The sequence below is a fragment of a genome, unplaced genomic scaffold, assembly GCF_019419815.1.
Source record: "Pyrus x bretschneideri cultivar Hongxiangsu unplaced genomic scaffold, Pyrus_bretschneideri_v1 Contig48, whole genome shotgun sequence".
In the NCBI taxonomy this organism is placed as follows: domain Eukaryota; kingdom Viridiplantae; phylum Streptophyta; class Magnoliopsida; order Rosales; family Rosaceae; genus Pyrus; species Pyrus x bretschneideri.
In genome coordinates this window covers 2,608,251-2,663,030 of record NW_025999785.1, presented here as the reverse complement: position 1 = coordinate 2,663,030, position 54,780 = coordinate 2,608,251, and the positions used below count along the sequence as shown (strand labels likewise).

The 54,780-nt window shown below is 35.9% G+C and overlaps 5 protein-coding genes and 1 pseudogene across 9 annotated transcripts in view; 3 read left to right on the top strand and 3 right to left on the bottom strand.

Annotated features, from left to right (window-relative positions):
* Positions 1–10,177: 10,177 nt before the first annotated feature.
* LOC103965331 lies at positions 10,178–15,119 on the bottom strand. The gene is made up of 4 exons (XM_009378372.3): positions 14,964–15,119; positions 14,752–14,798; positions 13,246–14,082; positions 10,178–12,602 (listed from the first exon to the last, which is right to left on the bottom strand). The coding sequence occupies exons 2-4, from the start codon at positions 14,755–14,757 to the stop codon at positions 10,641–10,643; spliced, it is 2,805 nt and encodes a 934-aa protein (XP_009376647.2). The 5' UTR covers positions 14,758–14,798; positions 14,964–15,119; the 3' UTR covers positions 10,178–10,640.
* A 2,522-nt stretch (positions 15,120–17,641) lies between these two features.
* On the top strand, positions 17,642–20,655 carry LOC125470016 (annotated as a pseudogene).
* Positions 20,656–27,129: 6,474 nt separating this feature from the next.
* Positions 27,130–27,918, top strand: LOC125469969 (nuclear transcription factor Y subunit B-4-like). The gene has a single exon (XM_048568267.1). It carries the CDS (start codon positions 27,154–27,156, stop codon positions 27,601–27,603), a length of 450 nt encoding a protein of 149 aa, XP_048424224.1. The 5' UTR covers positions 27,130–27,153; the 3' UTR covers positions 27,604–27,918.
* A 5,292-nt stretch (positions 27,919–33,210) lies between these two features.
* On the bottom strand, positions 33,211–36,844 carry LOC125469954 (cyclin-H1-1). Its single transcript, XM_048568228.1, has 14 exons — positions 36,703–36,844; positions 36,286–36,336; positions 35,851–35,917; positions 35,622–35,734; positions 35,424–35,497; positions 35,119–35,239; positions 34,968–35,036; positions 34,654–34,695; positions 34,389–34,457; positions 34,249–34,307; positions 34,017–34,101; positions 33,811–33,899; positions 33,643–33,726; positions 33,211–33,409 (listed from the first exon to the last, which is right to left on the bottom strand). Exons 1-14 carry the CDS (start codon positions 36,760–36,762, stop codon positions 33,406–33,408), a joined length of 987 nt encoding a protein of 328 aa, XP_048424185.1. The 5' UTR covers positions 36,763–36,844; the 3' UTR covers positions 33,211–33,405.
* Positions 36,845–42,358: 5,514 nt separating this feature from the next.
* LOC125469945 (sucrose nonfermenting 4-like protein) lies at positions 42,359–47,640 on the top strand. The gene is made up of 13 exons (XM_048568197.1): positions 42,359–43,146; positions 43,319–43,406; positions 44,218–44,394; positions 44,480–44,587; positions 44,700–44,759; positions 44,978–45,067; positions 45,696–45,830; positions 45,960–46,104; positions 46,171–46,344; positions 46,493–46,556; positions 46,659–46,728; positions 47,064–47,181; positions 47,276–47,640. Exons 1-13 carry the CDS (start codon positions 43,022–43,024, stop codon positions 47,365–47,367), a joined length of 1,446 nt encoding a protein of 481 aa, XP_048424154.1. The 5' UTR covers positions 42,359–43,021; the 3' UTR covers positions 47,368–47,640.
* A 523-nt stretch (positions 47,641–48,163) lies between these two features.
* LOC103965336 (protein ALWAYS EARLY 2) overlaps positions 48,164–54,780 on the bottom strand; it is a 10,415-nt gene continuing 3,798 nt past the window's right edge. For 2 of the 5 annotated variants that reach the window (XM_048568192.1, XM_048568193.1), the window contains exons 9-20: positions 54,019–54,093; positions 53,384–53,667; positions 53,234–53,290; positions 52,382–52,705; positions 52,118–52,296; positions 51,749–52,031; positions 50,879–51,091; positions 50,038–50,202; positions 49,531–49,674; positions 49,217–49,426; positions 48,720–49,010; positions 48,164–48,588 (exon numbers count right to left, since the gene is read on the bottom strand). In XM_048568192.1, the coding sequence (XP_048424149.1) occupies positions 48,424–48,588; positions 48,720–49,010; positions 49,217–49,426; positions 49,531–49,674; positions 50,038–50,202; positions 50,879–51,091; positions 51,749–52,031; positions 52,118–52,296; positions 52,382–52,705; positions 53,234–53,290; positions 53,384–53,667; positions 54,019–54,093 (2,390 nt within the window). In that variant the 3' untranslated portion in view covers positions 48,164–48,423. Of the gene's footprint in view, positions 48,662–48,694; positions 49,011–49,216; positions 49,427–49,530; positions 49,675–50,037; positions 50,203–50,878; positions 51,092–51,748; positions 52,032–52,117; positions 52,297–52,381; positions 52,706–53,233; positions 53,291–53,383; positions 53,668–54,018; positions 54,094–54,780 lie in introns of all 5 variants that reach the window. The other 3 variants (XM_048568194.1, XM_048568196.1, XM_048568195.1) reach the window with 3 other exon arrangements.

Sequence of the window (54,780 nt, the reverse complement as noted above, 5' to 3'; positions counted from 1 at the left end):
GATGATCCAATAGTATTGACCAAGATACTAGCATTGTTAAAGAAAATGTCGACACTCTCAATTCCCTTTGCAATGGCTACAAGAGCTAGTTGAAGTTGGTGTGCAAAACAATGAACATAAAATACTTGAGGATACTTGTTCAAAATCTTTGTTTTAAGGCCATTTAGCTCACATTTCATATTACTAGCTCCATCATAGCCTTATCCCCGTAACTTAGACATACTCAAATTTGTTGTAGCAAAGAATCTCTCGATAGCCTCTTCAAGCGAGCTACTAGTTGTAAAGGTGACATGTTGCACACCCAAAAACTTTTCAATTGCTTTTCCTTTTTTGTTCACATAACGCAATACCACCACCATTTGCTCTTTAGTTGAAGAATCACGTGATCCATCAACCAAAAGAGAAAAAAATGCACCTTCCATATCTTTAGTGATTGCATCTGTAGTTTCAATGGCACAAGCACGGACAAGATCTTTTTGAATATCGAAAGAAGTATACTTAAGATTCTTGGGAGCATTCTCAAACACAACTTTCCTAACTTGCTTATTATGCTTGGAAAGAAATTGCATAAGCTCCAAATAATTACCTCTATTGCTTGATTTGAACGATTCATCATGGCCACGAAAAGGCAAATCTTGTCCCAACAACCATCTTGTACACTCAAGTGAGGCATTCAATAAAGTACGATAATTAGTGCGAGCTTCATCAATTTTTTGATATACTATACTCCAACCACTTAAACTTATCAAACCAACTGATGATAAAACATCTTTGGTCACTAACTTTTCTTGGCATGATGTGGTCTCTAGGTTGACAAGGATCATTTTGGAGATAATGTCTACAAATTGCTTCACGATAATTAGGTGGATAATCAAGCATTCGACGTCTATGTCCAGAGTCTGCAAGAAGATTAGCCAATATTTCATCCAACTCAGTGGTCTCACTTTGTTGTGACCTACTAGGAATATTCGAAGGAGAACTTCTTGGAATATTTGAAGGAGGAGGAGGAATACTCGGAATATTTGAATGAGAAGGACTACTCGAAATGTTTGAAGGAGGATTTAAGCATTGTTTCTTATAGTATCATTCCATTTTGTAACTGTAAAATGGAAAGAAAAAAAAAATTCTTAGACTCTTAATCCTAGGGTAGACTATACTATAGTATGCATAATAACTAATCCAACCAACAATTCAATTAATCAATACCAATAAGTATACAAATTATTCGATAAATAAAAATTCAATTCAACTAATCATATGAATAATTGTAAACATAATGCATTATGTAATAATTCAATTAATTAATCAATAATTGAGAATTCAAATTTTAATTTTTACCCTAAAAAATAATTTCATAATTTCATATCAATAATCAATAACCAATAACCATATTAGTGCATTGAGTGCTTTACTATATGATTATATATCAATTAAACAAAATTCATTTTAAATAATTAATTAGGGTTAGGGATTATAAATTTAGGAATTAAAAAATTTACCTAAATAGTGGGTTTGATGGTTAGAAGCTGGGCCCTGGCGGTGTTGCTAAGAAATGATTGGTTTGATGCCAAATGGTGCTACTGTGCTGAGTGCTGACTGGTTCCGTTCCGTTTTCTGCTTCGAAAGGAAGATCAGCGGCTGCACTTTGCTGCTTTGATTGAAGGATGAAAAAGGAAAAATGACACGGAGAGAAGAAACTGAGAGATTGAATGAATGGGGGACATGCGGTCCCCCATATAATTTTTTTTTTCTTCTTCGAACTTATCAAAACGGCGCCGTTTCATTTTTTCTTTTTCTTTTTTTTTTTTTAATTTTTTTTACCAAGACCAAAACGACGTCGTTTTGACCTGGTTGTTTTTAAAAAAAATTAAGTCAGCTTTGCTGCGCGCAGAGCAGAACCAGACAGACCACCGGACACAAAAAGTAGCAGCAGCAGAACCGGTGGGTTTTCTGACAGGGGAGGGGCAAAATCAACGCTCCAGTCTTGTTTTTTCGGCTAGGGGAGTGGCAGCTGCCACTCCTCGCCCTCACGTGGCTTCGCCACTGTCGACGTATGAATGTTGTGGTCGTGTGTTTGCGATGGTTAGATGTTGTCTTCGCTTTATGCGTTGAGTTTGTGGTCTCATTTTTTAACAATGACTTTTTGTGGTCTCGCTCTATTGGGATGATTTTATGTGACCTCGCATTTATAAGATGACCTATGCGGACTCCAATATAAGTCTTGCATCTATCGTATTTTTGTAACAGATTTGTATTAATGACATTTTGTAAGGTTAGGACAGTGTTTATGGTAGCCGTATAGGGGTTTACTATTGTTTGTTTTACTGTGCAAATTTACTCCATATCAATTTCTTGGTCACTGAAGCTTATGTACCCAATTAACAACTTCTATAATTATTTGTGAAGTTTAATGAAATATCACCCTATCATTTCGTGTCAAAAATCAGCGTATAAGCTTTTATTTTATGTACGTTGTTCAATGCTAACTATATCGTTTTGACACATCCTGTCTCACAATATTAGAGCAGTTCCACCGGGGGTGGGAAAGGCCAGCACCCAGCCAAAAAACCAGCCCGTCACCCAGTGAAACCACTCCAGTCCAGCATTTTGACCAGCACTTAGTCCAAGCTGGTCTCCAGGCCAGCCCAAAATCGATAGAGGCGTGAGCCAGCCTGTATGACGCCATGCTGATGCTAGCGTGATGTCATGGGCCTTTATTTATTTTTTTTTTCTGCAATCTCCACCTGCACCTTCACCGCAATCTCCACCTCCATCATTCTCCATCGCGCCTTCGACGCTTCCTGATCCATGGAACCCCATATGATACACCCATACGTTTTCTTCATCTACACCCCATCTCAAATCCCTCCTTCACCGCAATCTCCACCTCCATCATTCTCCATCGCGCCGCCAATCCTGGGGCTCCGGTTGCTCTGCGCAGGGACCGCGCAGAGATAGCTCTCTCTGATTCAAGGAACAAGAAGAAATACCTGCTGGTCTTTCGATCCATATGAAATCAGGTGCATAATCTGCTTCCTCATTTGAAGAAGAAAAGATGGAGAAAAAAAGAGTGGGGAGAGAGATGGCTGGTCAGAGCAATAGGGGGAGAAAGGACCGGAGAAGGAATGGAAACAGTGGGAAGGAAACAAAAATGGTAGATCTTTCGAGAGAAAAGAAGAAAAAAGAACAAATAAATTAAATGATAAAATATTAATTGATATGAATAAAATATGGGCTAGGTGCCAGCGGATTTTTAGGGGTGTAAATGCTCTAGCCTATTACTGTACATTGGAGTCTATTACTATTTATTTGAGTGGATAAATGAGCTGGATGCTGGCGCAAAGTCTTTAGAGGTGGAATTGCTCTTAGAGTCATCATGCCATGAAAATTGCTCTATGTTTGTTCATGTGTTGTACGTTACCAACTTCCAGTTTCAGGTTACGTTATCAACATGTCGATGTCAGTTACAGTTAAACAGTTACAGACTTTGGTATTCCTACGCAAGAGCTAGCCCGAAAGGAAAATAATTAAAGAGGATTATATTCATTATATTATTTGCTTGGCCTAAACTAACAATAATATAATTCTAATGATCTGATTAATTAGCTAGCGATCGGGACGTAGCTACCTAGCTAGCTTGTCTTATATATGTAGGGTTTGTAGTTCAATTCGGATTTATCACTAATCAAGTATTAATATTCTATACAGAAACAAATATTGTATTAGTTAGTACGTGCGTGTGATTACAGCTATCTAGCTAGTCAGATTACGTGTTTGTAAATATATACTAAATAATATGATTATATGGTTGTAATCTTAAGTGCAATGTAACAATATATATATATATATATATATATATATATATGTCCAAACGGTCTTTGTCAAACTAACTCTCCGCCAACTGTGGAGTTTTTTAACGTAACGGTCACACTGTTAAGTGGTATTTTTATTTCTTGTGTTATAAACTTATAATACAAAGTGATGAGATAGTTAATATAATTGATATTTCATTACTCTAAGACATAATATTATGAATAAATATGTTATAACACAAGTAAACTGATAAAAGTACGTGACGGTAGTTTTATATGGTCTACATGACAGTGTTGTATGGTCATACGGAAAAACCCAAATGAACACAAATACAGGACGACTGAAGCAACAATAATCAGACATGGTTGAGGTATAAAATACTATTGTCCATATCAATAAGATACTGCATATACTATACGTCTTGCATTTTGTAGTCTTATTGCTCAACAGCCTCTACTCTTACATATACACACATCGTCAATTACTATTCATGACGCAAAGCAAAACAATAATTAGGCTTCCACATACATATAGTAATATATACCTATATTTGTCGGACTCGTAACACACAACATTTAGTTCTCATATCAAGACTTATTCTCTGTTCTCAAATCATAGGTCCCCTTAAAAAAAACTTAAAAACACTGATACTATGATCGAGTTGTATTTCTCTTCAATCATTATTAAAATCTCTTAAATTGACTATTATTTATAATTAGAATGCAAATCATTGTGTGGCATATCGTAAATCTCTCACCGCTTTAAAAATATTATTATACTGGAAAATATAAATAACTAAATAAACTTGTAATATTGGTCCATATAAGTGGAGGCATATGCATGCATTTACCTCAGTTAAACTTTCCATCGCCCATGTCAATACTGATCCGCAATCATTGGGGCAAAAGGTCGATCCATCGAATTTTTAGTCAAGATTCGTGGTTATTGGAGCTAGTAAAAGCAAAAATAGTTGAGAAGATTCGTAGCTATATATTAGATTTAAAATGATTAACATTCATACACGTAGACTTAGATAAAGTGATTAATCATATTAGTTGTACACTTACAGAAAATCATTTGGAATGGTTACCGACTGACCGCCATTTTTATTTGAATAAAGACCAGTTTTTCCCGTTCCCATAAATAATATAAAAGGGACCAATTAATGTATTAAAAATAGCTTGTTCTTAGGAGCTTCTAATTTAGCAAGTGAATGAATTTAGCTATCAACTAGGTAAGCAAAACTTGAAGATTAGGAACTGTTTTTAAGTTGACATTGACCCATGCACGTTCGCCATTTTACAGAGAAATGATGCGTTTGTTGGAAAGGGATCCTCTCCAGATCCCTTCCATCAAGTTAATGAATTCGGGCCCTTGAAATGTGATCTAACAGGGGGTCCCTTTAAAGTTAAAGTAACTTTAGTTGTTGGATCAAATTTCAAGGATCCGGATTCCTTAACTTGGTGGATTTGGTGGAAGGGATCCGAAGAGGATTCCTTTCCGTGTTTGTTCTTGTCGCTCAACTCTCTTTTGCCTATCCAAAGCCAAAATATATAAAAGTATGCGTAAAGAGAAAAAACTATGTGAAACTTATTTCTCTTTTAAATATTTTGGAACTTGTTTAGAAGTGCTTTTAAAATGACTGAAAATGCTTTTAGTGAAAATGTTTTTGAAATTAATCCTTAGTAAAACCCAAGTAATCATGAAAAAGAAAACACTTTAACTACTTCGTATAAGAAGCACATTTCTGGTAATTCTTTCAAAAAGCACTTAAAATGATTTTAAAACCCAAAATCAATTTTACTACAAACATTTTCTTGATTTTAAAAACACTTTCAAACAATCTTTTTATAGTTTATATATTTTCAAATAAATTGGCCATTGAAAATCCATAAAAGGTCTTGGTAGCCCTTCCAAAAGCGAAAAAAAAAAAAAATATTCACTTTCTAGCTTTTTTTGTTATTGGGATCGGGGTAATAATTGGAAATCTACTTTCAAAACAGAACCCAAGATTTTGCTGTCTCATTTCGGGATGAATTAGAAAGTGGGGTGTCATCAAATCATCAAATCATGAATCAAAAGGCCAAAAGGTTTTCATCCATGGAATGAGATCCATTTGAGTCTTTATGTTTGAAGTACGCGGACTGATACACCGTTCAAGAGAAAAGAAAGTGATCTAAGTCGTTTAAGTTTTTGGGTTTTTGTGATGTGGGTTTGTGTGATGAGTTAATAGGGGTTGTATGATTGAAATTGAATGGTCTAAATCCCTCAATTTGTGGGCTCTAAACACATAGAACCATAATGGATTTCAAATTCTCAATCCTTCATCTACAATGGTAGGTAGAATCATAGAACAAGAGACTGCTTTGCCCTACGACATTTACGATGATCATTTAGTCTTGCGGATTTTGTATTTACTTTTTTAGACGAAATTCTTTGTTCAAATTGACGAAATTCTTTGTTCAAATTTCATAAACGAAAATGGTTGAATTAATAAACAAGAATGAAAATTTTCTTGATGGTAGACAATTAGCTAGGATATATAAGAAACAAGACGAGTCTATTAGATGGATAGTGATGTGAAAACTCGGGAAGAATATCTTGCAAAGCTAAAGATCCCAAGAACATGCTAAAATTAACATATTTGCCAAAAACAAATATATTAGTATTTTAAACTAGGAAGGTGCATGCATGGGCCCGAAGTACCGAAGTTACTTACAAGCATCGTCGATCGACTCTATCTGAGTCATTCTCTTCTTTTATCTCCCGTCGTCCTTGAATTTTTGGCAAAATGTTGACATTTTGTTCTCAGTTAGAGAGAACGTCACGCTTTTTTTAATTTTTGACGTATAGGGAAATTCTGAATCAAAATTATTGATTGTGATTGATTTTGATTTTACTAATTCTCTATTTGTGAATTAAGTTGATTATATTTTCTTAATTATTGGCGCCAAAGATGTCCCATTAGTGCCAAAAGGTGTGGCCAAAGATGAAAGATGCATCATTTTTTCTTTTCAAAACCCAACTTTTTGATGAAAAGAGGAAAAACATGTAAAATGATTACAGGAAAGTTCCCAGGCAATAGGGCATATAGGTCCAACTCAACATTATAAGACCATCTCCAATCCTGAAAATTTAAGTTAGAAAAGTTTAAGTCATAACCCATAAACTGTTGGAAAATATTAGTATTTATGTTTATTTTAGTATTTGGGTTTTGCTTGTTAGTTTAGGAATTGAGCCTAGCCCATCCGAGTTAGGGTTTCTTAAGTTTAGTTCTCTATAAATATTGATTGTAATTTAGTTTGAAAATCAAGTTACTCATGATGTAGCTCTTGGTATTTTGTAATTGTTTCAACATTCTTATTTGTTTAATAAAATTCTTATTATTTTGTAATTTTTATTGTCACTCACATTTATATTCAACTTGGTATCAGAGCAGGTTTCCGCTTCGTTCTGTGCCCTTGCTTCTTCTTGGTCACTTTGTTTAAGTTTGTTTTTTTTTTGTCTTTGGATATCCGGTATTGACAGTCGTGGTAGTCCGAAAAAAAAAAGGGTTGTCATTGTTCATCGTTCGCTCTTGTCCTGTACTCTAGCATCTGACCTGCATCCCTAGAAATCTCACACCAGCGGGTTTTTTGAGTTTCTGCACTTGTTCACTGGAGTTTTGCAATTGCTAGCACAGAAGAAAAAAACAGGAAAAGAAAAGAGGAGAGAAAAAACGAAAAAAAGAAATAGTGGTTTGTTTTTTTAGAGGCCCACACGGGCATGAAAGAAATATTGGTGGTTTGGTTGTTTTTAAGGCCGACATGGGTGACTTGAGAAGGTGGTTGTTTGGCTTGTATTGGGAAGACCGTTTTTGCGACAATCGCTCGAGTGTTTGAACTGGTGACCACTCGAGTGACGTTGTGTACACGGTAAATTGGATTTTTTGTTGGTTTATTCGGAAGTTCGCAATTGGCACCGGAAAAGTTTGCACTAGTATTGGTATTTGTCTTGCACTGGCATTGGCATTAGCATTAACATGGGAATCTTGCACGAGCATTGGCATTAGCATGGGAATCTTGCACTTGCACTAATGGAATTTCGTATTGAAATTGGCATTGGAAGTTAGCATAATAAAGCTTGCATCCACATCGTCCGTTGGCAAACTCATGTCGTGTACAGCCATGAGTTTGATGGGTATGTTGGAAAATATTAGTATTTATGTTTCTTTTAGTATTTGGGTTTTGTTTGTTAGTTTAGGAATTGAGCCTAGCCCATCCGAGTTATGGTTTCTTAGGTTTAGTTCTCTATTAATATTGCTTGTAATTTAGTTTGAGAAGTAAGTTACTCACAATGTAGCTCTTGGAGTTTTGTAGCCGTTTTGGCATTCTTATTTGTTTAATAAAATTCTAATTATTTTGTGATTTTTATCATCACGCACTCTCATATTCAACTGAAACTGCCTTTTTCATCCAATGTTTATGGCTTAAATTTTAGCCCGAGAGTATTAAATTATGATTTTAGTCTTTTTTTTTGGTAACTTTTTGAAAATAAAATTTTTGTAGATTTTTCTAATTTATTTTCATGAACATTTTAACTTAAAAATATTTAAATTCCAATAAATAATTAAAAATCATACAAATACATAGGTATTTATAAAGTTTTATGTGAAATTTGACTTAAATAAATTCTTTAAATTATTTTAGACGTTTGATTTAATTTTGGGTCATCATTTTTTTTTTTTTTACATTAGATTTGATCTCATTTGATCACAACCGTTGAATTATAGGTAAAAAACAAAAAAATGTTTGAAATATGACAGTTTGGTGGGTCCAGAATAATTTAAGCCACACTAATATTTGGGGAAAATCTAGCCCAAAAATATATTTTTTGTCCAAGACTTATTTTAGCCCAATGGTTGGAGATGGTTTGGGGAAGGGGGTTTGAAATTTTATATTTTAAGTTTTATCCCATAAATTGGAGATAGTCTAAAGAAACCAATCTGCAAATTGGAATTAAGTATGGACCATTTTTTTGTTTTACAAGCGATATTCTACCTTAAACTAATCGAAATTGTGAGAAGAGAGCTTCGAACTCAATCAAATACATACAAGCAATGGTGAATGTACATTGGGACCAAGTGAAGGTCTTCCGATGACTCAAACTAATCTAAATTGTGAGAAGAGAGCTTCGAACTCGATCAAATACATACGAGCAGTGGCGAATGTACATTGGGACCAAGTGAAGGACTTCCGATGACTCTTCGAATGTTTGGTACTGATCCCTTTTGTGCCTATCAAGTGTTTGATATAATGTCTGCTAGGCATATCTCGACAGGTTGCATCGAAAACACTCGACAAATTCTCTCGATATCACTCATCACATTGAATCGGCATATGTCGATATTTGTTGACATGTGTGCAACATGATTTGGCTGATGACAATAAGCTTGCCAAAGTGTTCGACGAAATGACTTAGTGAATAAACTAAATTTGTTTTGCACACTTCTATCTAAAAAACTTGTATTTTAACATTGGGACTCCCGAAGGTTCGAACCCTAGATCCACCACTGCATAAGAGGAGCATATTCGCTTTAGCTAATGTATTATGTAACTATACCCACGTATGGAGGAACCAAATATATATTTTTCTGTTCTTTGGTATGAGTAGGAAAAAGTATAAATTTTGCCAATTAACATGACACAACCGTGTTTATACAAAAACATGTAATCCAATATCCTGTTAGATAGGGTTTTGTGTTTCTACGTATACGTTCCGTGTTTAAAACCCCCTCCCAATATAATTGTTCACACTCTACCGCCTCCCCTTAATATTAGTTTTTTTTAATATTTTTTTTTAAGCAAAGGGTAATCACTATAGTCAACGAAATTATAGCAACGGTCAAATGGGTCAACTAATAAGGCATTTCAATCTAAGCAGGCCCATGTTTGGAAGCCTATCTAATATTTGAAGGCTTGAAGCCCTAACATACAAGACCCAACAGACCAAAGCCTATTTCAAGCCCTAAACATTTAAGGCCCAAAGACTAACCAAATGACTTATAACATCAAGGTGTTGAAAGCAAATGCAAAACCCCACTTCCATTTGATATGTATGCTGGGGCCAATGACACATTAACGGCTAAAGCCACCGTCTTGTGTCTGAGCGACTGACTTTAGCATTTCTCATGTGTGGAATCGGGTGTGCTGGGCAAGAACTATGATATAACAGGACAGCCAAAGGACTAGGGAATAGAAACCAAATTACAGGGCACAAAATAACAGTGAGATTATGAGATGTTCTATATAGGATATAGAACTAACTTTCTATCAACAAAAAAAAGGGCCCACCAAACCTTAAAACCCTGCTGAAATAGAAAAAGTGCCAACAAAAAGGTCATCAAAACCAGCCTCGGATCTTTTTCCGAATATATGTTTAACTTACAACCATGATGAGTTCATAAGAGATTACCAGAAATTAAAGTTCTGTTCATCATGTCAGACTATATTATCTATGCAAACCCACTAACTAAACAGTTTTGGAAGAAACTTGAACAGCAAGTGACCCCTTGAAACAGTCATCCATAGCTCAGACGAGAAATTTCTTAGTTACCCCAAAAACCATGAATAGCCATCAAAAGTGCTGTCAAATTCGCCTAGTTTAATCTCCTATCATTGAATTTTCGAAAATATTTGACAATATTCTTGTCCATCTGGAAGACTTCACAGTTACTACTTTGTGCAGTTTTGAAACCACTTTACAAATCAAAAGAGAGATTAGTACCTTACCAGGGTTAATTCTTCCGAAAATCACAACTTCAAGATGACATGAGTCTTCAAACACACCTAGAGGCTAGTTGACCACTTTTCTCCAGTTTGATCAAGAGGTTTGCTACCCGTATCTTTGCTAACATTCAAACCTTCGTTCACCTCGCTTTCTTCTGAAGCCACAATTCCACTAACAGTATCAGCATGGCTTGAAGTTACCCTGACTCTCTTCCGGGCCTTGCGGGAGGGTCTTGAGACTTGATTTTCCCCAAGGATATCTTCTGAGCGGTTTTTTCTCTTTTTAATGCCTAATAACCCGTCTGCAAGAGCTTCCAATGCTCTAGCTGTTAGCGGTCGGTTTCTTGTGCTTTGCCTCCTGGAGATCATGTTAAAGGTACTCAAAGTGTCTACAACATGTGCTTCACTTGATGGGAGGCACAGGCTGTCTACATTTGTTTCCAAGTTGACCACAACAACTTTTTCACTGTTTCTACTGTCCATCAAATCCTGATGTAAGTTTAGGATGGATGATTCCTGGTCTTGATGATTCTCATTCTTCTCATGCGACATGCGCTCACCTGAACAATTCCCACCATGAGTTTCAGAACTACTCTCCTTTACTGGACTACCTTCAGCAAGAGAAGCAATTGATGGCTCCCTTTCAAGAGGACCCGCTAGAGAAACAACAAGCTCGCCTGCATCTAGAGAATTCAATGGGCCATGGGATCCCACTTGTTCTGACTGCAAACCTTGAGAGCTACTGTTGACGAGGCAACCTGTTTCTGACTTAGCACAAGCAGCTAATCTTCGGCGTTTGGGGAGAGAACCTACAGAATTTGAATGTCTATGTTTCTCTTTCCGACTAAACTTATGTAATGTAGTCCTCTTCGGCTTCTTGTCATCAGACATCCCCTTTTTTTTATTCGGGTGGCCTTCCATTTTTTCTGTAGAATCTGAGCTATTTTTTACTTCCATTTGGTTTGTACCACCAATATCAGATATATCCCTACGGCAGTTGTCGCTGAAATTATTCACTTCACCATCCAATGAAATATCAGCAGCATCAGGCTTATGCTTGCCCAGTAAATCCGCAAACGAATTTTCTTCAGTTTCTCGTAAAAGACCAGTTGACTTAGAAACACTTTCAAACACAGTTGGCGAGCATCTCAGTTCTGTAACTGTTGATGATTTTCCTCTATGAACTAGACTGGTATCGACAATTGTGAACCTCTTACGCTTCAGGTGCTTGGCCATATTGGTTTTACTGTTCAATTGCATTTCAACAGTATCATTTCCATGTCCATTTAATTTATTCTCACAAGAGTCCCCTTCATTTTCTCTTGAACAATTGGGTTGTTCCGAATTACTTTGGAGTTCAACTGGTGAGTATTTCAGTTCCACTATGCCGCGTGATTTTGCTCCATGGACCAAACTGGTATCGACAACAGTGAACTGCATGCGGTTTGGTTTGCTAGTAACGACCCTTGGTTTGAGGTAGCAATGGCGTTGATGATTAGATAGATCATCCTGGTCTGATGTCGCCTCTGGAACAAGTTCTTCTTCACCTTGAAGCTGAATAAGTTCTGGTTCAGATGCCACTTTGTTCAGAACATCACTAACAGAATCAAAATACTGATCTCCCCTTGTCAATTTTCTTCTTTTGAACTTCTTTATGCCAGGCATAAGAAAAACCAAAGAAAATGTAGGTTGCTCAGAATGCCATCCATTTGCTAGCAAACGCGGCCAAACAGCCTCCCAAAAGATATCGTTAGATCGCCCTTTGCTCAACCGAACTCCTCCAGTCAAATATTTAATTATTTCGCTGAATGTAAGAGAACTAAACGCTTTGCAAGCTGGTAATTTTGGACAAGCTGGAAGCTCCTGATTGTTCTTTCCAGGTTCCAGGGCAAAGCCTGTGAGATCTTCTTTCCCTTTCCCAATTCCTATAGCTTCCACAAGGACACGAATGCCAACAATGGACTTTAAGAAGGATACATATTCTTCTAGAGACGTTGTCCCCTCTGCAAATAATTTGTAACCCTGCTAATAACAGATCACAGGAGAAACGAGGAGTGAGAATCATAACATTTAGCTCTCAGATAGATAAAGAATATTCAAGCTACAGCGACATTCATAGGAGCGTTTGTAATCCATTTCTCAATCTGAGCTAAGAATATGTTATACAAGAATCAATCTATTCCGAACCATGAAATGTTATGCATCTGACTTGTAACAAGAGAACGTCAACATTATTATTAATTGTCATTGTTAATAGAGAACTATTGAACTGAGGAAAACAAACTGCCATGAATAAAATTCAGCAATAAATACGTTAACTCTCAATTCTGTTGCTATATAACAACTCTCCTATCACCCTTTAAAGAGCAAGAAAAAGTGAATGAACAATACGAAAGAAGAGAGACTGGAGCGGTGAAGCCATGGGAGTACAAAATGGTATCAACATGCTTTAAGTGCACTGTCAAACAAAATATACTTTTCTGGAATCTACAGCATAATAGCAAGGTTTCCTTTTCGACTTCATTGCAAGATGAAAAAAGAAATGATGGTAAATTTCAGTGACATACAACAAGTATGTACACTATTATAATTATTGATCCTATTAAATTATGTTCCAGGGCAAAAAAATATCACATATATACTTAAATAGCGAATCATGAAGTACCTCTGATAAAGATTTTTGAGATTCTTCTGAGACATGAGGAATTATACGAGATAACAGCTCCCGTTGTCTCCACCCTGTGAAAATTTTCTCCCCGAGTATACATTTCTTTCTTCTACTTTTCCGGCACTCTGACCATCTGCGGTATGCATCAGACCTATAAAACTTCCCATAATAAAATGACAGTATTTCTCCCATGGCTTTGTTCTCCATGAATCTCTTCACCTGGTAAAAGCTCTTCCCGAAAATGTATAAACCCAGAAGAAAGCCATCCACTTCAGCATCACTCCAAGTGCTTCTTGATGAACCGGGAACTGGATAACAGCACTTGCTTCTCAGCGACTGATTCGCATTCTCTTCCACCACCATCAGCTCAATATTTTCTGCTTTTGATTCATCTACCTCGTCCAACCCAAATAACAAGGGTGCAACTTTGAGTTTTGAACTTTTCTTCCTCAGTCTAGTAGGATCCTTTTTTCTCTTTCTAGCTTCCTTAGAACTCTTTCCATTAACCACATTATCAGGGTTAATTGGAGATTCCAGCCTGTGATCTTCAATGTTATTCACTTCGTCAGAATATACAATTGGTACGGGCAAACCAACTAGAAAGTAATGGGAACCATCAACAACTTTTGAATGAGCGGGATTAGTCAAAAGCTTATACTGCTCAGCGTCCATAGTCATGGAAGGGATTTCCACTTGGTACGCATCACCAACTCGGGGAGCCACCTGCTGCTCTCCGAACATATTGCTTATGTCAGGACTACCTGGATCAAATAAATGCTGAACAGATGTCTCTTCGATGCAATTACCAACATCATCTGGCTGATCTGATTCCATCTGCCAAAGTTTATAGAAACATAACAATAAACACTTAGGATTGGAAAAAGGCATTAAACCTTCACCATGAAACCTTCAGCATACTGCATTGGGTTTTATTTGTCACTATCATCATCTCTCCCGAAGCCAACGCGGTCTATTAATTATAAACTTGGGGATGCAGATCCTAACGAAAAATGAAACCCAAATAAAGATATCTACAAAGAGAAAACGACCCCTGAATGAAAAAAAAAAAAAAACACATAAAAGCAGATAATTTCAAGATCACCAAACCAAATTCAGATAACCAACCTAGATCTATATCGATAAAGGACACAACAACAAATGCTATCAAGCATGTCGAAACAATCGACACAACAGTTTCACGAAAACAAAAGCCAACAAATAACGAAAATCAAACGTGTACAGCACTCTCTGAGACAAAAACGCAGAAGCTTATGCAAATTGCAACCAAAATATTACAAATTTACAGCCAAAGCAAATAGCATTCAAACCAAACTTTCATAGCCAAACCCTGATCGGATTCTCGTATTAACCCACAAAATTTAGCTCATATAAAACTCCAGAAAAATGCAAACAATAACAACAATGCAGAGAGTTGTTTCACAAGCGTTACAAACAGTATGCAAAAGAGTATTTAGAGAGAGAGAGAATTCAGTAGTGGCTAACCTCCATGGAAGAGCTTGAATGTCAAGAACCCACGTGAAAAACAAGACCTGCGCAAATGGGTTTTCGCGTTAAGCTTTGATTCACATCTATTACCAAACTTTACTATAATATCAAACACATCGACAAAAAAGTAGAGCAAATAAATAAGAACAAACCAAACACAGCCTTAAGAGTTAAGAGAGAGAAAGAGACAGGAGAGAGCGAGAGAGTACCTGGTTCAAAAGAGATAAACTTTCGTATGGGTTCGCAGAGGTGAATTCACAGGCTCTGAAGGGAAGCACAGAGTGGAGAAGTGAGAACCAGAAAAATCAAAGTGTCGTTTGGTGTTTGCATAGAGAGGAAGGAAGGCTTTATAGGCTAGGAGGAGGAGGAGGAGAATATGTATGTCTCGTGTCAACAAAGAGTTTTCATGAAAAAATAAATGAAAAATAAAAAATAAAGACTCCAAAAATCCAATTGACAAATCAAACATTTCATTTTAAGTTGTCGCCAATGATTGTTTGGCCCAGCAACACCGATATTTTCATTATCAGTTAAAAAGAAGATTTGAGTGTGAATCTCATGAAAACTTTAAGTTGTCGCCAATGACTGTATGGTTCATTACAGTCAATATTTTCATTGTGCTAAACAAGAGATCTGAGTATTATATTTGTCGTATGAACCTAAAAAAGTAAAAACGGATAAGATTTGAGCAAACTAGCGTAAATGGGAAATTACAACGTTGTCCCTTCGTGATTTGACCAAAATACTCAAATTATGAAGCCTTATAAGATAAAAGAAATTACAACTTTTTCTGTGTCCTCATAATACTCAAATTTCGTTAGATATGTTTTCTTTGTTATTAGTGGAAAGTGGAGATTTGAACTTGTGACCTCTTACAAGGTTGAGAAAAAAAACACGGTCGAACACAAGGACTAGTTGAACAACATTAACTCAATCTAAAAGTGCTCATTTAACAAGTGAAACAAAAAAAATTATGACCAAAATAATATCTGGGTTTAAATCTAGTGAATTTGTTGAGTTTAAACCAAAAAAAAAAAATCTCATGAGTTTGTTGAGTTTAAACAAAAAAAAAAAAAGGATAATCTTCGAGCAAACTTGTGTAAATGAGGACTGAGAAATTACATCATTATCCCTTTATAATTTGATTGAAAAACTCAAATTATGACGCTTTCTTTAAAATAAAAATAATAAATTAGGACTTATTCGTGTCCTCCTAAATACTCGACTCTCATACGAACATTAGCCATTGTATAAATTATTTTAAACAACCTTAAGTCGATCTTATGGAAATACCCATTTAGCAATCGAAAGTGAAAAAAAATTAAGACCAGAAGTAATAGAGGTGAAAGAAATGCCAGAAAAATATTGATAATATCGGCAAGATAGAAAGGATATTATCGCTTTTTTATGTTCGAATTTTTTTTATTGTAGCATGAATTTATCACGAATTTTTCAAATTTATAATAAAAAATATCAAAAATTTATTGATTTTTTTTATTCTGTTGGACAGGGTTGCAAACTCTGAACGTAGTTTGCTCTTGGTCATTACTTCACACTTAACCCTCACCCCTAAACTAACCCAAGTGACATCTTGTCACTACAATTTTATATCATTGGAAGTGTCTAAAAGATAAGATGCATGCTTAAAGGTTGGTGTAAAAGTTGAGTAGTGAAACATGCAAAATGTTTATCTTCAAGTGCATGATGTGTTGGCAATTACATGATACTTTTGGATGCTGAAAAGTAGACACGTTTGTGTGCCAAGTATATATGAAACATTGGCTACAAACTCATATGTATGCAAATCATGTAAAACCTAGAACCTACCTTATAAATCTTGTTCCATCACTTCAAAAAACGACATGAAAAAGCTTATCGAGATATACTTCGGATCGTTTCTTTTCCCTAACAACTGTCTCAAAATTTTCATCTTTGAAATGTGACCAAATTTAAGTCTCACATGAATAAGTTTGATCTTCTTGTTAATTTTCATATTTGAAATGCGAGAAAAATTAACTGTTCACGCACTCATTTTTATCTTTTACACATACTTTGTTAATTTTGTCATTTGATCTTCTTCAGTTTATTCGATCTGACGACCAAACATTAAGAGGAATATGTGAGAGATAACAATTAGGTGTAGATAGCAACATCCTAACATTAAAGGGAGTGGTTATTGAGTTAATTGTCAAATATTTATGTGATATGCACTAAAGTTGAGTTAATTGTTCGACCGGATGAAATGTCGAATAGCGTAATAATTTGTATGGAGGTTCTCTCCTGCACATTTTTTGCACGAGTGAATGGTTAAAATTTAACTAGCTGAAATTTAGTTAAATCTCAAATGTTCACTCATGAAAAAAAAAATGTGCAGATGAGCAAAACTCGTAACTGTAACTTCTAAGATTTGTCTTTTAAAAGTCTTCACATTGCCAAAACTTATTGATGCCAAATAGTGTCATGTAAAAGAATAACAGCTGCTAGCTTATTATGAGGCTAAGTCTATCCCTCCTCTTTAGTGTAATAGCTAAACTAATAGTCCAACGGATAAAATGTTTAATAATGTAAATAAAAATCAATTTTTGAAGAACAAAAGCCAAAATATTTACCCTAAATCATGAGAAATTGTTTAGGGTGCTGGAAACACAGTCTGATACACTAGGTGTTATAAAACAAGTGAATGGATATTTGGAAAAAAAAAAAGTCCAACCACTTGTATCATGATACTTGGTGTAACAATAACAGATCATATTACCGACACATGAAAAAGTTTCTCCTAAACCAAAGGAAGGCAAAATATAATGCGATATGCATTTATCTTACCCTACCAAAAACACAAATAAATTCAAATTCGAAAAATATCATCCCATAGCACGATAACTTTCGTCAACCGTTTTACTGTTAGGTCACACTCAGTAAACGGCAGTGCATGTGATAAAACGACGTCACGTTTCCCTCCCCTCCCGCCATTTTAGGGTTCTCGCCCTCCATCCATCACATGGAAATTAAACAGGCCCAAATCGGGTTGACCCGGCACGCAGCTACCATCCAACTGGTCACCGCTGTTCTTCTTTCAGCTCCAAATTTGTAAAGTCAACTCCTTTTTTAATATATTAAACAAACAAGTGTGCAGAAGATTTAGTAATTAATTATATAATTTTTTTTTGGCCTGAATTTAATTATATAAATTGATTTCTGATCAGGGTTCTTCTTCTGGACTCTGGAGATTCGTGCTTCAATGCCTGTTGAGTAAGAAGAATGCTGTTAAATAAATTAAATAACAAAAAGGGAATAAATAATGGGGAGTTTGGTGGATTTTGTGAGTTGGGTAAAGCTTGAAAAATACGAATTTACAGCTCTTAATGCTCAATTGGTAAGTGTATTATTTGGAGTAAATTTGAAGTATTACTAAAAGATTCAATCTTTTTTATCTTTTAGATATTGGGTTTAGAAGATATGTTAAGTTTATGCACAGGAAGATTGATTTGGCTTCAGTTTGATCATTGAGATTCTTCATCTGAGTAAGTTTAAATTTGGAAATTTTTTATTTAATTTATGGTTAAGTGGGTTGTTTTCAGCTTCATTTGCTACGTTTCTTTTGTTAAATGTTGTTTGGATGCTGGGAAAATATGAGGGAAAAGAAAGTTTAAAATGTTTTAACTTGTGTTTGATGTTTTGGCTTCAGTTTGATGCATGTTCCTGGAGATTATGTTTTGGCTTCTGTTTAAATTTCGGTTATTTATTTCAGTTATGGTTTGAGTAGCTTACTTTCAGCTTCATTTGGCTATCTTTCTTTTGTTAGATGTTGTTTGGATGCTGAGAAAATCTGAGGAAATGAAAGGAAATTCTGAGTCTTTTAACTTGTGTTTGATGTTATGGCTTTTGGGAATGAAATGTAGAAGGTTTAGAACTAATGGAAATTGGCTCTTCTGTGAAATTTTAGAGAAAATTTGGCTTTTCCTTTGTTATAAATTATTTTCAGAGAAAATTCTTATGTTTTGCTTTTGTATTGTGAGAGAAAATTATAAATTGATGTAAAATCGAAGTTGCAAATGTTTGGCCTTGATTCATGTTGTTTGAAATTTACACATTTCTGAATCTTGGAGTTTCTGTGTTCTGGTTTTTACATTATATAAGACTGGATGCTCATCTTACGAATCGCAATCTGTTGTGAGTTCATACATTTTCTCGGTAAAATGATCCATTGATTTAATTGTGTAAGTTCGATTGTGGCTTGTGCTGAACATTTTATTTTCCGATCATTTTGCAATCACTATGATTTATTTTTACAACTAGGTTGAAAATCCGAGAAAAGGAAGTACAGAATTAGTGTTTGGTTAGAAGGAAAGTTGAGGTTTCGTGCTTTATTCAGGATGGCAAGATGCTGTCATCCGAAATGTAGGCTGCGTATATTAATGGGTTGGCTTCAGATGCCATTTGGAGGCGTTGTTATAATTTTCAGCATATGCAGTCTGTTCAAGTTCTACTCTGCAGGCTTTTTCTTTCACAATGAAGACATATGCTTACAATTTTACTGGTGTCAAAGATGCGTACGAAGGTTTTGACATAAAAGCTTTGTCTGATCGAGTAGGGGAAGTTCTAAATAAACTAGAAAGTTTACATGAAAAGCTCGAGTCAGCGGTGCAGCAAATTGAGAAGGACAAAGAGGCCTTGCATACAACTAACATTACTAAATTTGAGTACAGGAAGTATCTGGAGGAGGAAGTAATCAGGCCTCTTTATTCTGCTCATATTTCTCTGAGGCTGATTTGGTTACCCAAAGCTGAAGGTATTCACAACTCAACGACGAAAGAGGAGCCTTTGATTAACACTTTTGTGATTGAAGAGTTAAGGAAGTATATAACCCCAAAGGAGAGTAGAACCGGGAAGATTAGTATATACGGAATAGAGAGGATATATAATACAATTGGACATGCTTGTGTGTTGTACAAGCAAGAGTTGGAAGAGTACATGAGCTATGACATCGGGTCTTATTGCAACGATGATTGGAACTTAGCTTAGAAGCTGATGCTTAACGGTTGTGATCCTTTGCCCAGGAGGCGGTGCTTGACAAGGGCCTCCATGGTCTACCAGAAGCCTTACCCTATCAACGAGTCTCTGGAAACTTCCGGATGATAGAAATGTGCGGTGGAGCAATTATCATTGCAGGAACTTTAAGTGCTTGATGGAAAATAACACCAAGGGGGGCTATTCCAAGTGTGTTGGGTGTTTTGAAATGGAGAAGGAAAAGCTTAAATGGGTTACAAATAGCTCACTTACTGTAGATTTTCGGATCAGTGATGTTCTGGCTATTAAGCCTGGGGAGATGAGGATTGGTCTTGACTTTGGCATTGGCACAGGAACATTCGCTGCAAGGATGAGAGAACATAACGTTACAGTAGTCTCTACTGCTCTCAACCTCAGGGCGCCTTTCAACGAGATGAGAGGTTTGGTTCCATTGTTGATAACATTGAATCAACGCCTACCGTTCTTTGACAACACAATGGACATGATTCACACCGCTGGATTGACCTGCAGCTGCTGGATTTTATCCTGTTTGATTGGGATCGAATTCTGAGGCCTGGCGGATTGTTATGGATTGACCGGTTCTTCTGTGTTAGAAAGGGTTTGGATGATTTCATGTACATGTTTCTACAGCTGAGATACAAGCAACACAAGGGGGCTATTTCCCCCAAATCAAAGGATGAAGTCTACTTTTCTGCATTGTTGGAGAAACCTCCAAGAGCAATATGGTTACTGACATACATGTTTGTACTCAGAAACCATGAGGCTTTTTGTTTTCTTTTTGCAGTGAGAGGTTTTGTGATTTTAACGCTCGTCTTTTAGTCTCCTGTACTCCATTGTGATCGCACAAAAGATTGCAAAATATTCGGGTCGAAATACATAAACTCTATGTACTAAAACCCCATGGAAAAAAAAAAAAACATTGTTCTTAAGCACAGTAAAAGAAGAAAATACCCCTCTTTTACTGTTTGATTCCTCTTTATTTTTAAGCCGGTACAGTAAAATGTCAAAGTTGCCTTTTCAGTTCATGAGTTGTCGAAAGAGAGAACGACACCGAAGTGTACCCCTCCGAGATTAAGTTCTTTTATGTAAGAGTCTGATGGGCATTGAGACTTTTGTATGCAAGTATTATGTACATACACATCAAATATTATGTAAATAGTATGTACATACACATCAAGTATTAAATTTTGGACCTGGATCTTCTCCGAGGCAAACCCTCGGAATCTTGCTGAGCAAGAAACACGGGCCGTTAGATTTTGATCCAACGGCTACAAATAGGAGGGTCCCTCTTAAAGTTATAATAATTGTAGCATTTGAATCGAAATCCAACAGCCCATGTTTGTCGCTCAGCAGAATCCCGAAGATTTACCTCGAAGAGGATCTAGTTCCTTAAATTTTATATGTAAACAGCACTATATATAATTTTCGTACGGTTTTCAATCGCGCGATATGCTGTAGGCATCCCTTGCTATTTGTGCCTAAATCCCTTCTTTTACCTAAGACCCAAAGCTAAGCGAGGCCCAAATACAAGCGTACAATCCAGGCTATAAAAGCACAGTTGAGCCTCTTAGCTCCTGGACTTATCAGTGCAGGCTTCAAACGAAATTGCAACCCATTTTTCAATCTCGTTTTGGGCTTGTTGATAACAAACCAAATCCCACATTTGAGCATAACATGTTGAAGGGGAGAAATTCTGAGGTCCAACAACCAAACACCAAAAACACACTTTATCCCATCATCTCTGATCTGTCATGCTAATTCTGACCCACTATTGACCTTACCCCCTCTAATAATCATTCTGATCCGGCACCCGTACAAAAGACTTTCTCGTCGAAGAGTGTACCTATACTGATTGGTTTTATTTCTAATTTATCAAAGTTTTTTGTGCTACTTTCACACAGGTTGGTCTAATAGGTGGTGGAATTGAAGACAATATCAGTGCTTGACCTTTTAGTAGTGGACTCATGACCTTCTATTTAAAGTTTTGATATAATAAAGTAGGGTTGGGCATTTTAAAGAAAAAACCGATTGAACCGTCCGCACAGCGCCGACGGTTTGGGTTTTTTTTTTTTTTTTTTTTTTTTGTTTGAGTGATTAAACCGAACCGCACTGACCTTAATCGGTTTGACAATCGGTTCTCAAAATTCTTAGGATGGAATTAACCAAATCAACATGCATATATTTATTTTTTAATCATAATTAATACGTGTAGTAATATAAATGATTAGTTATTTACGAGTTACCGTGTTTCCACCACATGAAAACAAAACCTTATTAGTTTAAGAGTCCCTTTGGAGAGGAACAAGGGCACCATTTGGAGAACGCAATAGCTACTGCTTTGGTGCTCTCCTTGGGCTGCTCCATTTGTACTTTCCTTTGAGCAATCACTCATATTGGTGTTAATTTCTGTAGCTTTTGGAAGATAAATTTATTACGTATTTTCGTCTCCACATAAACCGAGAACCAATCCAAACCAACCCGCCACATTCGATTAATTGAATTGATTAGTTTTAGACCCAGCTTGGTTGGTTTTGGTTTGCAATTTTGGCCAAACCGAAACCAACCCGCGCCCACCCCTACAATAAAGCTTACTATTGATCAAGACAATTGAACGAATCATGTAAGAGTATTGAGCGGAAGTCTTGATCGAATCATGTAAGAGTATTGAGCGGAAGGCCACACTAGGTCTCCATCAATAACAAGAGAACTATGTACTTAAAAACGAGAAAACCTCCAATTGCGAATCATTATTTTCATATAACTTTAGAGAGAATGTGTATACATATGTGGTCTTGTTAAAAAAACAGTAGAACATCATCACAAAAGGAAGTCATAAAAATATCCACTTGTCGACTGGAATATTTGATCTAGCTAGAATATATAGTACATATTGTCTATTTTTAGCCGAGTAGGATTATCTCCAATCCAAATCCCCTCATCTTCTCTCCTTTCACTTTCTTCTTTGTCTTTCTCTTTCTATAAAGAAAACATAAGATATTGACGTAACTTAATCGTTACTGTTCAAATAAAAAAAGGAAGAAAGAGGAGAATTTGAAGAAGGGACTCCATTTTTAGCTGGCTAGGTAGTAGCTAGGTGTCCAATATCTGCTCCTGCTGGACATCAAGAATAATATTTCTCTCTAAAGCAAGCCCAGAACTTTCCATGCAAAGGATTGACTGAAGAAGATTAAAAAGTACTTCTTCATTTCCTGTCTTAATCGAATGCCACCCATCAGATAGTAAGGTATAAAAGAGAAAGAAAGGAATCAAAACAAAGTCGGATTATGGCCTCCAAAAAGAGTGAAGTACAAGATGTGTTTTATTCTTCTACGTTTGCATGTCAATTAGTTAAGAGCATTTTTTTCTTGTACTTGAAGTTCCTAGTATTTAGGATTTTTGTGTCATGGGTTGTGCCCACCCATCTCCATTTGTTTATTACCATATCACCAGTGCACCATACTTTTTTTAGAACCTTAGTGGTATGAGGAAATTTTATTGATATGAAAAAATGAAGTTATACTTATTCAGAAAGGACATCAACCTTCCCCCTCTTAAATAAAATACAAAAAAAAAAAAAAAAAAAAAGAAAGAAGGAACATAGGAACAAACTCCTCTACTTAATAGCCTAATAATTAATTTTTCAAAGCCTAGGTTTTCTTAATGGAATTGAAGAATCTTTTGTACAAGTTGGTTCATATTTAATTCAAAGCATATATTCTTTATAGGCCTAACCCGATCTTATTTGTAAGCGAAGTTTGAGTTTGCTACTAACCAGTCTAATGGAGATCGGATATCTCGATTGATGAATAAACAATGGAATTATGTGGATCGTTAATGTAACATCCCACATCGACTAACGGAGAGGGGGTGACCCACTGGCTTCGAAGTTCAGCGAGTTTGCGAGAGAGCAATCCCAGGATGGGTGACCCACTGGAAAGTTCTCGTGTGAGTTCCCAGAAACAAAACCGTGAGGGCGTGGTCAGGGCCCAAAACGGACAATATAGTGCTACGGCAGAGCTGATCTGGGATGTGACATAATGGTATTAGAGCCACTTTGCCGTTTGGTGCGAGTGTGCCGACGAGGACGTCGGGCCTTTAAAGGGGATGGATTGTACCATCCCACATCAACCAATGGAGAGGGAGTGATGTGTCTTATATGTACATGCCCACCTTCATATAGCACGAGGCCTTTTGGGAACTCACTGGCTTCGGAGTTCATTCAAACTCCGAAGTTAAGCTAGTTCGCACGAGAGCAATCCCAGGATGGGTGACCCACTAGGAAGTTCTCATGTGAGTTCCCAAAAACAAAACCGTGAGGGCGTGGTCGAGGCCCAAAGTGGATAATATCGTGCTACGGCAGAGTCGACCCTGGGATGTGGTGGAGCCCGAGTCGGAACGTGACAGTTAAGTACAATGCAAAATGTAAAAAGTAATTAAGCACGTTGGTGGATGGTTTAAACAAATTGAAATTTTATTTATACTTCACTCACTTTGCTTAACTAGCTAGTTATCTTACAAATGTTCCTCCAAACTGTAACATAAAGTAGCAATATTATATATAATTGTATTTGCAACAACACCATGTGCTTCTTAAAACATGCATCTGGAAAATTGGACAATTTAAGAACTTTTATTTATTTAAGGCGAGATGCGATTAGTTTTATGGCAGCGCAACTTCAATTCGTTGTGACAGTACTTTGAGTTTTGGTGATTGTGAGCTCACTGAGCACTATGGACTTGATTTTTTACTAGAATGTTCTGATGTGGGGGGTTTATCGTTTTTGAATTTATTATTTTTACTGTTAATATTTTTATGTTTGTAGACATTTTGATGTATGGTTAAAGTTTTATCTAACAAAATATCGTCTCATAAAAATGTTTATATTAGTCAATATTTGCACTAGTTAATAGTAATCCAAATTGGACTAGTAAATAGGGCGCAGTTAGGTCTTGTTTCATCATCCGTTTCCTTCCTTTTATCACGCTGCATGCAGCTAGCATGCAATAGATTTATATATGTGTATATATTCATATATCGAGAGAGTATTAGTAAGTTTGATGTGTGGAGATTGTTAATGGGAATTTTTTTGTCGAGGTTCTAATTAACTACCAAAGTTAGTGATTTATGTAATGTGTTGTAAAATTTCTTATTTTGCGATAAATGTGAAAAACATGAGCTACCATGGAATTTGCTCTATTTTAAAAAATTTCCATCTATTTTTCAAGTCAAGCATGTTAGCTTTCAGGAAGTGTTTTGATATGTGTATATACACTCTATGGACTCTTGTGATTGTTCATGGAGCATGTGAATTTTAGTGTTGGGTTATCCGAGGAATATGTATGGCACACGGGGACGTTAGGAGTCATGTGGTGAGCTACATTTTATGATGGATAACCAGCACGCGAAGAGATGATGTGATGTGGAATTACATGGTTAAAGCTTGATATTATTATCATATTTTACAGTATATGTAAAATGACACGTTTGATTGGCATATTACATATTCTACTTATCAACGATGGTTGTTGTTTATCATCCTCACTTTTCATTTTACATGTGAGTTATTTGGCAAGACAAGGATTAGACGGGCTAAGATTGTGTTAGATATGAGATTTGAGAGTTATATTATTTTATGTACACTAGTAAGGATTTTTGGGTTATTTTTTCAAGAGAAGTTTTATATCGTGTTTATTTTAATTTTTCTTCTCACACAAGACTCAATGCTAATTTTCCACCGACCTCAGATCCGAGATGTGCCAAATACCATGTGGCCTTAGGCCCCATTTCTGTTGGAGAACAATTTAGAAACAATAAAATAACAAAAATACAGAACCGAAATACTTATACTTTATTATTCAAAAATACTTGCAATACAGAATGTAATAACACAATAATTACAAAAAATTAATATGATACTAACTTGAATGAATTGAAGGTAGAGGCTAGCGCAAATGCTATGTCCTTCGAACAGTATTTCCATCCCACTCGTGTGCTTGTGGTTCTACAACGTCTGCTCGACCAGGATACAACTACCTAATTCTACAATCCGCACTGGATTATAGAACTCTAGCGAATTGCTTTGTGTGTTTACTCTCTGGAAAGTTTGTACGGAAGATAAAGAGGAAGAAAAGATGATTTTTGATGGAACTGATGACTCCAGTTATGTAGGCTCTTTCATGCCTCTTCAAATACCTTTTGGATGTATCCGAAGCTATACAACTTTTTCCAAAGAGTTGTGTCTATTAATCAAAACGTTTTTAATTAATTTAATTAAAAACTTAATTCGAAATTAAAACTAATTGATCAGATTAATTTTAATTCCTTGGCCCCAAGTGCCCCAAAGCCGTTGTCTTGATTAATTAATATTAATATTATAGTATAATCATCAAGCCTAATCCACACAATCATAAGGCCCAAGCCTTTAATCCATTTCCAAATGGTCCAAGTTCTAATTACTAAGAAAAAGGAATAAGCCTATATAAAGGCTAGTGAAAAAATACTGTTGACCAATGTAGGACAAGAGGGTCTCAAACTTCAACAATTTCTACCAGTGAGTTGGAGGATCGACCTGACCAAAACCTAACATACTTGCATCATTCACAGCTAAAATTAAGGAAATGCATTGCCTGTTTGTTACCAAATAGAGTGACAAACTCATTATTTAACCTAATGCATGAGCTAATCAAACACTAAGGTTTTTTTTTTTAGGTAGGTTTTGGTAGGATCCATCCCTAAACGGCTAGACAAGAGACGTGCACAAACGCCATCCACTCAACTGATCAGGAGTACGAACTACAAGAATACTTTAGGATTAATTAATTTTAGATTAGTAAGAGAGATTAGAGGTTTGGTGGGGACCATTGTACTTTAAATCTTAGATTGGGCTCAAAGCCTTAAAACCACCGTCTACATATGTTGAAAAGTACTTCTCTTTCTCAAATACGGCTTCAGATGCTGCGTACTAATTAAAATATATATTGTAGAAATAATGTAAAGAATTAGTGGTTCTTTCTTGCTAATTAGATCAATTAGTTACTTAAAAGTCATCCTAAGCTCTATTTTGACCATCATATTTGGACAAGTTGGACTTTATTAGTAATACTTCGTTAAAATTTGAAAATTTATTTTGTTTAGTAGTTAGAAACAAATATTTTTCTTATCTTAATATAGAATAGTTAGGGTACGTATCATCAAATACTAAACCACTTATAGAATTAATTAATACTGGTGAATGACTTGTGACGTCGACACATACGTACATACACACACATATACATAAACATCTATAAAAAAAACAAGCGTGAATTCTGATCTGGAGCAATGTGTCTGTCTCAAAAGAGATCAAATTAACTCCTCCAAAATCTAATTGTATGGATCGATCAATCAACATGGTAGATCAGGAACAAGATGGAATGCTCCCAATTGCAAACGTGGGTCGAATCATGAAACAAATTCTTCCCCCAAGAGCCAAAATTTCCAGGGAAGCCAAACAAACAATGCAAGAATGTGCAACTGAGTTCCTAAGTTTTGTAACTGGCGAGGCTTCTGACAAGTGTCACAAGGAGAATCGCAAGACCGTCAATGGAGACGACATCTGTTGGGCTCTGAGTGCTCTAGGCTTTGATAACCATGCCCAGGCTACTACAAGGTACTTGCATAAATACAGGGAAGCTGAAAGAGACAAAGCTGCAGCTAACAACCAAAACACAGCACATATTAAAAGTCATGGAGGCCAGCAGGCAGCGCAGCAAAATCAAACTTCAAATCTGGAGTTTCGGGTGCTTGGGAAAGGTGACAACTCCCTTGTTACCAAGCCATGACCTTGATCAAGAATGCAGTTCCGATCGATGGGATCTGGGGCCAAATAAAGTTTCATTTGAAACTTAAAAAAGTTTCCGGATGATGTTTTAGGTCAGATTTTTCATCATACCGCTCGATGTTTGAGTTTGGCTGGCATTAGTTATGCCTGCACTTTTTCCGTCAGTGAACTGTCAGGTTTGATATGAACTGGCTTAATTTACTTGCTAGTAAGAGGAAAATAATCCAAGTTTCTACTCAAATATTCATGCTTAATTTCTTCAGGTGTTTTCCGCTTAAGTTTAATTTTTCTTTCCTTTTTTTCTCTTAGTTAAGGAGCGGTATAGCTTTCCGATAATGAGAAGAAAAAACAGTATTGCAGCTGCGTTTAACAGTGTATTACGGGTTCGCTCGATTTCTCTTTCAAGATCTGGCTATATATCAACCTGAAAAAGAAAATATATATATTTGAGCTATATATATATATATATATATATATATGATTGGGATTAAGAATTTCTTCTCTTCTTTCTTTGATTGCATTTATTAGTGCTAATTTGCACTAATTGATTTCAGATTTAAGGATTAAGACAGAATTATAAGGTAAAATTGTTTGTTTAGACTATTACAATTCATAGATTCATGTCAGGATTTTGACAGAAGAAAGAAAGTGACGAAACAAAGAAGGTAGATTTCAAATGATTCCTAGTCATTTAAATTCTATTTCAAATGTGCATATATCATCTAGCTAGTTATATATTTCAAATGTGTATGTATCATCTATATATCATCTAGCTAGTTATATATTTCAAATGTGTATATATCATCTAGCTAGTTATATATTTCAAATTTAATCTAATCTTTTCTCTGGTTTTTGTAGCAAAGTATCTTTTGTCATCAAATTCTTCCTTTGGTCCATTCGGGCCCTGAATAAATTTCCTCCATGACTATATCTTATGAGCTGTACTGTATCTCATTCCCTTATCTATCTTAGAAATTTCCTCCTAAACCATATATATAGGTGTTCTTGGAGATTTGCAATTTACAGTTTACTTGTCTAATTATAAATAACGCCAAATATTCACGGGCTAATTATGCATGATTTCTTGATGATATATAGGAATCTTGAACTGAATAATTAACTAGCATGTCTAGTCCATCAAATACCACAACCTAGCATATCCATGAGAGTTAATTAACTAAGTGCTTGATTGATAACCATTTCGGTTTTTGCTTTTCGTTTTCACTTTTTCGTCAACGATATAGAGAAAATATAGAAAAATGAGGGATGGAGAAGAAAGATAAGGATGATGGGAGAGATTCGAAGAAATAGATAAGCAATGAGATACAAAATGAAAACAAAAAACGCAAAACCAAAAACTATTATAAGTTGTTTCGCTTTGTTTACATTCGTTTTTCCTTATTTCTTCTCCTCTCTCTCATCTCATCACCTTTTTCATCTCATCTTCACCATATATGTACTTTTCTTATATCTCAAACATAAAAAGTGAAAACTCAAAAAACCGAAAAAGAAATGGTTAGCAAACAAAACCGAAATACTATCAAAGTGAAGCTTTCATATATACATAATTGCAGATTAGTCATTAAGAATCAAATACAAGTATACTGAATTAACAATGCAGTATGCAGTACTAGGTTTAGGGTTTGCTCTTAACCCTAGGATTAGGACCACTAATCTTTTGTGGCTTTAGATAGCATGAGTTACTGTGAAATTAAAGTAGTCCGATAGAATCTCAAGCATGCTTAATTAATATAGTTTACTATATGCTTCTGGAATATGGATTAGGGTAATCTTCCCGTTAAAGATTAGTGCAAAAACCCTACTCTATGTACTAATAAAATTGGAGTAGGATTATCTTCCCTCTTATTTTCCCTCTCCTTCCCTCTCCTCCTATTTGAACGGTCACGGTTAAGCCACGTCAACATCTTATATTAATTTTTTATTGCAAAAAAAAGACAAAATAAGAGAATGAGAAAGAAGGGGATGGAAAGAGGAGGTAAGAGAATCATAGTACAATAAAATTACAAGCTGTCAGAGTTAGGGCTCAATTAACATGCTTCCTAGGGTTTCCATTTATAAGGTCATATAGCTAGGGGACCACTGATCAACCATCACAAACTCTCTGATTTGTCTCACCATATCATTAAACAAGTACATATATTAACTCTTACGCACAAGGTTAATCAATAGATAAATTAAAGGAATAACGATCTTAGTAATGACGTACGTTACTAGTACTATGTCATGGTTTTACTCATAAATAATATGATCATATGGTACATTCGCAACAGTGAGTTCTTATTCAAGTTTGACTCCCAATCAACTCTAAATGGATCAGTTCTCAATGCCTTTGTCTTTATTTCGCAATTGCATGTATTGTGGACCCAAGTTACCTAATTCGAAGCACAATCTCCAAAAGACTTAGCGGTCACAACATTTGTCTTCATTTAACTGTTGGACAATTTTTGGGACCAGTTCTTGGTTTGTCTTCTTTCCTCATTGGTGTACACCAACTCTGGGATTGTTTAAGAGAGCAAAGCGAGAGGAGATTCGTGTATAAAAAAAATAGTAAATTCCATTTAATAAGAATAGTAAGAATCCATATTTCATTTTCCATGAGAAAGGGCTACGAGATCTTGGGTTATCTATGTGAGTTGCAGCTGCTCAACTTTACATATGAAAAAGGTGACCAAATTAGTGTCTAGAGTTACAATCTGTCCTAATCAAGACACATTTCAAAGGCTACATTTATCTTGTTAGGATTAATAAACAGCACAACATCAGACCATGTTTCTGAGGCAGCAGCCTACACCAGCTTCCAGCACGATTCCGGCCAATGTTTGCTCTTATGTACCTTGCTGGTTTTTGACCCTCACATATTAAAATTTGAACAATTTTTACGCGTTTTCATCTACAAATTGGACGTTGTTAACGCATACAAAAAGTGTTTCTTGAATGAATCTATGAAATATCCCAAAACATAAGGAGAAAAAACATGGAATATTGAAAAATACTTAAGTGATTGGATTAATAAAAGCATCCACATAGCCCCATCCATCATCAATATCAGGTCCAACACAATAACCAAATATGATCACGTGGCTACAAGAGTATACATTCCTATAACAAGACATAATTTTCAAAAGCGGTTTTGAGGGCGCCCCAAGATGATCTTGACAACTCCGATTTGAAGATGGTATGGTTTTATTTGTACTGCTGGAGGCAGAAGGCTTTGCGGCTGCAAAGGTAATTCATACAGTTAGCTTAAACAGAGCAAGAAGGAACAATAAATGTATGGGGGTTCAATGCAAATGCCCTAACGCTTAAGTTCTTGATAGGCTTGTCAGTTTACCATGAAAAAATGGAACGCCTTTGAAGTGTTGAAGAAGAAACATTTAGTTTTTTTTCATTTTCTCTCTTTTTTTTTAAATTTTCGTTTCTTCCCTAATCTGTTATATTCAGTTAACATATCATCGAACGGAATGCTAACTTCCGGAAAATCAGCAAACTCAGGCAGAAGTTTCTACCCTCACAATGGACTCATGCTGGAACACCCCAACCTGGCAGATGATTTGGAGCCTTTGAGGTTGTAGTGAAACAAATACATCCTCAGTCTAAACATTATCGATGCAGTGGATCATTACGTGCACGCCTAAAACCCTATTTCCGTTGACATTGTATTTCATCTCTAATCGTAATACATTTTATACCTTTTGACGCACCTAATCACTTGACTAAGTACAGGTTTAACATAATGATGAATACAGATGAAGATCATCGTATTTCATCATCCTCTAGAGAATAGGCCACTAAGTCCTCAAGGACGAAACAGATTCAATAGAATCTCAACTTTCAGACTCCCTAACCCCTTTTGGGTTTTTGTTCCGCCCATTTCTTTCTATGATTTTATCCTCTCTGTGTCCTCTCAAGCAACATAAAGACTCAAGGTTTTACAGTTAATATGCTAAAGATGCCACATTAGGACGCCAAGTGAACGAAAACCAACATCAAGACTTATTTGAATCCACCATGAAAAACTCATTCATGTTATACAAATCGGGTTTAGGTACCACAGTTACAAGGTAGGATTGGTTTCAGCTATCAGTAGGCCAAATTTCCGGACATGTATGGTCAAGCACGGTATCAGTATTGTACATTACTAGTATGATACCGTATGCAAACTAACCAGTGAACTAAGCCTAACTGGATACGAAAACACGGGCTTAATAACTTATACACTGGCGTTGTATTTCATCTCTAATTTTTACGCAATAGTCGGTTTTAAGCAAAGTTCTCGGGTGTCCGGAACAGCCATGAGTTCATCTGAATGAAATTGTCAAAGCTGATTTCACAGACAATTAAAGGATGGAATTTTAAATTAAATAAGTGAAAAAAAAAACCGATTCCGGTTCAAATTCTCTACCAGTAAAAGCACAAATGGAAGAAATCGAGAAACGAGATTGAAGAACAAAACCTGCTTCTGAAATTGGTTGGCATGAAAGTCTGACCAGAAGTGATAAATTTCTTGGAGGCATTTCCTGTTTGGTTTCCATAGCAAAATATAAAAAAAGCAGAAAAAATAACAATCTGCATTTTACAGTAATGAAACACTTACTTCCTGTTTGGTTTCCGAGAAAATACGGGCAAAAGCTAGGGTTTCCTTCTTGCTGCCTTTCAGGGTATAGCAGTGGGAAGTAGGGAGATGAAGGGTTAAACGGCGACGTTTGTTGAACTGGTCTGAGCTAACGGTGTGGTTTCGGTTTTTGTCCGAGACTAGGGGGCAAAATACGTACCCAAACCCAAAATACGAATAGGGGTGCAAATTTAGAATAAATACGAGTAGGGGTGCAAAATCAGAATAAATACGAATAGGGTGCAAATTTAGAATAAATTTTGTGGAGTACGAGGAAACCGTTGCGGATTTTATGAAGAAACAGTTGCCGGTGTTACCAACTTTCTACTTAATTACGAAACTGTTACTGTGCCCAAGCTTTAATTTATTTACAATATTAGCACCGCCACTTGTACTAATGATTAAAGAAAGTTTATAAAGTGTTTTTGGATTAAAAAAATAAAACTGTGGGACCCTTTTCAATGACTTTTCTCGAAAATACCAAAAAAACTCTCAAGTAAAACCAAGATTCTTTACTTTCATATTCTCGTCTCCTTCCATCCTTTTCTTTTGCACATTGTTTTTTGTTTTATTATCTTTATAAAAAAATCAATATAAAATATTTACGTAGCTTAACTGTAACCGTTCAAATAGAGCACATACAAGCATAGAGAGATTGGGAGGATAAAGAACCCTCCTCCAAACCATTCATGAACTCTCCGTAACCTTACTATTTAGCATTAATTCTCGTATTAATATTATATTACACTAAAGAGTCTCACTTTTGAAAATATCATTTGCATTTCTCTATCATCCTTTCCAGCGCTTCCAAATAGAAGCCCTATTTGTTAATGATTATGGTCGAAACCAAAAAGCTTTGCATTCTTTTATGGAAAACACACATTTCGTTGAATACAATGGAAATTACTTTCATTACTGTAAAATCCAGGGTTCTTTTTTTTTTTTTTTTTTTTTTTTTGGCAGATAAAATTTGTCATCGCATTCAAACTCAAAGTCATAAATTAGATTAATTTGACAACAGAACACAAACGAAGATAGCAAGATAAGGAGAAAGAAAACATTAGTTAAAGCACGGGTAAAAATTCTCGTCGTCCGTAAGGTACAGGATGACTGGTTGGAGTATTTTTCCGAGCCTGACGAACTGAATCCCAGGGAAAGACCGAGATAAATTTACCTGAAACCATACAAAAGGTGTTAATACGGCAAGAAAGTAAATTTGGCTCTCTCCAACTGTTCAGACACCAGTAGCACCAGTAGCAGTGTATCAACAATCTCTAAGGAACAAGCACATGAAATTGCCCAGAAACCGAGATAAGATGGCGAATTTCACAAAACTAAGCCGCCAAATGGTAGCCACACTCGCACTAGACCTTCAATTAAAACAACAGAATACAAAAAAGGGCATACATTTGAGCACGAGATGGTAGAATTTGTGCTTCATTTGAACTCCTCTTTGACTTGTGCTTTGATTTCTTATCCCGCTTCTTGCTCCTGAAAAGTAGTCAATGTATGGCAATGATACAAAAGGAAAAGGTAACCAGATTAAACGTGATTATCTCAAGATAAGGAGCATACTCGTCATGTGTACTAAGTCCCCAACAAGATTTCAGTTTCCGGTTGATGTGCTTGAGATCCTTGTCTGAGGGAAACTTGTATCTTTTTGCCTACATACATAAGACATGAAGAAAAGAGATTGGAAATTTTCACAAACGTTCGTGCCACTATCAGAGAGCCTATGAAGTTTGCAACACACTTAAATGCTGATTGCAATGAATTTATACCCAAGAATCGATTGCATTAAGGAATTCGACTAGCTCTGAAATGGTATGCGCAGAACTCTGCCGAGAGAGAATGCTACTCAGGTATCTGAAAATGAGCATTCATGTAAGAAACTTTTTTAGTGTCGTCCAACAACAAACCCTATAGGAAAGTTGGCGGGAAGGCATAAGTAGAACTATACAGGAAAGAAAACTATTAACAAAAACTATAGGAAACCCGATTGCAAATGATAACCTCTCAAAGTCAGCAACTCTGCATACATGATTTGCACTACGCAATGCAGCCAATGCCAACTGCATCAAATTAAGATAGCTTCAAATTAATAACAAAATTCTGAGCTGTAAACAGCAAGAAGTTTGACTGACAAATCATACCTGCCCAGGAGGGAAAAGGAGTAGTGCATCTGTGAGCATGATTTTATCAACTTCCATCTTTGCCGCATCCTGCAATCTCAACAAAACATCCATCAACATATGTGTAGCGGTTAAGAAACATACATGAAGCAATACATTGCCTGTGACTGGTTATTCAAAATGCAGCATCTCAACAATGAATGACTTTTAAAGATTCAGTCGTGTAGATACAGATACTCAACATGCTATTCAGCCAAATAACAATTAACATAAAGCCAACAATTACCTTGAGATTTTGGAGCTGGTTATCCTCTAATCCGCAGAATTCCTAAAAATCAACACTAATTGTCACCAAGTGCGTGGAAGGAACTTCTAAGAAAACTTAAAAGTGCATTATGAAAAAAAAAAAAAAATATACACACACACACACACATACCAGGCCCTTTAACAAGAGGGATCCCCATTTTTCAAAAAAAATGGGGACACCCTCTTGTTTAAGGATTCCTATATATATATATATATATATATATATATATATATATATATATATATATATATATATATTAAAGTTGCACTATAGAAAACCATAAGAAACTTTACCTCCATATCATTGACAAATCCTTCAATTGAGCGGTACGGTGCATAAACGATAAGATCAAATTCCAAAGTCTGCAAGATAAAGGTATATTATATTTAACAAAGAAAACAGAAACAAAATAAAACAACAAAGAAATGTGTGGCACATCCATGCCTGATAAACTATCATCTCATTATTGAGTATCATTTGATGATCCTGTGAGATCCCCTTACCAAGCTCCTCCGCTGATACGTGGTTTTCCTCTATTTTACAAGCTGCATATATACAGGTTAACCTGTGCACAAGTCAATCAATTTAAATTGAAAATCCACAGACAATTAGGTACATGTACAAACACAATAAACATTAGAAATATGACCTGATTTTCTACAATGTCTCAACATCTTAGTGAATTTCTACCTAGAAGAACATATGCTGACAATTGACAGAGATACTTAATAGAGATAAGCCAACCTTACATTATATTTTTGGGATGATGTTGCATCACCGACCAGTGTAAATAAAACCTCTTGAAATATATGAGAGCCGTTGCCTGCAAATGAAACCAATTAGACATGGATATGGATAGTGCTAAAATTAATAAAAAAAATTTAGTTTCATTCTTCCTAAATAATTATTACTATTTTTTTTTTCTGTCAAAAGAGGAGACCACATACCTGAACTTTATGCGGAAAGTGAAAGTTGGTACACACTTCTTGAAGTTTGTTCTCATAAAATACTCGCATAAATTGCTCCTCATCAATGTTAATGGGTTTTGGACGGGAATCGGCTGTATTTAAAGAAAAAAAAAAAAAAAATTAAAGCCATTGAAAACCAGCTCCGTGTGCATGTGTTTGGGTGGGTGGGGGAAGAGGAGGGGAGAGGGGTTCCTTGAAAGAACATTACCATTTACTTGGGGTTTAGGGTATGATAATGTTCCATCAACATCCACTTCCATTAGTGTCGCTCCATACTACACAAGAAATTATTTGTTAGAAAAATTGAAAACAATTCAAGCCACTTTGCGGAAAGATAACTATTTTCCTATGGGACAAAATGTGGACATCTTCAACATGTAATACTACAAATGACATACAAAATCACATGCATTAGTAGAAAGGTATAATTATATCCTTAAACCAATACGTCAAGACATTGCCCTAATTTCATCACATCCTCTGCTAGCCGCTTAGCCAGTAAACATCTCCTAAAACTATCTAATAAGGTACACTCGATGCATTAGTACATACACTCTAACTCCAACAGACAAGTGAAACAATCAGCTATCAACGAGAGTTGCATGAAGATATCAGTTACTTGTTTCGATCAAACAATACGTACCTTCTCCAATGTTTGCACTGCTCTTTGATTAGCAGCCTTGTATTTACCAACCTATAACATTGAAAAATCAAATCAATAAACGCATTCGAAATTTCAATTCAACTTCAAAGCCTTGCAAACATCAATGCCCCAAAGAAAACAAGCTTCTTCATTTAATTTCATCTAAAATTCCTCCAATTTATAACTTGACCACCACTTCAATTTTTTCTCAGAGGAAATCAAACAGAGAGCGAAAGCAAAAGCAACAGTTAAATTTTCGGCACAATCGAAGCCAAAATCAACGACGGAAATAATAAACCTAGAAAGTTAGAAATTATATTCTCCTTCATTTTCTCGGCAACCAAACAGGCCTTCGCTGAACACAAAAAAAAAAAAAAAAAAAAAAAAAAAGGCGAAAATACGAAGGAGGCGAATTACCAGTTCTTCGGGAGTAAAGATCCACCTGGCTCGGTGAGTCGAGCTCTGGAAATCGGCCATGGCGACTCCGAAACCCTAGCTCAGTTGATTGCAGAAAGTCAGTAGAGGAGAGAGAGAGACGGAGAAAAGGGCGTCGTGTGTCTTCCTTATTTTGCGTTTTTTATAGGGACGACATGTCGTTTCTTTCAGACTCGTGCAAACGGTATTTCACTCTTTCCCGCCTATATAATCTTGTCCGGACGTGGCCTAAGATGATTTTAAGTCAGAAGCCCATTCAAAGAAAGAACAAAAGCCCAATATGACTTTAAGGTAAATACCCCAACCGGCATAAGCCGTTAGACCATTTTCAACTTTTGGGCTAAAAACCAAATTTTTTAGCCTGAAAAAATTTAGTTTTTAGCTCAAAAACTGATTTTCTACTTTAACATTTATGGTCTAAAATTTAGCTTGGAATTATTAAATAATTAACTTAGGCTAATTTTTTTCTTAAATCAATTTTTTTTTAAATAAATATGTAGACTATCGTAAATTAATTTTATGAACATTTTAATTTTAAAATATTTAAATTTCGATAAATATTGAAAAATCACTCAATTTTCCACAAAACAAGCCTTCAACTTTCAGTCTTTCACCAACCGTTCAACACCAAACTTTCAACTCTCAGCAACCGTTTAACTTTCATCAATCATCCTCTATATCAACATAGGTCCAATATTAATTGATCACACAAATTTTCAACCTTCAATCATCCTCTATATTCACAAATCTTTCAACTTTCAAAGAGTTTTTGTTTCCTAAAAATCCTTAATATCACATCAATGGGTGATGGAAGAAGGTGTAGCCGGGCAATGCAAATGGCACAATACCAAGCAACTAATATTGATTTGCGCCAACTGCACCATCTTCGCTAACCGAAACCCATGCTAAGCATAAAGCAACATCTTCCTCACAAGTCCAATTATGACCTCTAATATGTTCTCTTGCCATGTTGAACAATTTGGAAATGGAAATAAGTGGTAAAAAGATAAATTGGAAGAATTGTAGGAGAAATTTGAGTTTTGTGTGGATGTTTGAACAAATACATAGGTATTTAAAGAGTTTTTGGGTGAATTTTGAGTTAAATAAATTTTTTTAATTATTTTAATCGTTGGATTTAAATTTGGACCGTTGGATCTTTTTTGTTTTTACCGTTAGATTTGATTATATTTGATCTCAGCCGTTGGATTCAATGTATTTTAAAATAACATATTTTAAAAATAAAATTTGAATATGGACTATTGGATCAACCAACGGTCCTTAAATGCTAGTCATTCGATGAGGAAAAGAGCCGTTGGGCTTAGGGAAGTGGACGACAGGGGCCCTGACAGTGGGCCCCCCGCTATCGGGAGTTGAATGGAGGCGGGCCACGTGGGGGGCGTCAACGAGTGGGCGGGCCGAGACTGGCCCAAAGTTTGGCGAGTCCACGCTTTTTTTTTGAGGTGGGGGAGGGGTGACTTAGGGGGTATTTGGCCTAACTTTAGCATTTGGCTTTTAGCCCAATGTTTAGCTTGGGTTGGGTGGTGTTTGGGGGGGGGCCATAAATGTGTTAATTTGGCATTTAGTCCAGGGTTGGAAGAGGTCTTAGGAATGATGATTATAACACACAACTTGTTGATAATAACTTCAAACATTTTTTTTGTTGATAATATTTTACCTTCAATTCTATTAATTTCACCATATGAACTTCTCTGATACAATCAATACTGCGGAAGGATGATTATAACACACAACTTGTTGATTGCATGAACATAACTCTTTACTACACGAGCTACAAGTCCCTTAAAACTTCCCCATATGATAAGCTAACTCCGTTTGAAGAAGCACTTATTTCGAAGTGTTTTTAAAATGAACGAAAGTGTTTTTGGTCAAAATATTTTTGGCCCCAATTATTTGTAAAAATATAAGTAAATCTTAAAAAAAAACACTTTAAACATTTTTAGAACCCTAAAACATTTTTGCTAAAAGCGAGCAGTTTCAAATGAGCCTTTAAACCCACTAATAACTTCACTAGTTACTTGCGACGAGGCATTAACCAGAGAAAGTAAGAGCATATTTGGTAAAAAGTTGGAGCTTTAAAACTTTTTCCTTATTTCTCTCTGTTGCACAAAGCTCCAAGTGCTGCCGTGCTGATTTGATTCCATGTTTTTGCTTATCCAATTTCAGCTTATGAGCTATGGGGAAGCATCATACTTCGTACTGCTGCAATTATGCTTATGACTTTGTCCAAGAGTACCACCTTTCACAAAAGTTCCAAGCATTCAAAGTTGGTCTGGTTTACCAATTGGTATGAGGAAGCACCATACTCACTGACCTCATACATACACATATATATATATATATATGAATAGTTTAAATACGGGGTTAAATTTTAGGATTTCTCACCTTTGAATTGAAGATAGCCTAAAGGTGAGAAATGATTTGTTTTGGGTGATCGAACAACGTGGCTGGTCGATCGAAGACACATTGGAGGGGGTGTTGGTTGTGTCTTAGGCAAGAAGGCCATGTGATCTTGGCGTCTGAACATCGAAGCTTCTATTTCTAGAAGATGTCAAATTCACTCATGCCTATGAGCGTTTAATATTTGCTAATAATGTAAATTCCTTATACTGTTAGGAAAATTCCTATATTTTGTCTTTTGAAATCCACTAGTAAGTCCTTCATATAAAATTTTGGCACTTTTTAGTTGATAAATGAGTCGTGTGTTGAAAGCGTTGATTGTCTTGTCAACATTATAAAAAACGATGAGATGCACATGCATTTACGGTCTAAAGTAAAGGTTTTGGCACTTTCTAGATGAAACAAGATGCGTATTGAAAAGGTGAATTGTCGATTGACATTATACAAAAACGAGAGGGTGCAAATGCTTTTAACGATTAGAAATAAAGTTTTTGGTACTTTCTGATTGATAAACGAGTTGCGCGTTGAAAGCCTCAATTTTCGTTGACATTATCAAAACTGACAGAGCGCAAATGCATTTATCAGTAAGAAGTAATCTTTTGGCACTTTCTAGTTTATATATAAATGAGTTGCACGTTAAAATCGTGTGTTATCTTGTCAATATTATGAAAAATGATGGGACACAAATGTCGTTAAAGTCAGAAATAAAGTTTTTGGCGTTTTGTAGTCGATAAACAAGTTGAGCGTTGAAAACGTGAAATGTTTTGTAGACATACCAAAGGGAATTGTTATTAGCATTCCAAAAAATCTTATTCTACACTCATGACAAATGTATTTTTCGTTCTAATTATAAAAAGTTTGGAGTACCAAATGAGATTTTTAGAATGCTAATAACAATTCTCATACCAAAAACAACATAATAGTTGAAGTATTTTATTTTAAATATAAAATAAGTATAAATAAGGTTCTCTCCTCATTTTCATTTTTTATGAACCGAAACCTTACTTCTTGTTCATTTTTTTACCAAAGGTTCTTTGACTTATTCACATCATTATTTCAGTATTAAATAATTTACATGTCATCGTATTTCAATTTTAATATTTAAAACTTATTTAGTCATATTTAAATATATCCCTTTTGATATTTTTCATATATTTCTATCTTTAATATGTACCCATTTTTTTAGTTTTGTACCAATATCTTTTTGGTTTAATTTGTACCGATGTATTTTAATTTCCTTTCGTGCCTATGTTTATTTTTTAAATTAATCTTTACCGCATAATTTTGAGTTTTAATATGTTTTTATATTTTTTAGATTAATTTGTACCATATATTCATTTTACTAAATGTACACCGTACTAATTATATATATTTATTTTATGTTTTAAAATATAATAGTGACCGAAGCTGATAGGGAGTTATCAGTCCTGGGCAGTTGTAGGCTTAACGTCTGATGTGATGTGATTCCGTGGGGTCCAATTTACACATCAAAATCATGATCGTCAAGTCCAATTAACCCAATTTACGGCAAATACCCAGCGGGGGCCAACCGCCAACCCATCAAATTTTGGTCTTTTTGTTTTTTGTTTTGTTTTGTTTTTTTCTTTTTCGAACTGTTGGAAACTTTAGAGATTCATCTAAACTACGTGGAGGAGAATTCGAATACAAAATCTCATGTGTATGAACGAATATTCTTAACCAACTGAGTTACAAGATACCTAATATTACGGTCTAGTGATATTCCTGTTACAAGACACCTAATATTACAGTTTAGTGATATTTCTCTTCCTTTGTAAGTAAGAGGTCTTAGGTTCAATTCTCACCAAAGACGAATTTAACCACATTATTGCTAGCTCATCGTGAGATTTAGTCCACCACCCTTCTCTCTCAGTGTAAATAATATCGTTTGGAAATACTTTTAAAATGGATGAAGGCGTTTTAAGTGAAAAGAGTTTCTGAACAAATTCTTAGTACAAATGCAACTAAATCTTGGAAAAACACTTTAAGTGCGGTTGGAATCCAAATTTTTTTCTCTAGGCTCTATCAACCATATTAAAAGCATTTTCAAACAAGTTCATATACTATAAGTTCAAGTGCACTTGCAACCTTATCAAAATTTTACATTTTTTTAGAACAATGATTGGTTACACAAGGATGAGTATGACTTCCTACTCAAAATTCTTCATGTTCGAAGCAAAGAGTTTTATGTTTATGATCAGAATTGTTCATTTTATGGATCACTTTGTAAAGATAATCTTTGCAAAAAATGAATTAAAACTAAGATCATTTAATCAATCTATTGTAGCAAATACATAGACAGTTCGTAATACATTTTCCAATTCCGTTCATTTGTTTTTATATAGTTTGATGACTAAATGACCTCAGTTTTAATTGATTTTTTTTTTTTTTTTTTTTGCAGATACGATCTTTATAGAATGATTTATAATACGAACAGGAAATTCCGTGAATCGGCAGCAAATAGTTTTGGATAGGAACTTCTACTCGTTCTTTAAGTAGTAAAGTATTATTTTTTTTTAATGATTGTGCAAAGTTATTTGATGATCAGAATTGTTTATTTTTTAGATTTTTTTTTTAATAAATTAGCTTTGCTTAAAAAACGTAAATAGTTTTAAACCGTTTGATAACTTTCAACATAAACCAAGCGTTGCAAATATGGTTCGTCTTAGATGAATAATCGATTCAATTTTACTTATGTTTTGCAAAGACAATTCGAACATCAAGTAATGTAATAAGATGATAGTATAAAAATGAGATAGTTGCTAGCATTCACTAAAAGTTTAACAAAAGTCATTTTCTCTCGGATGAAAAAAACCTTTTGTCCTGTTTGGTGAAAATATGAATAAAGGTAAAGTAGAAAGTTAATATAACTACTACCCTTTAAATAATGATTTTAGTTCTGGAAATTTGCCATCATTGTCATTAAAAAAAGTAATTAACTGCTAATATAGTAATGATCTTAATTTAGATATTTTGTGTGAATCAGAAAACACTTGTCGTGTTATGTATTTTTTTACGTATTATAATGCAGGTAATTAACGAGATTGATGTCTTACACTAAGCATACATGTTAATTGAAGTAAAATTGTTACTCCACATGCTAATGTTAAGATACACCGAAAAATTAATTAACTATTTTATTTATTTTTTGCAACTATTAATTTATATTGGGGAGTGTTTGGATGTTTTCCATCAGATTCTTCACTCAGAGGACACAGCTTTTGGAGATCCAAACCCAGCTCTCTCTCTCTCTCTCTCTCTCTCTCTCTCTCTCCTCTCTCCTCTCTCTCTTCAATATTCCAGTATTAGGGGTTTCTTCCAGTATCTTTCTGTTGCCCCCAAAATATGCACTAAATTACAACACAACCACTAGAGTAGTCGAATTCCTCCACCTAGTTTCAGAGACACAGAGCTCTGGGATGGGATTTGGTGGGAAAGTCTCTGACTTGGAGTAGATCACAGATCAAATTGTGGAAAATGCCCCGGCTTTTTGCTGAGTTTTGTGGGTATTCTTCCTGCCCGCTTATTTGTTGGCCTTTTGGACTGAGAATTTGATCAGAGAGTGCTGAGATTGAAACATATCAAAGATTGTGTTTTGGGTTTTGATTTGGTGGCACTGCATGTGCAAGCATTGAGGGTCCTCTGCTCAGTTGTGGAGGATCCCCATTACTAAGCAAGAACAAAGGAAAAAAACAGAGTGAGGTTTTTTTGAAGTGTGATTTGATAAACGGGTTCTTAAATTCCAGGAAAAGTAGTGTACTGGGTTGGTGGGATTTGAGTTTTTGTGGCAAATAATCAACTGGGAAGGTGTCGAATTTTGCAGTTTCTGGGATTTTTTGTATAAGTTAATCTAATTTGGTGGGAAATGTTTGGGTCTGGTTCGGGTGCTGCGCATCAAAGCAGTAGACTTTCAGTACCGGTTTTAATTCCGACGCGGTTTGTCTGGCCTTATGGCGGAAGGAGTGTGTTTCTCAGTGGTTCTTTCACAAGGTGTGCCATGACATTGATCAAATTCCAGTAGTAGTTCTTGTTATTTGAGTGAGAGTCATTTTTCGTGTGTCGATGCTCAATGTATGATTAAAGTTGTGATATGAATTTAGTGTCGATGGTCAATGTATGATTAAAGTTGTGATATATTCCATATATTTTTCTGTATGTACAGGTGGTTAGAACATATACCTATGGCTCCAGTGGAGGGGTGTCCAACTGTTTTTCAAGTTGTTTGGAATTTGACGCCCGGATATCATCAGGTTTATTTCTTACACTTATCAACACTATTATACTCGGTTCAACTTGCTGAAGTTTAAAATCTTACTTACTGTTCTCATTTTGAGTTCTGTAATCATTGGTATTGCTATTGTTATGTGGTAACAGTTAAGTTGAGTTTGCTTGCATAAAGGATAAACAATGTAATATTATGAATCAGGATTCGTGAATGCTGTAACATTGTTTGTTGCGTGCTTATGTTCCGTCTAACACTCAGAAAAGGGAAGAAATTGGCATTTCTTATTTGTTACATTCCAGTAGAGAGTTATGAAGGAAAATTATTTATGTAGGAAACTCTGATTGGTTCAGCATGCACAGGCATCAGGCTTTTATCGTACAATATGCTATTGGCTATAAATAGCACCCTCATAATCAAGGGCATAGCGCGAACATATCCATAAGGGTTGACCTTCTACCACAAATTAGATCGCCGAATGAAGTGAAGAAGTATATTTCTGCTAAATAAATGAAACTCGAATAAATACTCCAAAACTTTGTCCTGCATCATTAAAATATATAACCTCTGAACCTCTACAAATCAATGTGCTAAGATTATATTACATTTTTTTCTTACCCTATATGCTTTAATGTATGTAAAGGAAAGATAATAATACCATTCCCTACGTGCTGGTTGTGGTGGTCGATGCTCCTAATATGCTGATATCGTCTTGTTGCTTTCTCTCGCAGCCATAAGATATTCTCACCCAAGGGCTACATATGCTCGCTTACTGGTACATCATACAATTTCTTTAAGTGTCATGCTGATATTAAATGTGTTATTTCCAATAATTGCAGTACAAATTTTTTGTTGATGGCCAATGGCGACATGATGAGCATCAGCCTTTTGTTAATGCGAATGGTGGAGTAGTGAATACCATCTTTCTAGCAGGAGAAGATATGGTTCCTACAAGTTTCAGTCCTGAGACTTCTGGTGGATCCAATATGGACTTAGATGTGGTTCCTAGACATGTAGTAAGTTTTTCACTTGTATTTAAGTCAAGGATTTGAGTTGTCTAGCAGTACAGAATAGGTCATGTTGTAAGTTGGTCTATTGCAGGAAGCAGTTCCTAGGTTCTCACAAGCTGATCTCGATATCTCTCGTCATCGTATATCTATTTTCTTGTCCAGACATACTGCTTATGAGTTGCTTCCCGAGTCAGGCAAGGTTTGAATGCTTTACCCTTATGCAGCTGCTGGCTATAGTAGGTAGCTTAGTGGGGTTGACCACCGTTGTCTGGTAATTTATCATTCTTATTTTAATCATGATGCGATCACAGGTCATTGCCTTGGATAATAGTTTACCTGTGAAGCAAGCATTCCATATCCTGCATGAACAGGTGAATGTCTTTTCCTCTAACGCATGTAAATGCTTTCACTTTAACAAACAAAAAGTGGGAGGGAGCTTTAATTCCCCAGCTTACATAAATTGATTGTCTCTGCTTAATTTTCATCTGTCCCTAGGACATTTATTTCATTTAAACAGTTTCTGCTTTGGTAATAATTTTCATTATGTACCTATCTATATGTTTGGTTACTAATTTAAGTTCCTTTTAAGGGATTACCTATGGCTCCTCTGTGGGATTTTGAGAAGGGCCAATTTGCTGGAGTTCTTAGCGCAATGGACTTCATCCTAATCTTGAGAGAGGTGTTTCCCGTGTAAAAATTGTCATTCCTTATTATAAGTATATGCTTATGCTAGTTCTGGATGAAACACTGTAATATACACACTTTTATCAATTTATTATATATGTTTGAAAAGTTTTAAAGTTTTGAGGCTACATGTAACTAAGAGGCTTCTAAGCTTCAACTATGCTACAAGGTGCATAATGCATACTAATGGTTGTTCTCTTGAATCTCTGAACATTCATATTATAGACAAGTAACATCCTTCCTGCCATCATACTTAATGTTGCGTCTATTTTCTTTTTGCAAACCTTGCTGGAGTCAATTTATGGTGCTTGAGGGAGTCTGCATCCTGAGAAGTTGGTTAATATTTGACGGCCAATACAACACTTGATATGAATTCTCGGCACACAAAAACGGTCCTTAAATTTAGTCTTTTTTCCTTCTTTCCCCATTCCATCTATACGGTTCCCTCTATTACAAATTTCTTGTTTCAAATAACCTTAAGTTCTTTATTATCCTTACCCTGAAAATTGTTTCACGCAGCTCATGAGTTTTCATGGTTGCCAATCTCAGATTGTGGTTCTTAATATAAGTTTATTCTGGAAGTGACATGCTAAATTAATTAAAATGTATGGTTCTTATGAAAGCTTGGGAATCATGGATCCAACTTGACTGAGGAAGAGCTTGAGACTCATACTGTAGCAGCATGGAAAGAGGGAAAAATAAATCTTAACAGACAACTTGATGACAATGGGAGATACTGTCCATCGCGTCTTGTCTCTGTAAGTTCTTCATGAGATGCTAATTTGTATTATATTTTTAAATGACATGTTATCTTTGGCAATTATATAATTCAGAAACTTCTATACCTATCATGATAATGCTTATATTTGTACTGTTTTGACATACAGGCTGGCCCTTATGATTCTCTCAAAGAAGTTGCAATGAAAATTTTGCAAAACAAGGTGGCAACAGTTCCAATTGTCCATTCAACTTCGCAGGATGGTTCATTTCCACAACTATTGCACCTTGCTTCCCTCTGCGGAGTACTAAAATGTAAGTATTTCTCTAATATATCGTTAAGGTTACACATTTAGTTACTAATCTGTAATAAAACTTCAGGCATATGCAGGCATTTTAGACATTCTTCTAGCTCCTTGCCCATACTCCTACATCCTATATCTGAGTTTCGTTTAGGCACATGGGTTCCAAATATTGGAGGGTCAAATGGACGGCCACTGGCAATGTTAAGACCAAATTCATCTCTTGCTGATGCCTTTTCTTTGTTGATACAAGGTTATATTTCTTCTCTTTTCTAGCTGTCTGCTTCACATATTACCTTGTTTTTATTACTTGTCTCCAAAATTAGCCAGATGGTTTTATTTACATCAGTCCTGACTCCTGCTTCTTTGTGGCTTATCCTGTTTCGTATTTTCTTTTGCAGCTGACGTTAGTTCAATACCTATAGTGGATGGTAATGATTCATTGCTGGATATTTATTCGCGAAGGTGATCTAATGAATTTCATTTATATTTGCATCAAGTTTTACATAGAGCTAATTACCTTGTTCTTTGACCAATTGTTGAATGTGCTTCTTGTATCTTCCTCAGTGATATCACTGCTTTGGCCAGAGATAAAGCGTATACACAGATTCGCCTTGATGAATTGAGCATCCATCAGGTACTTGCTAAATGGTGCAAGTTTGCGTTACCTCTGTTACATTCTATGATCTTTACATGTGGGTGATGTTAGCCTCTTCAGTATGTCTTGAATAGTTTCGGTGTGCAACAAAAAGGTTTATGTGATTATGTGAGTCCACAAATCTTGGAGTTTAGTTGACACAAACACATAATGCAAGCCAACCTATTAGTAGCGAAAATATAGACGGGGAGACAAAATACAAAATCGAAAGACAATGAGTGATGAAAAATTTCTATAGTGCGAATTTTCAGTTTTGAAATGTTTGGTAATGTACACATCTCTGAGAACTGAATGTGCCTGCCTGCATGTTGTAGGCATTGCTACTGGGACAAAGTGAAAATCCTCCTTATGGCTTCTTCAATGGGCAGAGATGTCAGATGTGTTTGCAGTCAGATTCTTTGCATAAAGTGATGGAGCGCTTGGCTAATCCTGGTAAGTTGCTTGCCCATCAGGTAAATAACTTTGCTATGTTTTGCTTTTGTTAGTAACAAGTTTTTTCACACGTCGCTTCCTTGCTAATTTTTAGGGGTTAGGAGACTTGTGATTGTGGAGGCCGGCAGCAAGCGTGTAGAAGGGATTATTTCTTTGAGCGATGTATTCAGGTTCTTGCTAGGCTAGCTTAAACATGTTGGCTGCTATATACCATGACATGGCTTTTGAGGTGGGATTGGGGGTGATTTTATTTTCGGCGCGTTTTTTGTCTTTGCACATGCTGAATGGCTTCATTTAATCACTCAAAAGTCTTTTATGGGTGCCTCGTGTTTCCGGAGCCCTGCCTTACTTAAGAATAGAAATTTCAAAGAGAAAAAAAATCTGTAAATTGTGAGGATTCAAATTTTCCCCTTTTCATTTGTATAAACCTTTAATTTATCAACTCTGCTTTCTCTTCCATCTCTTATATTGTGTAAAGTGTATATGGCTGTTCAAGTTTTTGGGTTTTTGTGAAGTGGGTTAGTGGGATGGACTAATGGGCGTTATAGGATTGAAATTGAGTGGTCTGGATCTCTCTGTTTGCAAGCTCCGCACACAGAGATTCGGATTGGATCTCAATCCCCTCTCTTATGTTGTGTGTAGTGTGTATGGCATCCATGATTGTGGTGGGCTGCATTTGAAAGTGGGTTTCAATGTTTAGTTATGGTGCACATTTTTGCAAAGCACTTGCGGTACCTTGCATCGCAAGAAACTAACTGCTACAGGTATTGTTACGTTTTATTCTCCGAAATTATATTGGATGTTCTTAATATCAAAACGGTTACAGTTCTTACATGGCTCACCTAAGCAATGGCTCACACCAGCCGTGCCACCGTGGTGTTGCCCAATTCGGGTGTTGTGACTACGGTTAGGCGTTATTATAGCTTTAATTGCTTGTAGAATTAGTTTGCAAGGTAAATTAGTCATACATTTCACTGGAAAATGAGTGAGAAGCTGTAGAAATTGGCAACCATTAAGCAGAAACATGTACTCGTTTTTCTTTTGGCCAACAGGACATCAGAGAAAACGAGGACCGAAAACCAAGCCCTTATCGACTATATACACGGAACAGCTTCTAATTTACAGGCCTAAGAACCAAGAAACTCAATCCGATGCGCGTAATTGGCAGTCAGTTAAGTTTGTTTGGTCTGGAATAATTTTAGAAATCAAAACAACTCCGGAGACTGGAAGGAAGCACCGGACTCAAGTTGGTACGAGTGCTAATATCTGTGTCTTGATTCTGCCCATGCACATTTGAATTTCTCTGTAAATTCCAACGTTCTGGGGACAGCGTGGATGCAGGCTTGTCACTGCGTAATCTAACACTTGAGCAACAGCGGCCGGAGGAAACTGTCGTTCAGTGCATGTCTGCACAAGGACAAGTGAAAAATATTCAGCACAATGCAGTTACGGATCCAGTTGCAGGTAAGAAATGACCAAGCAAAAGTGAACGCTAGCATTTTTCTCTACCGACCTATCTCGACACTAGCTCAGTTTACCTGTATCATGTGTACGGCCATCACGCATGCAGAGATGACCTCCGAAAGAATCTGAGCCTCATTTTTGTCAGCGTCGGTATGCAACTTCGGGGCAGATGAATCACTGGTCAAGTTGGGATCTGATGTGCCGGAACTTATCTGATTGCGTTGGCCCAAACTGCCATTTACTTGCTCTTGAGACCTGTTCACAGGTAATCTAGACTCTGATATGAAATGCTGGTTATCGATGGAATCTAGAGCCTCTCTTATCCCAACGTAAGCATCTTCCCCGCACTTCCCTGACGCCATTACCTGTAATGATAGCATCATTGTGTTACCGCACTAACTGCATTCAATTTCAATACCGAAGAAAACGAAGAAAGAAAAAAGAGCAACTGCTTGGATTTTCCCCAGCGATAAAGAAAACTAATGTTTGGATTTTCAGCCATTTGAAAAAATACAGTCCAAATGTGAAGACCAATATCGTACAAACCCAAAATTACAACAAATCCGGTTACCTGAATAGCAGCATTAACCATCATATGTGCTTTCGATTTTGAAACTTCAACAATGTCAGCAACACTAGATCCTGACTCTTGAGAAATAGAGCTGTCGAAGGAACTCGGGTCACCATAGATGGTGGAATTGGCTGGTTGTTTCATCCAAGGAGGTAGGGAATTTGCAGGGTAAGTATTACGTTGCCTCAAATTAACCAAAGCTGAAGAAACCTGCATGTGGAAGTGATTATTTAGGGTCGCTACAAGGTCAGAGCAGAATATGGTATACCAAAAACACATGTAAAGCATGATATAAATTCACGGAAGCCACATGCCTGGCCACCGGCTTCCTTTAGCTGTACAAGTACCGTGGCGTAATGCTTCTTAAAAGGCTCGCTATCTTTTAAAGTGCATTCTCCACTGTTCTGGTTTTCCAAAATGTTATTATTTGTGTTCCTAAGCTCCATCAACAATGCCTCCTAAAATTCGAAAAACAAAATCAACTCTTTCTGAGCATCGTTACAAATTCAAGGACGTTTAGCAAAGAAGCTTGATGCCGAAAGATTCACAGGGATGGATAAAGACAACACTAAGACAGTTGACCAAAGTGGGAAAGGGCACCGACGACCATAATGAGGAAATTCGAAGACCTAAGGAATTCAGGAGGGAGTGGCTTAAAGGTTGAAAACAGAAACAGAAGTTTTACATACAGAAGACAGCTTTCAAGCTAACTGAATTTATGATAAGACAACGAAATGCATGCGTAATGCGGCATCAGGATGTTCACAATTTCACAATAAATACATCTATTAATCAGCTTCAAGGGTGAAAAAAAGGATAACCTTCTTATCAAGAGCACGATTCAACTCAGAAAGAGCTCGTATATCAGCTTCCCTTGCTTGATTATGTGCCACCACCATACCAGGTTGACTATATGATGTCTGTTGTGCCCTACCAATATCAGCTGATACTGCTTTTGGTTGTGCAGTTGTATAAATTGCATTCCCCTGTACAAAATTTTAAGAAAATTAGTTGATTGCTCATGAAAACTAACTAGCATCCAGAATTTTGAGACTAATCTATGTTGCCTGAACATCCCCCCTTTTATTCCTCTTTACAGACATGAAATGCAGTTCAACCGTTAAGAAGAGTTCGTTCAACAATATCAGTTTTTTCCCCTTTCTTCCTAATCTATGCAGGAAAAGGTGCCTACTCAACATATTCACTGGGCGGGCCACTAAATGCCTGTTACCGGTAGAAGAAAGAGAGTACCATTGAACCTATGGGCATTCTGACGTTTGGTGCTTCCGAAGCGAAATTGTAGTAAAACAGCCTGGTCATTGGGGACTTAAGCTCTGTTGTATGGTTAGGTGAAAAGGCAACTGCCCATTTCTCAAATTTATTTTCTCCCGACCACACACTATGGTTTCTAGAACCAGCATCCTCATACATTCATCAACTAGATCTTATACCATCAATCACCTAAGGTAGCAACCATAACCATAGGCCGTAAAATGTACAGAAAATGTTAAATCAAAATGAAAAGATATAACAGAGGTCAAACGCAAAATCTACAGCATGAAAAAAGACTTCCAGAATACAAGATAAGCAGTGGATGTTATGAACTGCAAAGAGTTTTAACAAAAAACAAATTCACAATTTTGCTTTAGTAGAAATGCTGACCTTCTCCTCCTTTATGAAGGCATCCATGTCCATGGGGCTAGTTGCTTTCACCAAATGCCCACTTGAAGCAAACATCATAGGCCCTCCAAAATTTAGATTTCCATTTTTATTTGGCTCCTTGGATGTACATGAGAATTTGTCAAAAGCAATATTCCGTCCCCTAAGAGCTTCTGGCATATTATCCAATGGGTTCAAAGGCATACAATCAACATCCTGCAAAGCAATTTTCTCATGTCATATCTCAAAATAAGTAGGTGGATTTTCTTGATGTAGCATTCTGATTCACTAGCACTTGATAGCACATAAGAAAAGGAAAACAAAAGAATAAAATATCAAATTATCAAGCTGCTAGCGAACAGCAGTGTCATCTGAAATCTTTTGGGTTCATCTTCTTTTATTAGTAAATAATCAGTCTGTAACCTTTGAATGCATAACCTAAGGTTTTTATGGTTTGTGTAGCAGCCTTTATTTGAATCAATAGCCACATAATTTTATTTCAATTTCAGATAATAAAACAATTCAGTAAGAGCTAAATAGAAAACTTGAACATAATTCCCTAAAAGTAATAACTTGAGTGATATATCTGGTAGAACCCAGTATTTAATTAAAAACATAAGGTCAAGCATCTCAATCCAAGAGTCATGCACGCAAATAATCCTCAGATAGGATGGTCAAGGGAAAACAGTTTACCTAGCATTGGTAACTATTGAACTCACTAAAGATCAAATAAGCTAGTATTTGGTGTGTGAAGATGGGTGCAAGAGTGTCAATAAGTAGTTTGTCAAAAATGGGACTAGAAAAAGTTTCCACGATGACAAACGAATACAAAATGGAAAAATGACATGCAGACAAGTTAAAAGGATCCCCTACCATGACAAATTCAACTCCTATATCTGGACGGTCAAACTGAACCCTGCACTTATCATGATCAACGGTGAGCACACTTCCATCGTGAACTTCTCTTGTTTTAGGATGTAGAGCAATCACTCGTTGCCCAACTGATAAAGGTCTTGCTAAATCTGTTGGGAGTCCTTCCCTAACACCAGTACGAAGTTCAGCATAATGTTTCCTCACAGATTCCCGATATTGTTTAAGTTTCTCCCTTTCTTCATGTAGAAAGTGCTCAGAAAACCTCCGAGGTTTGCCAAGGGAACTGCAATGTAAAGAAAACAATGCAACAATATTCAGTTAATATTTTCACAATTTACATACCATATTCTATCTACTTGAAATATGTACCTTCTAATGACTCCCCATTCTACACGAGTTAGTCTCGGAATGTGTCCCAGTCCAACATGATTTAAGTACTCCTCAAACTCCCTTTTGGCAAACCAAGCGTAGTCAAGTGCGCTATAAAACCACTCAAAAGTGCACCATCTACGTAATAAATCCGATGACAAGCAACAAGAGATCTTCTCCTGCAAATTAATTATATGAGAATAGAATACTTTGGTTCTAAACATGGAAAAAAATTAGAGAGAAAAATAGGACACATGACTGTACCTTTAGATGGAGTGCTCTGTCCTGCACTGAATTTGAGCGTGTGTTAAGTTGATTTTTCAATTTTTTCTCACAAGACTTCTCTTTGGGGTGCAATGTTCTGGGTATATACATTTTACGTCTACTTGTTCGTTTCATTGGCAAATTAAATTGGCTTGACGTGGGCACTTGCGCGGTCGATCCTGTTAAATCAGCCAATGCTCGCCTATGATTGCCATTCAAAGATCCTTCCAGTGATCTGGCTGATTTCCATTGTTTCGAAGGAGTAGAGACTTGACTGGTGCGTTTTCCTTTAGTCACCGGTTTATTTTCTTCTTCACCAAAACCCTACAACATATGGCATGGAAATGAAGTAAAACATAACTCAAACAAAATGACAGGTAAAGAATCATTTACTTCATTCAATATAACGTCCACCTCAAAAGATCCAGAATTTGAAGCCATAATGTACATGTGTATATATTGTCCTAATGGAAATGGAATGTGACTGCATTTGGTGCAGAAAAAGGACCATAAATACAAGTGAAAACTAAAAACATACTAAAATTTATCATGTTGAAAATGATAAACGTCTTATTGGATAACACATATACAATTGTAAAATATCCAACAAACTTACTACCCATTGATAAAATGGTACCAAACATAATACATTTATTTACCGGTTATATCCTTTTTTTTTTCTTTTCAAGAATGGCTAATTGTTGTACCTTTATCATATGGATATCTGTGCTTCATATATAGCTCATAGCTACAAGACTTGGAATCCAAAAAGTAACCACAAAATATAGGCTCTCTACAGAAGACAGTTAAAAGCATGTTCAAATATAAAGAAAAAGGATCTGCAATACATACCTCAGTCTTTAAAGGTTCATTCATATCAGAATCCATATGAGCATCAGCATTTGATATCTGAAATGAGAATTGTCGTTCATCACCAAATTAAAGGTAAGAGAGATTCTAAGAGAATTTACATTGATAATCAACCTTCATTGCTATGTTTACCTTCGGCACCAAACATTTCCGTTTCCTTTTCAATATTTTGGTGGTCGACTGAGACTGTTGTTCCGATTCTGAGACAGTATTAATATCAATTGCCGGATCCCTCCCAACTTTGGACTTTTTGGAATTGGTACCCTCAACTCCAGAAATTGCGCAAGGCAATCTATGTTTTGCACCAGGGAGTTTATTTTTGTTTCTGAATTGGCTTGTAGATGTGGTTTCAGGTACACTAAATTTATCTTCCGCATCTATGTTTGCTCCTCCATCTTTCAACTGGACAGATGATCCTATATCCAACAAATACGGATAACATCATACCTTAAGAGAAAATATTTGATCATTTAACCATGCATAATAGATGTGAGAAATTAACAATTGCACCCAGATAAAAACATGAATCCCAAGAACAAAGTGCAGTTCAAAATGCTGCACTAAACTATTATTTCGTGAATTCATCTAAAGTCATTTTCTTCAAATTTATCCATCCTCTCAAAATTGTAAATGTAAAATGCGAATGGATGCCTCACTAAAGTTATAAGTTATACCTGGTGATCTATTTTCCCTATATATAGATAAAATGCCTCACTAAAAAGTAACAACGCCCATCCAGGAAATTTTCTAAGCAACAATCTACATACCAGATTCCATTGATTCCGGCATCATCAGAGACAAATCAGCTAAAGTTTGCAGAGCATCCAAGCATGAACTTTTATCTGCAAGAAGAATAATTGCAATATCAATATATCGTTACAAGACATATAAAGCAACTCTCAATACAAATAGCAGGCTGTAAACCCATACCTGCAGAAGTCAAGATATAGTTCATGGTACTAAAAATATTTATAAAAAAAAAAACATGCAATTGATGGAATTCAAAATTAAAATGGTTATTAAAGGTGTCTGTGCAATTAGATATTGTACGTGTCTCTGCAATTAGATATTGTATGCCCCTGATTGTCATATTAATATGCATAAATAATCAGCACAAATAATACGTAAATGTACAAAAATATGGTTGGATTCAGTGTTAGTCCTCTAGGTTCTGAAATCATCTCCACAATCAGCACAATTAATACGTATTTACAGCAATGTGACTGTATTGTACTTCAACAACCACTACTTGTCATAAGTTCAAATAATAAGCACTTGCGTTCCCTTTTTATCGAGTTCCTGTATATGGTAGTGTCTCCTAACAAGTTAAGTTCATTACAGACTTCAAATAGAAAAGAACAAAACAAAATTCGACAACAAAGAAAAAAACATATTCCAGAAAATAAAAGATAACATCACACCATTTACTTCAACTTTCAATTGCATGAAAAGAAAAAGAAGAAGTAACAATTAAATAGTCATTATTCTGTCCTGGAATGCCAACAATATATGATGCGCATAAGCAAAAT

Excerpts from the sequence above, each read along its gene's own strand:
- LOC103965331 (XM_009378372.3), bottom strand. Across the intron at positions 12,603-13,245 it reads CTCAAAAATCTTTATCAGAG|GGTTACAAATTATTTGCAGA; the intron begins GTACTTCATGAT and ends TGTTATTAGCAG.
- LOC125469954 (XM_048568228.1), bottom strand. The coding sequence starts at position 36,762 with ATGGCCGATTTCCAGAGCTCGACTCACCGAGCCAGGTGGATCTTTACT. Across the intron at positions 36,337-36,702 it reads TCTTTACTCCCGAAGAACTG|GTTGGTAAATACAAGGCTGC; the intron begins GTAATTCGCCTC and ends TCAATGTTATAG. Across the intron at positions 34,696-34,967 it reads GATTTGTCAATGATATGGAG|GAATTCTGCGGATTAGAGGA; the intron begins GTAAAGTTTCTT and ends GTTGATTTTTAG.
- LOC125469969 (XM_048568267.1), top strand. The coding sequence starts at position 27,154 with ATGGATCGATCAATCAACATGGTAGATCAGGAACAAGATGGAATGCTC.
- LOC125469945 (XM_048568197.1), top strand. The coding sequence starts at position 43,022 with ATGTTTGGGTCTGGTTCGGGTGCTGCGCATCAAAGCAGTAGACTTTCA. Across the intron at positions 44,760-44,977 it reads TCCATATCCTGCATGAACAG|GGATTACCTATGGCTCCTCT; the intron begins GTGAATGTCTTT and ends GTTCCTTTTAAG. Across the intron at positions 47,182-47,275 it reads GGAGCGCTTGGCTAATCCTG|GGGTTAGGAGACTTGTGATT; the intron begins GTAAGTTGCTTG and ends GCTAATTTTTAG.